Below are 72,089 nucleotides of genomic sequence, written 5' to 3' on the forward strand. Positions count from 1 at the left end.
TACTTGTTTTGGGGCGGATTAGTTGGGGTTGTTGTTGTATGTTAGAGAGATTTCTAAAGACTATAAGACAGCTTGAAATGGATTTTTGTAGAGGAAGTTATGGCGTGATGAAGTTGGTGCTTGGGCTGCACCTAGCGGGAAATGATGGGTTTTCGATAAATGAGAGCTTTTGTGGCGCATAGGTGTCGTTTTATCGAAAAATAGGCCTAGTATAGATGAGTCGTTATGCGAATATCCTTTTACTCGGCCTTTTGATATTGTTTTTTCGTTAATTGTTAGGGATTCGAATCCGTTGGTTCGAATGAGCGTCGTAGTTGATTTTTGGCTTTTCCTGTGAGTGACATTATTTCTTCTTTGTATTTTAAACTCATGCTTTGAGAAATGTGGATTATATATTCCATGAGTTGATAAAAAGCATATCTTGTTGCATAAAACATGATCGAGCTATTACTGCCATTTTTGTTTTCGAAGGGAGTTATATTCCGACTTCAATTTGAATGGTTGTTTGAAAAAGGATTTGTGAAATTCTTTGTGAAAGGATCTTGAAATGTTTTGGAGAATGTTTTGATATTTATATATCAAATTTTGAGTTTTGATATGACTTCCTTTCTAATGTTGGATTCTTTGGATATTGTGATTGGTGGTTGGTGCTCAATGTCGCTGTGTAAACCCAAAGGGGTGTGTGAGTATGCGCATACTATTCTAGGATATCCTTATGGGCCAAGTCACTGGCTAATAATAGGTGGAGACCTTGCCAATGGGGGAATCTTAGTTGTCTTGTCACAGACGTTATGCATGACCATGGTTAGACATTTGAGCATGAATTGGTCAATGGGGGTGAATCATTGACATGTGATTTGAGTTTGGTCGATGGAATGGACCATCGATGTGATTTGATGAGATTAATCAATGGAATAGACCATTGATGCATGTTTTATGAGATTGACTAATAGACTGGACCATTGGTATATTTGATATTTGAGTTATGATTATGTATTTGAGTTATGTTTTAAATGTGCATAGTGATTTCTTGATCCGCTTAGAAGAAATGTGTTACTCATCGAGCCGTGGTAGCTCACTCCTTTCTTATACTTATTTTTCAGGTTCTTCAACGAGTCGCGAGTAGGCGTGAGCGTTCGCTCGGGGAGGACTTTGTGGTGGAAACTTTTGGTATGACTTGTGCATAGTTAATAGGTTTATAAGTTAGCATTTGTCGAAGGTTTATGTTTTGATTTTTGTAGATTATAGATATACTCGATACATCGTAACCAATTGCCCATTTTTGTCAAATATATATGTGGATGTATATATGTTGATATCGGATTGAATTTTGGTTACGTTGAGACTGCATCCTTTGGTAAAAAGATGGCCGTGTCATGCCCCTTCTTTTTGTGAATCGGGGTGTGACATTTTCAACTTTGAAAAGAATAGTTGCTTGATATATGTGTCCTTCACATTGTGTCAGGTGTGATTTCTTCCGCAACAATGTTCAAGCTCCATGAGATTTGTTTCCTGCTCTGTACCTAAAATAGGATGTGTCTGAATTCAATTGCTCATAGCAAGATGAGGAAGATCTGCAGAAGATAATTGTTGATTATACTGTCAAGAACCGGTCTTACACGTCTTAGTATGCTTAAAATATTGTCATCCTCAAAACACCATGTGGATTTTTCCTAGCTTCAAGTTTGAGAAATTAGTTCATCAAATCATTGACATTACCAGTCATTCTCTCGGTTAGTCATCATCTGAACTTTTCAGTCTGACTAATTTCACACAAAGGGAAGCGGATCGGAAAATTTTAGGGACATGCCGAGGAGAAAACGAGGAGTTTTGGTAGTTGAAGTATAGAAACCCGCTTCCCTTTGTGTTAGTAAATACTAGATGAGATCAGATGCATGTGAACGCTACTTAAATCATGAGCTTTACGGGTACTACTATTTTGCAAAAAATCTCTCCTTAATTAATTTATTACTGCATACTAAACCAACTGGGAGTTCAATTAGTTGTCAAATTAACGAGTGATGATGCTCTAGCTGGATCAAGAATCAAAACTTTTTACCTATCAAAAAAGGAAGAAGAAAAGGCTGGTCGTGGGCAGAAGAAAACCATGTTTTACATTTTTTATTGTCCAAATATAATAAGACATTTAATCAAGATTGGCAGCTTTAATGTCAATATTAAATAAACTCTACAAAGCATTAGACAGAAAAAAGATATGGTTGGGTTCCTTCTAATGTCTCCGTAACTACTGTAAATTTGTTTTTTCTTCCATGTTCTTGTTACATTTCCCCCTTTTTTCTAGAGTTGTTGTATTATCTAATGTTCAATTTAATTCTTGAACTAATATGATAATATCAAATGTTGAAGAAACGTTTAATATAGATAAAATTACCATTTCAATCCTAAACCTTTACATTTTGCAAGTATGATCTTAAACCTTTGTATGAAATTTCAATAGTATCTTTCCGATCAATTGCCATTAAAAATTGCCGACATAGTAATCTCCTTAGGATGCGGTTTTCGAGTGGAGTTGGATGAGGATTGAGGATTACTAGATGCTACATAAAGCAATTCCAACTACAATTGGTGAGAAATATTATATTGGAATTTCGTGCAAAAGTTTAGGACCGACATTCGTACGATAGGTTTATAACTAATTGGATACCGGCAAATTCAACCCCGTCCAAAGTCTAACAACATCAATCAAAGGACTCTCATTAGGATCTTTAATACGAGAAAACATCATACCAATCGAAATATATAAACTAATTTTAGGGTATATTTGTTCCACAAAAACTGAATAATTTGAATTTTTTTTTCTAAAAATGGTCTTTTGTATTACTCATAAAAATGAATAAAATGATTTTTTTTTATTTCCACGAAAATGACAAAAATGTTTAGATATAAATTGTCATCAATGATGAATTTTTTTAAATTAACTAATTATTTCAAATGATATAAATGATTATTTTTTAAAAATTAATTTTTAAATTATTCATTCTTCGTCAAATAAACAGAGCGGATGATAGAACTGAGTAAAAATAAGTTTCATGATTAAACCATACCCGCAAGATTCGAACAAAAGGCAAGAGCGCGTGATGATTTGTCGTTGCGGGTCCACGTGCGAAAATATTTTATGATTAAGCCATGCCTGCAAGATTGCAACGACAAAGGCTAGAACGCGTGATGGTTTGTCGTTGCGGGTCCTCGTGTGAAAATTTTCTTTATTCTTTCGGGTGTTAGAAATAATTTAAAAAAATTAAGACGATTTCTTCTGTTGAAAATTGCCTGTATATCTTTTTTCACGATGCATATTTTGATTAATATGTGTTGCCTTAAATAATAATATAATAAAGCGAATCCATGTACTCTTTTCTAATTATATCGCAACACATACATTCTACTTTTTCTCTTTTATATTATTAATTTTAAGGTTAATATTACGAAAACCTGCAAATTGATATATTTATGTTAAATATACTCTTAATTAATTTTTTTCATCATCAAGACTCTCAAATAAGGACAAATTTATTTCGAATTAATTTTTTTACTATAAAATGCTCCAATTAAATATATTTATAATAAATTTATTTTTCGTTAAATTATGATATTATAAATCGATACAGAGGAAGGAACGAACGGCCGTTTTCTTTCTCAAACGAAGGAGAAAAGTTTTTCCCTGCAATAGATGCTCTAACAGGAGAGAGAGCGTGCAGGCTAGGAGGAGAGAGGGTATCGGCAGACTAGGAAGAGCCGTTTTCTTTCTCAAATGAAAGAGAAAAGTTTTTCCCCGCAATAAATGCTTTGACAAGAGAGAGAGCGTGCAAGCTAGGAGGAGAAAGGGTATCGGCAGACTAGGAAGAGAAGAGAGAGGGGAAGAGGGCAGAAGACACCAGGTGGGCACACCATCCACATGGCACCTCGTGAGTGGCCGGGGACCACGCTAACGTGGAGGTCCTGGACCACCCAATATTTTCTCAATATTGGGTGGGTTTTACACTGGATGTAGGTGAAGTGTAAAACCATAGAAAAATCGACACGTGGAGTCCATGTTTAAATGGGGTTAGCGATTCAAAATTTGCGTCCCCCTCCTTTGCTCTCTCTCTTGTAGACCCAGCCCACCTCTCTGCATGCTCTGCTCTCCTCTGCTCTCCTCTCCTCTGCAGATCGTCTCCCTCCTCTCTCTCTCCTTCCGTGAAGAAGCAGTCTACTTTAGTTTTAGTATTGGAAAAGTCTCAATGCATGGCCCCACGATGACATGGAATTTTGAGAGCTTGAGAGATGAATGCAGCAAGCCAATTTCAATGACCTAAAAGTCGTAATAAATACAAAGGAAGTGGTCGCACTTCTTGTAGTTGTGGATTCAGAAATATGGATTGCTTGGTTCTGATTCTGTGTCTGTACCTCCTCTGGGGCTTGTTCCAAGCTCTCTCCTTCGTCGCCAACAGGGGCCGAAGAGCTCGGCCCTCCAACCTCCCCCCTGGTCCGCGGCCTCTCCCGATCATCGGCAACCTCCTCGAGCTCGGAGATCTTCCCCACAGGTCCCTAGCCAAGCTCGCCCGCACCTACGGCCCCATCATCAAACTGGAACTTGGCTTCGTGACTACGGTGGTGGTCTCTTCGCCGATGCTCGCCAAAGAGATCCTCCAGACCCACGACGCTGTCTTCTCGAATCGCACGGTTCCCAATTCCATCACGGCCCATGACCATGACAAGCTAGGCTTGCCCTGGCTACCCGTTTCGCCTCTCTTCCGAAACCTCAGGAAAGTATACAACTTGCATATCTTCTCCAGCAAAAAACTCGATTTGAACCAACACCTTCGCAGCAAGAAAGTTCAAGAGCTGGTCGCCTTCGTGAGGAAATGCGCAGATGCTGGCAAGGTGGTGAATGTCGGTGAGGCGGCTTTCAGGACCAGCCTTAACGCGGTATCAAACACTCTTTTCTCTTTGGACATGATAGAACCTTTGAATCCAGCTGGAGAGCTGAAGGAGGTGGTGTGGCAAATTTTTTTTGAGATTGGAAAGCCTAACCTGGTAGATTACTTTCCCATGCTCAAGAAGATCGACCCGCACGGTTCGAAGCGTCACCTTGAGGCGCTTATCCAGAAGTTGTTCGACTTTTTCGATGGTGTGATCCAGAGAAGGTTGCAGCTGAGGACAGAGAAGGGTTGCGTGAGGTGTAACGATGTTTTGGATTATCTCCTTGATTTGATTGAAGATAAAAATGAGACCCTGGACATCTCCCTAGTCAAGCATCTATTTCTGGTACCATCTCCTCTATCATGCTTCCCTAATTGTGATAATTATGATCTAATTTCTTGGAAAAAAGGCTCTCTGATTTGTGACGTGGATCATGCAGGACATAATCACCGGCGGTAGCGAAACCACTTCAAGCACTCTGGAGTGGGCAATGACAGAACTACTTCGCAACCCAGAAAAGCTATCAAGAGCCCAAGCTGAGCTCCATCAAGTCATTGGCAAAGGCAAGACGATCGAAGAAGCCGATATTTCTCGCTTGCCCTATTTAGAAGCTGTCTTGAAAGAGACTTTCCGGTTGCACCCAACGGCTCCTCTCCTTCTTCCTCGAAAATCTGGGGAAGATTTTCCTATAGGCGGTTTCACCATTCCAAAGGGTGCACAGGTTTTGCTAAATGTGTTCGCGATAGGACGAGATCCGAGCATTTGGGATGATCCAGACGAGTTCGTGCCCGACAGATTTCTTGGATCTGATATTGATGTTAGGGGACGAAACTTTGAGCTGGTACCGTTTGGTGGTGGCAGGCGGATTTGTCCGGGGTTGCCATTGGCCACGAGAATGTTGCCTTTGATGCTCAGTTCGCTCATCAACATATTCAATTGGAAGCTCGAAGATGGTGTTATCCCCGAGAACATGAACATGGAAGAAAAGTTCGGATTAACCGTCCAAAAGGCTCAATCCCTAAAAGCTGTGCCCATTCCCATATGAAAGAAGAAAAAGAAATGCATGTTCGTGTTAGATTCTACATAATTATGATTGGTTGTGATGATTGCATCGTCTATTTACAGAAAAAAAGCGCTATTCAATATTTTGGTAAAAAATGCGCATTTTTTCTCGAATTTGTATCCTGGCAAAACAAAGAGATATTAGAGAGCAAAAAGAATTTCTCAGTATAGTAGATGTAGAAGAAGAGGCCATAGTTTTGGGAAATCTTACCTCTCTTTATCTGTGTAATCTTTTTTCCTTACAATCTGTATGCGGTGATAACTTTCAGTCTGAGACAGAGGTCTTCTCAAATCTTAAGAGCTTATACATAAAAGTACTGTCCGATGCTTGCGACAATTTACAACTGTCAAAGCTACCGAAGAACCTCAAGACCCTCCAGATCAAACTTTGTGATGAAATTAAAGAGCCATTTACTCGTGCCCCTGCAGAGTGTAAGTTGCAGACCTTGGATCTCATGGAATTACCAAAGCTGGAGAGAATCGGCGTTACTATGGCCTCGTCGCAAGTACTGGAAGTGAGACTGTGTCCAAATCTTACGAGTTTATAAAAAACTCTTGAAGAAGCCCAAAATTCTAGAGGTTCTCTATATTTCCGGTGCGACTAGGCTGGAGACCATTTGCGGTCAGAAAATGAGGCCTGAGAGACTCGAGAATCTGAAACAACTGAAAATCGAATACTGTCCCAAGCTTGAAAGAGCTATTTAAACCTTATGCGCCTGCAGAGTGTAAATTGCAGACCTTGGATCTTAGGGAACTACCAAAGCTGGAGAGAGAATTGGCGTTACAAAGGCCTCCTTGCAAGTACTGAAAGTGAGGCGTTGTCCAAATCTCAAAGAGTTCAGAAGGAACTCTTGGAGAAGCCGAAAATGTAGAGGTTCTTGATATTTCAGGTGCTGATATTTCTGGATGCTGTTTTGTCTGATTTTCTTTCTGTTGAGTATGCGCAATGAGGAAGATGACTTTTCGTGAGAAACTTTGTTTTTCATCTGTTTGATCTCCATTCTGTTCTCCACCATCAAACTGCACAGATGTATTCAAAGCCTCACCAGGCAATCTCGCAGCAAATTACTAAAATCAACACCGTTCCGAGTATTCGGTACATAATTGAACTGAAGATTCAAAAGAAATTTAGAGATCTAACTGGACTTTCCCTTAGGAAAACTCGCCTTCAAGCATGAAGCACAAGTCATCTCATCTTCAGTTCCATATTAGCACAAGACCGTATCTTCATGTATTAAAATCCAGGTTTTCATGAGGAAAGCAATGCAAAGTTCAAGCCTTTTCAACTTTGAAAAGGATAGTTGCTTGATATTTTCATGCTGCACATTGTGTCAGGTGAAGTTTCTTCTGCAACAATGTTCAAGCTCCATGAGATTTGTTTCCTGCCCTGTACCTAAAATAGGATGTGTCTGAAATCAATTGCTCATAGCAAGATGAGAAGATCTGCATAAGATAATCGCTGATTATACTATCAAGAACCGGTCTTACACATCTTAGTATGGTTAAAATATTGTCATCCTCAAACCACCATGTGGATTTTTCCTAACTTCAAGTTTGAGGAATTAGTTCATCAAATCTTTGACATCACCACTTATTCTCTCGGTTAGTTTTAAGGACATGCCCGAGGAAAAAACGAGGAGTTATGGTAGTTGAAGTATTAGAAACCCGCTTCCCTTTGTATTAGTAAATACTAGATGAGATCAGATGCATGTGAACGCTACTTAAATCATGAGCTTTACGGGTACTACTATTTTGAAAAAATCTCTCCTTAATTAATTTATTACTGCATACTAAACCAACTGGGAGTTCAATTAGTTGTCAAATTAACGAGTGATGCTGCTCTAGCTGTATCAAGAATCAAAAACTTTTTACCAACCAAAAAAGGAAGAAGAAAAAGGCTGGTCGTGGGCAGAAGAAAACCATGTTTTACATTTTTGATTGGCCAAATATAATAAGACATTTAATCAAGATTGGCTACTTTAATGTCAATATTAAATAAACTCTACAAAGCATTAGACAGAAAAAGTTATGGTTGGGTTCCTTCTATTGTCTCCGTAACTACTGTAAATTTGTCTTTTCTTGTACGTTCTTGATACATTTCCCCCTTTTTCTAGAGTTGTATTATCTAATATTCAATTTAATTGTTGAACTAATATGACCATATCAAATGTTGAAGAAAAGTTTAATGTAGAGAAAATTACTATTTCAATTCTAAATTTTTACATTTTGCAAGTATGATCCTAAACCTTTGTGTGAAATTCCAATAATATCTTTCCAACCAATTGTCATTAGAAATCACTAACATAGTAATCCCCTTAGGATGTGGTTTTCGAGTGAGTTGTACGAGGATTGAGGATGACTAGATGCTACGTAAAGCAATTTCCAACTGCAATTGGTGAGAAATATTATATTGGAATTTCGTCCAAAAGTTTAGGACTACATTAATAATTGGCATTCATATGATAAGTTTAGAACTAATTAGATACAAGGAAATTCAACCCAGTCCAAAGTCTAACAACATCAATCAAAGGACTCTCATTAGGATATTTAATACGAGCAAAACATCAGGCCAATCGGAATATATAAACTAACTTTAGGGTATATTTGTTCCACAAAAACTGAATGATTTGAAATTTTTTTTTCCTAAAAATGGTCTTTTGTTTTATTTATAAAAATGAATAAAATGAAAACAGTTTTATTTCCACGAAAATGACGAAAATGTTTAGACATAAATTGTCGTCAATGATGAACAAATTTTAAATTGACTAATTATTTCGAACAATATAAATAATTGTTTTTCAAAAATTATTTTTAAATTATTCATTTTTCGTCAATTAAATAGAGGGGATGATAGAAATGAGTAAAAAGAAGTTTCATGATTAAACCATGCCCGCAAGATTCGAACGACGAAGGCAAGAGCGCGAGATGATTTGTCGTTGCGAGTCCTCGTGCGAAAATAATTTATGATTAAACCATGCCTGCAAGATTCCAACGAGAAAGGCAAGAATGCGTGATGACTTGTCGTTGCGGTTCCTCGTGTGAAAATTTTCTTTATTCTTTCGGATGTTAGAAATAATTAAAAAAATTAAGATAATTTCTTCTATTGAATATTGCCCGTATATCTTTTTTACAATGCATATCTTGATTAATATATATTACCTTAAATAATAATATAATCAAGCGAATCTATGTAGTCTTTTCTAAATACATTGCAATACATGCATTTTACTTTTTCTATTTTAAGTTTGTCATGCAGCCTGGTCAAGTTGCAAATAGTAACCATAAGCTGAAGTTCAGCCGTTTCTGATGAGATTTTAGAGCGGCTAAGTTGGGATTTTTGTAGTAAATTGAAAGGGTTTTTTTATGGACTATACGCTTGCTCGAAATGGAGTTCTTTGGGCACACGAGCTGCCCATAATAGACAACAATAAGTTTTCGTTATGGGCAAACTTTTCGCTGGTACGTAGGTGTCGTTTTATCACCGAATAGGCATAGTGTAGTCGAGCCATTCATTAAAATATTATTTTACTTGGTATTTTAATACCATTTTTTAGTTAATTGTTAGGAATTCAAGTGTGTGGGCTCGAGTAACCAGCGTAGGTTGGTTTTTGGCTTTTCCAGACGAGTGATACTATTTCTTCTTTGTGTTTTTAAACTCAAATGCCCGCATTTGTTTTACCCAACAGCATACTGCATAACTTGACGAATAACTATAATATGAGTAACCAAAACTGCGTGTCAGCTAAAGAATGTATTTTACTTAAACATTATCTTGATTCTTAGGTTGGTTTCAGATTGATAATTGGGCTAGCGGTGGCGGCCATGGAGGAACTTATCCTTATAATTTAGATCTGTAAAGTGTTATAATTTCACAACATTCTAAACTATCATTTATATATATGTGCCGTCCAAAAACTTGATAATCAAACACAATAAGTCATAATTGATCTAAATCCGAATTTTAAGCTTTGATTTCGATAATTCCTTTAAATAGACGATTAGAGGCTTCGATTACTGATATTGTAAAATAGTGTCAATTTGGATTGATGAGTAATCCGGACATAAGTTCTCCCCCCACCACCCACCCAAATTTCTACTTGCAAATGAACCCCCTCTCCTTTTTTTTTGTCCGCTCAGGTGAACTATCTAGAGAAGAGAACAAGGAATCTGGGCTAAATTTGTTTATTGGGCCCGAATATTATGCAAGAGTTCAGAAGAAACTTTTGGAGAAGCCTAAAATGTAGAGGTTCTCTATCGGCGCTTGATTTTGATTTTTTGTTCTCAGGATCAATTTGAGAACATAATCGCATTTTGTAAAATTTTTGTTTCCAGAAACAAATTTGGAGTAGAATCAAGAATAAAAAAAAATGATTCTTGTTTCAGAAAAAAAGAAAAAGAAAAAAAAGAATCAAAACCAACTCATCTTCTTCTTCTTCATCGACCGCCATCTCGCGGTTGCTATTCGCCGCCGTTTGTCGCCGTCCGTCGCTAGCAACCAGTCCCTGGCAAGCTTGCCAGGCTAGAGCGAGATTCGGCGAGCTCACTGGAGGCAAGCCCGGACACCGGCGAGGCTCACCCGGCCCCGCCGATGGCCAGCAGCCTCACTCGCCCCAACGAGGCTGCTTGGCCACCCGCGAAGTTGGGCAAGCCTCACGATGTCCAACCTTGCCGGTGGCCGGGGTCTCGCCCGGCCTTGACAAGGCTCGCCCAGCCCCGCCTGTGGCTGCTGAGCCTCGCCCGCCCCGGCAAGGCCGGGCTCGGCCACCGACGAGGCTCAACCAACGAGGGTCGGCCTCGCCAAGGGCCGGTGACGCTCCGGTGAGGTTGCCGGCCCTTGTCGGCCTGGCCGCCGGTCCAATGATCGGCCACAAGAAAAAGAAGAAGAATAGGAGAAAAAGGGAAAAAAAGAAAAGAAAACAAAGTAAACAAATTATTTAAAAATTAAAAGAAATTGATTTGAAATAGAATAAATTAGCACAATACTAAATGCAATTCTATTCCACAATTAAAAATATTGGATAATTACCAAATTGTTTAAAATACTTAGAAATTATTCCCAAAAACAAAATAAAAAATAATCATTTCTAATTAGATACTGTTCTCGAAAACAGAATCGTTATCAAATGCGCCATATATTTCCGATGTTGCTAAGCTAGAGACTATTTGCAGTCAAAAAATGAAGCCTGAGAGCTTCGAGAATTCGACACAGGTTAAAATCGAATCTTGTCCCGAGCTCAAAGAAGTTTTTTCCTCGTCTAATGTACCGCCAAACCTGGAGATTCCTAAGGTAAAATCATGTGATAGCTTGGAAACTGTTAATGGAGACAGCTCTGCACAGGTTCTTCATTGTCAAAGGCTACAACCGTGCAACTTACCTGAGCTAAAAAGCACTGGGTTCGAAGTGCGACGGCGATGTCATGTCGTTAACTGCCGAAAGCTGCGTGTAGACTGATCCAGTTGAGTGAAAAGTAAGTTCATATATACATAGAAATCGATGCAAAAATGACTGATTAACACATCTAAAATGTTCTTCTCTTTGTAATTTCTCTCTCTCTTGCTCAATCTCTCTCCCGCGCCAATTTGTGTAATGGCTTTTGTGTCATACTTCCTACCTGTACTCACCATTGTCAATTTGTTGAACACTGATGCTTTTATCTTGCATTTTAAGAACTGTATACGGTTTTGCAAACGTTAGATTATAGCCAGGTCTGTTAAAAAATAGAAGCTGTATAGAGTTAGCCGGTGAGTGCTGTGGAACAAGACCACCATCTCGGCAATGCATATCGAACTTTCAAAAGAAGATGTTTTGGCATGAGAACTAGGACTACATTTGATCGTATGAAATCCATAAGATTTTAATATATTCTATTTACTATTTGATTATTATAGTAATAAAGTTTGATATATTTACATCATATTATGTACATTAATTGGTATAAACGATACATTAGTAAAAATGAACCAAAAATTTTACAAATGGAGATAGTAAAAATCTCTCGTGACACTCTTGCTTACTTTATTTGATTTGATTTTTATTTTAATTTCCTCTGTTTTATTAATTTATTTCTTTTTTATTTTCCCTCCCATCATTCTCTAATAAAATTTTATCAAATAGTAGACTGCATTGATATAACCAAAACACTAACATACCTAAATTATATATAATAGATGGATATTTATATTTATATATTGAAATTATTTTATAAAAAATAACTGAATTTTAATTTATAAAAATAAAAATAAGATTAAATTAAAATAACTAATTTTTTATTTTTTATTATTTTGAATTTCTTATATTAGAATTCAAATATTGTTTATATTGAGATATAATTCTAATTTTGTTAATTTAAAAAGTCTGTCATTCGAGAAAAATAACTTTCTTATTATAAATGCTAGAAATCATATCCACATTTATCTCACCTCTCGCATTTAATAATTTTATCCGATATATATTCCCCTTATATGATTATATCACTATTTATCTCGTCTTGAGCAGGTACTAAACACAGCACAGGATAAATTTTATCATATCCAAATTTTATCTCGACTATCAAACGCAGCCTAGGAGACTAAAGTAGGAGAGCAGGGTGTGTCAATTATATCAAAAAAACCATGCAAAATCAGTTAAAATAGTACCCGTCTTAGATGCTTCATTCCCAATAACAAATGCAAATTCGATATGCCGCTTGATGCCCAATATCAATTGATGAAATTCTAGCACAGGTGCTAATCTATTGGGTGATTTCTGTCCCCTAGAATTCACGCACCAGGCACGAATGCATCCCTCATTCCTCGATCGAGCACAACGAGTCTCTCGTGTTCTCACCCAATTAACGCCAATCACGTCAAGCCTATTTTGAGCTGGAGGACCAATTGGGACATGCTTCACGGATTCAAACCTTTTTAACTGGAAATCGCTAATATGAACACTGCTTATCCTATGGGGCACGGTCGATACCAACACTAAGTTAGACAATTTTTATAATTATTTAATTTAATTTTTTTCTTCTTTTTTTCGTGGCTAACGAGGGTCATAGTCCTCAAAATTGGCCAAGAGCATTACATTGGAAAATTGTAAAAATATTTAGGACCACATTATCAAATCAAGGGGTTTAAGACTAAATTAATAACTTTGTAATAATTTTATGACTTTTTGTGGTAATTAACCTCAAATTTTGAGAGCTGTAAGGCCATGTTTAGTAATAATTCCCGAAACAATTATTTTTTGCTTTTTTTCTTTTCGGAATGAAAAAAGAACATAAATGTGTTTGGCAAAATTTTGTTCCCAATAACAAATTTTTCTTTTTTTTTTTGTTACTAGAATAAATTTAAAACAAATTTAAAAAGTATAAGTAACTTCTTATGCCTAGGGACAATTCATAGAATTAGTTCCTTTTTTTTTTTCTCTTTTTCTCTTCCCTTTTTCCTTCTTCCTTTTGGCTGAGCGACCTCGTCGTTCACAACGTTACTCCTCTGGGCAAAATGGTCATAACACTCCGCTGGGAAGCTCTCCTCTATAGTCTATATAACACCCACCCTCCCACCCCCAATGCCCCCTCGCGTTCCCAACGCTACTCCGCTCTGAAGACCCTGTACTGAGGACATGCGAAGACATATTTATAACCCTCGACGGCCAGGCCAGCGGCTACTGGTGCCGCCGTCGCCGTACCCTTCTCGATCGCGCCGTCGCTCTCTGTCCGATCCCTCGGCCCGGCATTTCTTGAGCTCCCAATGGGGACCTGTGCTTGGTGGGGCTTTTAGATAGTTTCAGGTACCTATGATGGTAAAACACGTTCTTCAGCATTTCTGTATATGAAGATGTGGATTTAATAAGATTGTAGGCTTAAATAACGATTGAACTTTAGTCTATACATATAATTACGGTAGGTTATATCATTTGTATATATAACTGGTTAATTCGGAACCTATGTCTTCCTTTCTGTACAGACACGCAAAAATCTGAAGAAAAATGTGAAAGACTTACACTAAGAAGGCTTCTGAAGAGGTCAAGAAAGCAGAGGAGTTTAGAAGAGCAGGGGATTGGTGGGGTATGGTCACTCACCTTGACGTTTTTCTTGGATAGATACCTTTTACGCCTTTGCTTTTGTTACATTGTTTCTCGCAGTTGCTTCATTTGCTCTATACGATAATTAGGAATGGAGTTCTTGTACACGATAATTCAGTGCAAATCCACATAAACTTGTCCTTACGTTCATTACTTCCATTGTTTGTGGCAGTCGAAACACTTTAATCTGTCATTGCAGTCTGATCTGTACTTTCCTTTGTATAGTTGTGACCTTACTAGTGGATAGCAATCTTAGCTCAAGCAATTCTTTTACCATTGCATTTTGATTTTTTGTGGCTGCAACTCTATTTTCTATCATTTCACGCCTGTATTGCTTGTTTTCTTTTACCTTGTAACTCTGACTTGCAACTATGCAAGAATTTTTCTTTGTACTTTCATATGATACTTGAAGCTATTGGCATTTATCAATTATGGAAGTCAGCTAGTTGTTATCTTATTGACATAGAGTTGTGCCTTTGGGAATGCAGCTGCAAATCTATGCCTGGAGATGAAGAGGCTGTTTGATCGGCAGATTCGCCGGCTTGAATATTTCCAATTTCTGATTAGGAAACAGGTGAGCCATCAAGATTCAATGATTCAGAACTTCCTTGGTATCTGCTTCTAGGATTGGATGACTGACATGTGAATGGTCCAGATTTTAGAGTTGCAAGCAGCAAAAGCAACAGTTAAAACTGCGGTTGCTCTGGAAAATGGGAGGGCAACAGTGCAACAAGTGCAGGAGGCGACGTATGTCCTACATTTGTTTTCCTTTCTGAATTCCGGAATACTAATTTTGTTGATATTTGTTTCTTTCTATGCAATGTGGCAGCACTTTCCTGCTGCAGTTTCTTGAGCTTGAATTAGCTGGGTGCTTCATTATGGTGCTTTCTTTTGCTTACTGATGGCTATTTTTTCTCAGAAATATTGATGAAGTAACGGCAAACTTGGGACAATATCAAGATTCATCGCCAACTCCTTCTGGTGCAGCCACCGGCTCTGATGAGGTTACCATCCTCGCACTTTATATGATTTTAGTTATGCTTTTGATCACTGATTCGGTGGATCTCAAACTACCTCCCAGAAAGTCCATGCGTATCTCTAATCACTTGTAATTCCAGGATGAACCTGGGACAGAGCTCGAAGAGCGAGAAGGAGCTGACCCTGTTCCTAAGAGGACAGTCTGAGATGGCAGCACTTTGAGCAGGTCAATCTTCTCTCCTTTTTTCAAAAGCTGGTATTAAGCATTTCATTGTTGTTGGCCTATAAGTTAGGTTACTCTTAAATTGGCCAAAACTCCGTTTTTTTGCCTTGGCTGCCGATATTTTCTTTCTTTTGTATGATAAGTGGCATAGGAGAAGACGACTTTTTCTTTGGCTATTTAGTTATACTGTCATTCTGATCTGATATATCAGTTACATTCCTCAGGTGTTGCTGCTCATACTCAACTGAGGCTGTTTAAAGACCTGGCCAACCCCTTATCATGGACATTCCTGCTGCTGTGGTGCTACGTGTTTGCATCGATATTTTTCTGTGGATCCATACTGAAAAGACTCTGTATGTAAAGGTGGCTGTTTCAAAATATGTCCCCCTTTGAGACCTGTATTCTGCATTCTGGTGCTTCTAGTGTGGTCTCTGTTTTGTTTATTTCAACTTCATGTTGAACCTTACTGTTTGGAAGATATCTCCAGATATCTCAGGTCAGGTTTTTGTTTTCCCTGTGTGTCACTGTTAAAATTAATGCGGTCGAATCTCCGAGGGGGTGCCGTACTCTTCATGGGTGATATGCTTTATCATACCTCTAGTGGAAGATAAGTTGGTCGTTGAGTTACTCGCTTCTGGTGTTGGAATTGAGTAGTTATGTTGAGTCCAAAGAGGGAGGAGAATCTGATCGAGCATGTCTCTTACCATGTAGCCAATCCCTCTACAATAATCATGTGCATTTTGATACTTGTAGCGTGATCCGCGGATTGTGAGTGATTTCTCCACCAGCTTTTAGAAGTGGGGGATTCATGGAATTCAGGAGCACCATCAAGACTCCAGAGGATCCAGATAGCCCTAAATCTAAAACTACCATCAAGCATCAGACAAAACGACTAGTTTGACTCGAGAGCCACGTGCGCGATCATTCAGCGTCACCCTAAAACTCGAAACTCGAAACCCTAGCTGAAACCGCGAATGAAATGCTTGCTCCAAACGTAATCTAACCTCAGATCAGCCCCGAAAAAACACAGACGAAAGCACGATTAACATCGAGAGACTCGGAAAAAAGAGAGAGAGAGGGGTCTACCATTTTCGTTTGCGCGATCGATGAAGAGTGGCGAAAGAGAAGACAAGCTCGAGCTGCGGGGGGGTTCCGCGATTCTTCTGTCTCGTTCTTCTTTTGACGGGAGTTTGGTCGGGGTTCAAGCTCTCCGGGAGCGAGGTTTGAGTTTGAGCTCGCTTGTTCAATAAAGGTTGGTAAATTATGACGTGTTCCATAATGATTTTATTTGTAAAAATAAATTTTTATTAGAAAATAATTTTTCCGATTCTATTTTCGAGAATAATTTTTGAACAGCAGAATGCGTTTAATAACTATCTAAAATTTCTATTCTCTAAATAGAAATACGTCCGATAGAATTTTTAAATTCTTTTGTTTATTTTAATTTTTTAATATTTTTATTATATTTTTTTCTTTTTACTCTTATTCCTCGTCCCTCTTTATAGCTAGTCGCTAGCCACGACCGTGATCGACAACTAGTGGACGAGGTTCAGCCGAGTTTGCCTAGCCAAGGGGAGCCTCGGCCTTGCTAGATTTGGGTGAGACGAGGTCGAGCCTTACTAGATTTGGGCGAGCTTGACCTTGCCCACCATGGCAAGGCTCGAGGCAACAAGCCTCATTGTGGCTCGTCGTCGTCGGGGCCGAGGCGACACTCGGCGAGGTCGCTAGCCAAAAAGAAGAAGGAAAAGAGGAAGAGAAGAAGAAAAAAAGAAGAAAAGAGGAGAAAAGAGGAGAAAAGAAAAGAAAAAAAGAAACTGATTCTATGAATTGTTTTGGGAATAAGAAGCTACTTGTACTTTTTGATTATGTTCCAAATTTATTCTAGTAAAAAAAAAAGTCATAAAATTATTATAAAGTTATTAATTTAGTCTTAAATCTCTTGATTTGACAATGTGGTCCTAAATATTTTACAATTTTCCAATGTAATGCTCTCGGCCAATTTTGAGGACTATGACCCTCGTTGGCCACGGAGAAAAAAAAAGAAAAAAAGAAAAAAATTAAATTAAATAATTCTAAAAATTGTCTAACTCAGTGTTAGTATCAATCGTGCCTCATAGGATAAGTGGTGTTTATATTTAGCGATTTTCAATTAAAAGGTTTGAATCCATGAAGCATGTCCCAATTGGTCCTCCAGCTCAAAATAGGCTTGACGTGATTGGCTTTAATTGGGTGAGAAAACGAGAGATTCGTTGTGCTCGATGGAGGAATGAGGGATGCCTTCGTGCGTGGTGCGTGAATTCTAGGGGAGAGAAATCGCCCAATAGATTAGCACCCGTGCTTGAATTTCATCAATTGATATTGGGCATCAAGCGGCATATCGAATTTGCATTTGTTATTGGGAATGAAGCGTCTAAGATGGGTACGATTTTAACTGATTTTGCATGTTTTCTTCATCCAACCATCATTCGATTGATAATTTACACACCCCGCTCTCCTACTTTAGTTTCCTAGGCTGTGTTTGATCGTTGAGATAAAATTTGTATATGATAAAATTTATCATATTCTGTGTTTAGTACCTGCTCAAGACGGGATGAATTGTGATATAATCATATAAGGGGAATATACATCGGATAAAATTATCCAATGCGAGACGTGAGATAAATGTGGATATAATTTCTAGCATTTATAATAGGAAAGTTATTTTTCTCGAATGACAAGACTTTTTAAATTAACAAAATTAGAATTATATCTCAATATAAAAAATATTTGAATTCTAATATAAGAAATTCAAAATAATAAAAAATAATGATTTAGTTATTTTAATTTAATCTTATTTTATTTTTATAAATTAAAATTCAGTTTTTTTATAAAATAATTTCAATATATAAATATAAATATCCATCTATTATATATAATTTAGGTATGTTAGTGTTTTGGTTATGTTAGTGTAGTCTACTATTTAATAAAATTTTATTAGAGAATGATGGGAGGGGAAAATAAAAAGAAATAAATTAATAAAAGAGAGGAAATTAAAATAAAAAATCAAATAAAATAAAGTAAGCAAGAGTGTCGCAATAGATTTTTACCATCTCTATTTGTAAAGTTTTTAGTTCATTTTTACTAATGTATCGTTTATACTAAGTAATGTATATAATATGATGTAAATATATCTGATTTTATTAATATAATCACAAAATAGTAAATAAAATATATTAAAATCTTATGGATTTCATACGATCAAACGTAGTCTGAGTTCTCATGCTGAAACATCTTCTCTTGAAAGTTCGATATGTAATAGAGGTGAGTATGGTTCGGGTTGGGCTGGTTCACTCCCTAACCCTAGGACAAACCCACACAGTACTGGTTCTCAATTTTTGGGACCGATAACCGACTCTATTGAGCTTGGGACCGAGAACCAGACCAACCCAATGGGTTCAATCCGGTTCCAAGGTCAACCCGGGACCAACTGATAATTTTTTATTTCATTTTTTGTACTCCTTAAAAAAACAATTAAGGATCGGATTGATCCAATAGATTTGGTTCTGTTTCAAAATCAACCCAGGACTAACCAATAATTTTTATTTCATTTTTTGTATTTTTTGAAAGGGCAACCGAGAACGGTATCGACCCAATGGGTTTAATTATGAACAAGATCAGCTAAGAAAGGCAAGCGGTGATGGTCAAGTGGGGTGAACGTATAATAGAATGAGCATCGAATGTCAAGTAGGGAGCAGGAAGCCAAGTAAGCATCGAGTAGGGAGCGGCACAAGTGACCCAAAGCGAGCGAGACGAGTGTTAAGTGGCAAGCGGAGAATTTTTTTTTTTTCAATTTTTGCAAATTGAAGACTAAGAGGACAAATAAGACAAAAGAGAGCGAATACTAAAAGAGAATGCCATAAAATGCTTTTTTGGACACCATGAGCACTCCTCGCGAAAACATTTTCCTCCTTCGTAAATTATGACTATTAACGCTATAAAAGATATTAAAAACCTAAGTTATTAAAGAATAATGTAAAATTATTTGAATTCATCACTAAAGAACATTTAATATTGTTGACATAATTTATTTTAAGGTTTCATCTATATAAAAAAATCATATATATAGTTAGGGTTGGTTCGGGTTGGACCGACCCGAAACTCTTAGAATCGATAATTGACTCGCACAGTGTTGGTCTAGGAATTCTAGGACCAATGATCGACCTAGTCTTTTTGGGAATCAAACCAGGACTGGGAGAGTTAGATCGGTCCAAGATCGGTCCAAGGTTGATCCTGAACCGATGCTCACCCCTATCTATGACTATTATGGATTTATCTTTTCCTTGCAAGTCCTCGTTGCATTGCCCTTTTTTCAATTTAAACCTTAAACTTTAAAAAATCCATAGTTGATGTGGCCACATTGGACATTAAAGAAAAGTTTAGAGGACCACCCATATCATTATCTTCTCAGACAAATTGAAAGCTCAAGCACGATAGTCAGTTAAACGTGTTAAATTATGTCTCGAGTTTGGATTTAGATAACGATTTGTTAAATCAAATTTGTTAATAAAGATTTTTCAAGTAAAAGAAACTTCGTTGACACCATGAAGGATTACAAAAGAGGAAATAAAATAGAAGAAACAAAAGATGGGCACACTTTATATTTTACTTTTTATTTTTCTTTAAGAGGGATAAAATATAGGTTTCCTCTTTGGGCACATGAAAAAGAAGAAAGAAGCCCTCTTGTACGTAGAGAGAGAAGCTGGTGGGCCTAGGTCAAATTTTGACCTTTGGGCACATATAGGAGGTAGCGGCTAAAAACCTACGGAAGAAAATGAGCTGTACGTCAAGCTGAGGAGAGCTATGCGTTATATTTTGAGCTTGAACGCGCGATAATTTTATGTCATGAGTTTATATCCAAGTGAGTTATTTATTTATAAACACTTTAAATTTTGAGTTAAATCTAGATGTAGGAAACATTTGAGCGTGTGAGTAATTATAAACACTGATTTTCCGATTATAATGAATTATTTGTTGTTGGCTCTCTCCGTAGATGTAGGTATCGATATTCGGACTGAACCATGTAAATTTCTGGTGTCCTTATTATTTCTCGTTTATTTCTCTAGTGATTTCGCGTTGATGTAAATTGTAATATCGTGTTGTTTCTGCGTATTATATTCCAACAAAACGCATATGCTGCGCTCTTTTGAGCAGCACGAGCAAGGTTTGGGTTTGATGCACCGTGGGCGGATCCGACCTGGTCCGAAGTCTAACAACTTATGTAATCAAAGGAATCCCGTTAGGAGCTTTAATCTAGCCGACAGGATAATGAATGAGTAGCTAACATAACGAAAGAAATGAGTATAATGAAGCTTTGTTATTAAACCCTCGAGCGGGATTCCAACGATAAAGCCAAGAGAGCAATTGTTACACTTTGACTTTGTTCTTTTCGTGAAATAAGAAAGATGCCTAAAAAATATGCAATTGTTACACTTTGACTTTGTTCTTTTCGTGAAATAAGAAAGATCCCTAAAAAATATCACGTCATGAAAATAGTTTTCATTAGTTAATTATCTTAAGCGATAAATAAATGGAGCCTAAATTACTCTATTATTTAATGGCCTTGGATCATGTTCAAAGGCGAGATAAAACAGCATGGGTTGACATGTCAACATGGTGAGCCACTTAGGGGCGCGTCTGGTTTGTATTTGCTGTTTTTAAAAATTGTTAGAAAAAATAGAAAAAAAGTGTTTTATTCCGGAACAATTTTTGAACAAAACAACGCGTTTGGTAAACTTGTTAGGGAATAAAAATAAAGAAACATGTTTGGTAAATTTGGATAATTTTTTTATTTCTTTTATTTTTTCTATTTTTTTCTTATTTTCCTTTTTTTTTTCTTTTTTTCTTTTTCATTTTTTTTTCTTCTTTTGGCCGGTCGCCGGCCAAGGCCTTGGCCGGCGATCGGCCGGCGAGGGTCGGCCTCGCCTTGATCCGGCGAGGCCGAGCTCGCCACGGCGGGCGAGGCCGAGCTCGCCCCGGCGGGCGAGGCGCGGCCTCGCCGGCCACCGCGGGCGACGCCGACTCGCCCGGATCCGGCGAGGCCGAGGCTCACCGCCGCTTGGCGAGCTCGGCCTCGCCGGATCCGGGCGAGATCGAGCTCGCCCGGCCGGCGCGAGGTCGGCCTCGCCGGATCGGGCGAGATCGAGGTCACCCAGGCCGCGAGGTCGGCCTCGCCATGGCCGGGCGAGCTCGAGCTCGCCCAGATCCGGCGAGGCCGACCCTCGCCCAGCTACGGCGAGCCTCGGCCTCGCCGTGGCCGGGTGAGGCCGCCGCCCCTCGTCGGCCTGGTCGCCGGCCATGGCCGAGCCGCGACCGGCCAAAAGAAAAAGAACAAGAAAATAAGAGAAAAAGAAAAAAAAGTGTTTCTCAAAAGTGTTTGAAACAAGAAACACAAAATTTGTGTTTCTTGTTTTCTTTTCTTTTGTTCCGGGAACAAAAGAACAAAAAAAACAGAAACGCGTCCAAACACATTTATGTTCTTTTTTGTCAAAGGAACAAAAAAATGAAAAAGTGTTTAAAAACACAAAAAAGAAATACAAACAAACAGCCCTTACCGAGACAACACACTGTGACAATTTAGAGTCGTTAATATCTTGAAAAACCCTAAACCGGTATATATATGATAAATTTACTAAAAACTATTTTTTTAACCACCAAAAACCCCAAACTAGTATATTTGTAATAAATTTACCTTAACTAATCATAAAAAAAAAAAATCATAAATCGGTACATTTATGACAAATTTACTCCAAACTAATTTATTCGATCGCAACAAACCATAAACTAGTAAATTTATAACAAATATATATTCCGCTAAATTGGATTAATAAAAAAAAAATCACAAAAAATTATAAACTGTGGTAAACATAATATAAAATTTCAAATTTGTATACTAGTCAATTATCATGTGTTATTTTACTTAATAAGTTGATGTAAAATCTAATGAAAACTAATAGATGGTAAATTTATCACAAATGTATTAGTTTGGAGTAAATTTATCAAATGTATACTAGTTTTGGGTTTTTGGTGGTAAAAAAAATAGTTCATAGTAAATTTGTCATAGATGTATCAATTTGAAATTTTTCATGGTATTAACTATCCTGTTATTTTCTTTTTCTAATTTTCAGGAAAAAAAAACAAAAACCTATTTGATAAAAATCAGATTTGAAACAAAGATAAAAAAAAAAAAAAAAAAAAGAAATCTATAATTTTTGAATATAATTGTTCTTGGGAGGAGTGCTATTTTCAGAAAAGGACAGAGCAAGAAGACAGCTTTTGGCGTTCTCCGTACAAAAGCAAAGACGAAGAAGAAGACTTCCCGTTGACTCTGGCGCTAGAACGACAGCAGAAGCGATTCAGATGAAGGAGATGCTCGAGATCTGACCATTCAGGCCGGAGAGAGCTCGGCGGCCCGACTTGCCACTCGCCACGTCTCGCCTCATGCGGTCTCAGCGCTCCGGAAAGCTCTCAGGTTCTCGTCTCTCTTCCTGCTTTCCGCTTGCTCGCAAGGTGTGTTTGTTCATATGGCTGAATGAGCTTCCCTTTCCTTCGTTCCCGTCTTTTGGGTGTTCGGTCGTGTCGTGGGTCGAGCGTTTCTTGAGGCGTGCACGAGTGATGCATGTCGAAGTACTGCAACTCCACTGATCTGGTCGCATTGAGTGTTTGAAAATTCGCGTTCACTGGTCTGAACTGCCGCATTTTCCCCGTTCTCTATGCATCCGCTTCCGATGCGGCCGTTGTCTTCGGTATTACCCGTGATTTATACTTGTCGGTACATAGGTTCGGTTTAAGTGGTATGGAGAAAAATATAGATTCGACGTAATGGGTAAGAAACTCGAAAGGTAGAAAAGATGCTAGGCATGTTGAAGTATTCAGTTCCGACCCGATTAGACCCGATTGAAGGAAAACTGTTTCTGGATTATCTGAAAGCCTCTGAGCACATGCCGAATAGTTCCCGACTTTTGTCCAAAGGGAGTGAATTACGAGGTGATTTGAGGGCTGGGCCCGAACCGGACTCTTATACGAGAAAGCAGAATTTGACATAACCGACCCTAAAACCATGTGGATACAAAACAGACCTGGCTGCCCATTTTCAACCTGTAGTTGCAATCTCACAATCTTTCTTTCCCTATTTCTTCATGGTAAAGATGTATCCAATTGATGTATGTCGTCTATTTCGACTTGCTTGTTACAGCTTATTTTATCTACTATACCTTTGTCCAGTCATAACATGCATCAACTTCTCCCAAGTTCTTGCCCCTGGTGATTTTGTCGTCAGAATGAGTCAATCTTGAAGCGTGTGACTTGTGATAAGTGTATATCTACAATCGTTGAAATAGCTTGTTTGACACCAATTTCTGCCACTAAAAGTTGGACTTTTACCCAAAATGTCCACAGTTTTGCACTCCCACTTTCGGGATTTTATTGTTTTGTGGCAGGACTAGCACATGAATCAATCTTTTGGCAGTTGACTTAGGTTATTATGGCAATCTTTAGACATGACCTTTAATTAAAGAGGAAGTGGTTTAATAATACAAATAATACAATGGGTGCATCCTAGTCAAAGCCTAGAACGTTGATACTGGCATATGTTCAGGGCTGACAAACTTCACCTAATTTTGCAATGAACTCTTTGGAAGAATTTCTAGTCTGCTATAGGACAACCATGTAGTGCTATTCTTTTATCCTGGCAGACTGAGAAGATCTTAACAGAATGTGGAAGTTAGATTATATACGGCTGCATGTTGCTTTTCTGATGACATGGCGGAGTATGGTAATTACTTTAGTTTTCCATTGTTTATATATTGGATTTGTGAGGATGTCTGCAAGAATTTAAAAACGACATGGATAGGCTATAATCATCTTATTTCAGTTGGAAAATATCGGGCACATTGGTTATAAGTAACAGAGTCATTCTTCTTGTACCGGGGGCTCCTAAAGTTTGGAAGTAATAATGAGCAACATTTGTGTTTGACAAAACAATAAACAAGTTTTACATTGGCAAGTTTCCAGGTTGACGGAAATTCACTTGGTCATTACACACTAGAACAAAAAAGAGGAGTGTTAAGACTTTCTTTTTGTGAGTTTTTAGGGTGATTTCTCCATGAAAGATTGTGTGATAACACTGTTTGCTTTGAGTGTAATTGGGAGCTGAGAAACACTTGAGTGATCTAGCAATTTGTAAACCATACACTCTCTGAATTCATTGTGAATTTCTTGGTGGCCAGCCCTCCTTGTGGAGTAGCTACTGACATTTGAACTGAATCGCGTAAGTTGTTAATATATCTTCTTGTAAACTTTGCCACTCCTTAGAAAAAAAGGTGGACTTTACCTCTTCCTAGGTAATTGTAGTGTGCTCATACAGCAGTGAATATGTTCAGTACTAAAAGAAATTTGATAGAGATGCCAATAACATCATGCCTTATATATCATCAAGGAAGGCCACATTGACTTTTGTCAAGTCCATCCTGAGTTTTGTAAAAGTTAATCTTAATGGGCTTTGATGGATTTGCCAACCACCGGGAATAAAAACATCAATTTAAGCATATACGAGCAGTTATTCAAAGCCTTTGTCAGAGATAGTGACCTTGCCCATAATGCGTGGCATTCTTCTCTTCGGCTTCTTCAATCAAAAACCTCATGCAATAGATTCAACAGGATTATTCTTTTTGTCTCCTCCATCAACTCTACCTTATTGGCATTTTTTTTTATCACATCTAGTAATTTATCCTCGCCATCCAACACGTTTGCCAAACCTTTGTTTACAAGGCACACATCTTATTGCTTCACAACCCAAAGTGGTTCCTCCCAGTGTACTTCTCAATCTCAGCTCTTGCTCCAAATATAATTGCAAAAGAAACTTTTTCAAATAATGATCAAACAAGCAAAAGGTCCAAATCAACTCTAGAAAAGCCTAAATTTATTTATGATAACAAATGTTGTGTAATAATGTGGAAGCTAATGGATCTTGCAATTAAAGTCTAATGCATAAAAAGAAATTGCCAGAGAAACCGACGAAGAACGATAGAGACTAGAGATTTACTTGACTTGATCTAAGTGTCAGTACCTACCCCATGAAAACACCAGCCACAAAGAAATCTGCTATGAATCTGGAGAGTATAGAGTGTACAATCGCTCAAGTCTTTCCCAATCTTAGATCACACTCAAAGCAAAACTCAGAAGTGATATATCACAAATTTTCATAGACTACTTACCCAGATAACTCACAGAGAGAAAAGCTCCACTCCTATTTGCTCTAATGTGCAATAATCAAGTGAAATTCCATCTCTTATATGTATAATATTTGATCCAAAATAGGAATTAAATTTGTAAACCACTCAAATAAGGAAACCTACTCGAACTAGGAAACCAACTTGGATCTGCCTTTTTTTAAGGACTCAAACTCAAGGCATATTCGCAACAAGAGTGATTAAATTTTTCTTCCTGAAGGTCTTTTCCCCCCTTTTTGGAGCCTTTGTATTGAGATTTGACAACACATGCTTGTATTGAAGCACCATATTAAACGGTATATGTGGAACAGCTGAGTTGAATTTGTTCTCTACGATTAACTCAGAAGAATAGTTCAGCAAAAAGGAAAAAGAAAAGAAAATCATTCTTAACAATGTCCTATTTTTACAGTGGCATTTTCCAGTGATGGCAAACTCGACAGATTCTCTGGAAACTCGGAAACAAGAGGTTTTAGCTTCTTTAAGTGATGATAACGTGAAAACAGTTGTCCTTTCTGGAGAAGCTGGAGTGCTTATAACATGGATGGCAAAAGAGATAAGTGATTCTGCCAGCCTCATGGGCTCCTGCTATGGAACTATTTGGGTGGACCCAGGATATAATTTTGAAGGCAAATCTCTTGTTGAATATATTGCCATTCGGCTGTCTGCATTTCCTTCTAATGAGGTGGGGGAGGAAGATGACAATGCTGAGATGGAGCAGCAGGAGCAAGTAGTGGATGTGAAACAGGAAATAAAGAAAAGGCTTGACTTGATGAAATATGCAAAACTCGAACAAATGAAAGCTGCAAAGCCTGAAAAGAAGAAGTCTGGAAAGCCTGAATCAAAAGCAGCAGTAAAGGTTGATCGGAAAGATGCTCCTGGGGCTGGAAAAGATCCATATTTTCTTGTAGTTCTGGATATGGACGAAAAGACAATTCTTACTGCTTTAAGAGACCTCCTTCATCACCCTGAGCACCTTGTTAAGGTTTTAATCACGAGAAGTGGCAGTAATATCGGTACTGGCGACGAGGGAGATGGTGATATTATTCAGACAGATGATAGAAGATCACATGAAGTCGAATTCATGTCTTATGTTGACTCATCGAATTTACTGCAGAAGAGGGTGACGGAGGAAGTTTATAGGGCAACAGGGTTTCAAAGACTGTTTGCAGCTATTGAAAAAAGTAGCTCAGGTCATGCTAGGGTAATAAATATGATAGTAGAAGCCGTGAATCGTGTTAAGGACTCTGAATTGGACAGTGCAGTTGAAGAAGCAGCATCTATAATCGAATCTGCTGATATCCGTTCATTGTGGCAGCATGGGTATGAAATGTTGCCAAGCACCCTCAGTAAGTGCTGTTGGCACTGCAGATACTTATTTGCCCCTCATGATAGTGTCAATGCCTGTGACAAAAGCATCCACTACAATGAGCTGATAACCCACTGGTTACTGGAAGGGTATTTTGATCGCTACGATCATATTGAGATGGCCTATGAGGAAGCACATCGTACTCTGATGGAGCTCAAAGATCGTGGATTTCTAAGAGAAAATGAGAATAGTCATGTTTATATGGAAAGTGATGCTTTGAGAGTCACTGATCACCGACGTGATGGACTTAGTGGGTATGCATGTGTTGGCATGGCTAGTGTGCTGAATGACCAAACTTGGGCTGGTCTTGGGCGGGTTATACAGACCGATGGGATGGTCAAGACAAGTTGTAGGAAAAGGAGTGAGACGTCCACGCTGCTTATTGATAGTGGGAATGGTAATGAGATATCCACACTCCTTATTGATGGTGCTCGTTTTTGCAGGGGACTCCCTGAAAGATTCTTCCAACAACTTAAAGTCCTGGTCATCTTAAAACCGATGTTCAAAAAGCTACCCTCACCACTTCCAACATTGAAGGAGCTTCAAATACTTGTACTGAGGGGCTGTCATTTATTGGAGAGTGTAGATGAGATCAAGGAACTTACGAAATTACTAGTGCTTGAGATATCTGGTGCTTGTTTGGTGAAGCAAATCCATGATGATCTTTTCGAGCCCATGAAAGATCTTAGATCGCTTAACTTATCTGAAATTGGCATTAAGTGGCTTCCTACTTCTGTCTTAAATCGGAGAGAACTCCGTTGGCTCATTCTTAGAAAGTGCCCCAATTTGAAACTACTGTGTGATACTAATTTGTTGAGGAAAAAGGAAGCAGCAAAACAGGAAGTGTTTTCATTGGCAAAGCTGGAAGTGCTTGATTTCTCTGGTTCAGATTCTTTCGAAAATATCCAGGTCAGGACCCTCAATTCGCTCCAGAAACTTCAAATTCTCAATCTTTCTGAAACCAAGATTGGGCGCTTGCCCTTTTTTCACAATTTGGGAGAGCTCACTCGACTCCTCCTAAGTGACTGTTCATTTCTGGCAAGACTTCCCACCCTAAGACCTTTAACTAAACTTGAGATTGTCGTTCTTTCAAGGACAATATGTTTGAAAGAAGTGCAAGATGATTCTCAAGAAACTAAAACTAAATTTAGAGTCCTTGATCTCACGGGTAGTGCTGTGAATAAGCTACCTAGCAACATCAACAGCTTATCTCATCTTCTTTTGAGTGGTTGCATTGACCTTCGAAAATTGCCATCCACGCAGAGCCTCAAAGGCCTTAAGGAGCTGGACCTCTCTGATGCCTATATGTTGGAAGGATTTGAAGATGATTCATTTGGACATCTTATTTCCCTTCGCCGACTCATCCTCTCAAATACTAAAATAAAAGCTCTCCCATCACTTCCTGAGCATTCTGAACTTCGTTTCCTCTCGCTAAAGAATTGTAAATGTCTTACTGAGTTGCAAAGCTTGAGTAAACTTCAGAAACTGGAAGTTCTTGATCTCTCAGGATGCTCTGGGTTAGTGATAACAAGCAATGACTCCTTTCGGGGCATATCTCACCTGAAGACGATTGATCTCTCAGATACTAAAATTGAAAGCCTTCTGCCAGATTGCTTTCCTATCAGCCTTTGTGAACTGAAAATAAGAAAGTGCCCCAACTTCAAAGTCCCTTCCTTGGAATATTTGTCAAACCTAGAGGTACTCGACCTCCATGGTGCAGAATCTGTGAACAAACTTGAATTTCTTGGCCATATGAGCAAACTAAGGATTCTGGACCTTTCTGAAATAAAGTTTCAAGTATTGCCATCTCTGTCCCGCCTCACTGACCTTAGGGAACTCCATCTGAGAAATTGTTCCTGTAAAGTGTCGAAGCTGGATGACCTAAAGAAGCTCGAGCTGCTGGATCTATCTGGGACCAAAGTTGAGCCTGTGCTTTGCCTCGAGAGTTTTAGCAACCTCCAACAACTACTGCTAAAAGATTGTGCAGATTTGGAAGATTTGAAAGATTTGCAGTCTCTTACCCAGTTGGGGGTTCTAGATCTTTCAAGGACAAAACTGAAAGAATATCCTTATAAAACCTCAGATCTGACTAGTCTAAGGAAGCTCAATCTGGAGGATATGAAGCATATGAAAGAAATTGACTGGAAGCAGATAAAATATATTCCAAAGGAGTTCAACTTGGGAGGTTGTAGGTCCCTAAGTTCTGAGAACTCTGCATCTTCTGAATGGCCTTCCATATCAATGTGTGGTACCAGATTTCTCCAGTTCGTGGAGGAAAATTCTGATTTGTGGGATACATACTTCCAAAACTTCCACTTTTGTGTTTGGCTTTCCAAAAATGAAGATGGAAGGATATACGACCTTGGAGACTGGGGCCTACTGACTGATATCAAGTCTCAGGGAAGAATTCCTCATCATGAAGAGCTAGGTCGGTATCTGGAGATCCATGGATCCTATTGCAAATCCAGTCTACCTGAAAGTGTTCTTGAGCATGCCGATCACATATCGTTAATTGATGATAGCTCTTTTAGTCACTTATCTGAACTTGTTAAAGAGAATTTGAAATCAATAAAGAGCTGCTGGCTTGAAAGGTGCATAAGTATCAAGAGTATAGTTGATAGACAAGAAGATGCCAGAGCTTCAGGAAAGCTTGAGTTTCTTTATCTATGTAATCTCTCTTCCTTAAGATGCATATGTGATGATAAAGTACAGGTTGAGGTCTTTGGAGGTCTTAAGAGCTTGTATGTAGAGTGTTGCCCAATGCTCACAGACATTTTCCCATTGTCCAAGCTGCCAAAGAAGCTCGAAACCCTCCGAATCAAATTTTGTGATGAAATGAGAGAGCTATTTGACCATGGTGTGTCTGCAGAATGTAACTTGCAGACCTTGGATCTTATGGAATTACCAAAGCTTGAGAAAATTGGGGTTATGATGGTCTCTCTGCGAGTGCTGAAAGTGAGACGATGTCCAATTCTGAAGAACCTTTGCCCATTGTCCGATCTGCCAAAGAAGCTCCGAACCCTCCATATAAAATCTTGTGATGAAATGAAAGAGCTATTTAGCCCTGGCATGGCCGCAGAATGTAACTTGCAGACCTTGGATCTTATGGAATTAAATAAGCTTGAGAAAATTGGGGTTATGATGGTCTCCCTGCGAGTACTGAAAGTGGGACAGTGTCCGTATCTGGAGAATTTAGAGGAAGTGCTTGGAGAAGCTGAAAATCTGGAAACTCTCCATATTTCTCATGCTGCTAGGCTGAAGACCATATGTAATCGGGAAGTGAAGCCGACGAGCTTCAAAAAACTAAAACAGCTCAAAATAGAGTCTTGTCCCCAGCTCAAAGAAGTTTCTCCCTCATCTGAATTACCGCAAAACCTGGAGGTTCTTGAGATAGACTCTTGTGAAAGCTTGGAAACTATATTCGTAGGCAGCTCAGCAGGTTCTTCATTGTCAAGAGTACGACTGCGCTGCTTGCCTAAACTAAGCAGCAGTGGGTTCATAGTACTTCCTCGATATGATGTCAGCAGCTGCCCAAATCTGCAAATAGATCGATCTGGTTGAGTGAGAGGTAAGTTCATATATACTTAGAATTTGATGAGAAACTCACTGATCAATGCTTTAAGAATATCATTCAGTTCACACTTCCCGGTTCAGCTCACTCTCCTTCTCTCTCCACGGAATTTGGTATTGTCATCTCATCATTGTGTAACTTCGGAACTCAACCATTTTGCAGTCATTTCCCCACTCATGAATCTGTGATGATCCATTGAATGCAAGAGAAATTTCCCCCGAAATATCTGGCAGATTTTTTCCTTCCGTGATGTATAAAACGATCATGATCATTGTGAATGGAAACAGAAAACATTGGAGGCTTACTAGCTGCAATGTCCAACCACCCTTGCTCTAACTCAATGCGTATGTTTCCTTGAGGGTTGTGATGCAGCATAGAATCAGATACTGGGGATCAGGTGTGACTTAATTTTCATATAGCATAGTCTGTCAAGTCTACACTGTTCTTTGATGTTTGGTTTTAGGCTCCTCATTTTGTACGTACACTTCCATATATGTACTTACTCAAATCCTGCGTAAATCGATACCACTGCAATAGCAGTGTTGTCATACCTCTCTAACGGAACTCCCACTTTTCAATTTGTCACGTACCGAGGCTCTTATTTACATTTCTGAACTAGGTTCTAGTTCCAATTGGCAACCCTTAATCATTCATGTATACCAGGTTAGACGTTACTGTTACGAGCAGCGTAATTTGTAATTTTACAACCGAGGACGCGCATTACATCAGACTTCACGAGTTAATGTGTGATCAATAAAGTATCAATCAATAAAATCATGTACCGAAGTATTCGGAAGATGCAACAGTCTCCAATCTTTCGCTATTATGATATTATGCAGTAGCTCCCAAGTGGTAAAAAATTACGATACCGCAATTTCAAATTATACATTCATCTCGAACTATTTTTCGTCTTATAATATATATACTCCAAACTAATTTTGATCTCAGAAAAATCCGAAAACCAACGCCTCCAACTCAGATCTATCATCGGTACTGATTTAAAATTTTTCATGAAAAAGATTATTAGTTCAGAGTATACGTATCACGAAGCTATTAAGTTTAGGATTTCAACGTTATTAACCCAATAAAAACATCTTTATTCAAGCTGCGAATTTGCATAAAACTCTTCAAATTCTCAAGTACAAAAATTCAGCTGATCAGTCGTCATGTGACGCCGGGCTTCGGCATCCTTTTCGACGAACGACGGCTTCAAAGATTCGGTGGTTGGCAGGGGGAAGGAGACGAGATTGCAGTACAAGAGTCCAGTACAACAACGAAGTACAGGGACATCCCCCCCTCTTTTCCTCCCCACGCAATGACGTTCCCCGACAAGACCCGAAACCTCTGCTCCCCCCTCGTTCAGCAGATCGAGAGGGCAGTACAAGAGGAATCCGAGGTCACCGTGTACTGCACCTTCATGGTGACTACAGTATAAAAGACCGTCTCCGGATGTACGAAAGCTTCAGATCTTGATGATGATGATGCTCGAGGAGACGGGAAACTACCAAGATGCAGAAACATCATTGAGTGCAGCGTTGATGAAATCGCTCGGTTCCACGTTTCCGGGGCAGTTCTTGCTAGGGCGGAACGGGATCGGTTTCGCCGGCGCTGCACTCAATTATGTTTCTATGTTTGGGTCGGTGGTGGCGGCGGCACAGCCAGAGTTTTCGAGGTTTTGTACTACTTTGGTCGTCTGGATTTGGAAGCAGTATTGGATCTAGAGTTCCTATATTTGGGAAGCTAGATTAGAGTATGTTGATTTAGGATACAAATTTCCTTAATGATTGCATATCTACTAGGAAGTATTTGGATGTATTCATCACTACTACTCGCCTTATGTGTTTGTCTGTGGCGATAATTGTTATGCAATCGTCGATATTTTCTTGTTAGATTGTTTCAGAAAAAAGTTATCTCTAGCAAGCTCGAGTTTGTTTATAGAGAATTTTGATTCGTCGAAAAAGTAAGGAAATAGTTTTGAGCATGGAATTGCTCCCGTTATCGAGTCGGTTTTTAAACTGATTCTTCTAGGGTATTTTGTGCAAAGATACTCAGTGTTGATCAAAGGTCCAATGAGATAGCATTTTTCCTTATAGTAGACGACTTCGCAACAAAACTTTACCAAAACTTGAAGCTTGAGCCAAACATTATATTCATGTTGGCATTTTCGAAAATGTTCAAATATAAAAATTTATAACATGCGATAGTCGTTCAATGATGACTTTATGTGCATTTGATGCGTTAAATAATGATTCATACCTCAAAGTGAGTTTGCCCAGTTAAAGTAATGTAATTAATGGTATAAGTGATTTGAGATAACATACCGTGATAGTATCGGGAAGGAGTCTTCGCCCACATAAGATAAAGATGCACTTGTTCCATCATATAGTTTGGGCTCCTAAAATATGATTTCTCTAGAACTTTTGATTTGATTGTATTGAAAGATGCAACGAATTGAGATTTTCTTATCAAGCTAAGTCATTTCAAATAGAAAAAAATATTAAGTTTTGGAATTTATAAAATTAACATGTGTAGCATCTATTTCTTCCACGTCTACCAATTGATTATGCAACCAATTCTAATCATGAATTATTCAATTTGACTTTATGTGCATCTAATGCTTTAAGTAGTTGTCCATACCTAAGAGTGGCCATACCCAATTAAAATAATGTAGTTAATGTTATAAGTGATTTAAGATAATTGACCCTGATAATATAGGAGAAGGAATCCTTGGCCCCATCAAATAGAGATGCACTTGTTCTATCATATAGTTTGGGCTCTTAGAAAATGACTCTTCTAGAGCTTTCCATTTGATTGTATGGAAATGCGTAATGAAATGAAGTTTTTCTATTGGGCTTGGCCAATTGAGTTATCAATTTTAAAATTTATAAGAGTTTAATATGTGTCACATCACATCAATTTTAGAATTTATAGGAGTTTAATATGTGTCACATCACATCAATTTCTTACACGTTTCCCGACTCATTACGCAACCAATTCTAATAGTGATTCATTGAATTTGACTACAATGGTCACATCACATGTGGCATTTCGATCACGACAACTCATGATGGAGTCTTCCGAAACCAGATTTTTCATGGACTTTTTTTTATCCTTGAATGTTCCTAAGAGAGAGATCCGCTAGATATGGGAGATCACATAAGTAGCATAACACTAGTTATTGAAGAAAATATCTACTTCATGGTAATAAAATGCTTCTTATTTTACCTTAATGAATGTACACCTTTCTAGAACATCCTAGGGACATTACGTGTGAAAAGTTGAGACGATGACAGATTATGGGTACTATTATGGATACACACTCTGTTAACTTAGAACTAACAGGTCATCTATTTGCATCAAACTCTAAAAAAAAGTATTTAAGCGAGCAGGTCATATTCAAGTACTGAAAAAAAAAGTCTATCGTGTGACCTTACAAATGGGAAAATCACATCATTAGTCTTAATCCTTTACCGAACAATACAATCAAGTCCTAGACATTTCAATTGGTTCGAGTAAGTTCTCATCCTTCATCGAAAAATGCAAGTGACTCCTATATTTTTCAATTGGTTTGGCCAAGTCAATTGACTTTCTATTGAAAGACACAATTCAATCATAAAAGTGCAATTTAAGGATGCCAGATAAGTAATTTTTTTGGGTGACACGTGAGCAATTTTAGGTATTGTTAATCAAAATGACTTGATTGCCCTTTTTTAATGAGGATGTGAGCTCAATCAAACCAATTGAATGGTTTAGGATTTAATTGCATTAGGACTTCCTGTGCAATTTCCTATAACTAATCAAAATTTTTGCTTTTTAAGTCCAGCTAGTTTGGAGAGACTACCCAAGTTGTTGACTGGGTTGTGAAAGCCCAAAGCAAATGAAAGCCCTATCTAGAAATTGGGCCTCTTTTTCTCCAAAGCCTTTTGATAATTACTTTGCTCAAGATGCTTTGAACTTGAATTTTCAAACTTTATCTAGTTAATGAAACTCCAATCTTTCTAACAAAAAAAAAAAAAAAAAAAAAAAAAAAAAGAAAAGAAAAGAGGTCCAGCACTTCATAGCAGATTGTTGAGGATTCCTATCATTTGACTTGACTATGATACAGTCTTAAATACATGGGAGGTCAAAAGATTAGTGGGCACACGTGTAAGCAAAGGAGAAAATATCTTCGCTAAGTAATAATGTTCTTATTTTACCTAAATAAAAGTACACCTTTCTAGAATATCATAAGGACGTCATAAGCGGAAAGTCGAGAAGTCGTATATGGGTATCAAACTCTAAGAGAAATATTTAAATGAGCAAGTCATATTTAAGTACCTAAAACGTTCTATCATGTTATCTTATAAATTGATTTTGTAAATAAGTTTTTTTAATCTAAATCCCTAATATCTCCAGAATGTATCCTTAGTATTAACTTGTATTTTCTTAAAATGATAAGTTTTTAGGGTAGATTGACTATGATCTAAAAAATGTCAACACTGACTCTTACGCACGAGCGACAATCATACACAATTTGCTGATATATGTCACAAAATATCTACTTCAAATTGGTCATTTGTAATCTATACATCGCTTGAAATTTTATACAGTATAATACATGTGGAATTGCGGGTAACTATATTGTTCTGGATTCCTAATATTTATTCTTTGGATCATAATAAAGACAATGCGTTGGCCTCTTAGTGAGACAGATTTCCACCTTTACTTGGTAAAATCATAAGGCCAATAAATTGAATTACAGTATGAATTTTTCATCGCGCTATGATCACCTTAGGTCCACTTTTTATTATTATTATAAAGTGTAATTAAGGCTCTGTTTCTTTTCCAGAAGACGAATGACTTCAAAAACATTTTCCAAAAAATAATCACTTGTATTACCAAAAACAATTAGTTAATACAAAATGTTTTCATTATCGATGATAATTAATGTCTAAATATTTTCAAGGATGATGAAAAAAATATTTCGTTTATTTATATTTACAAGCGATATAAGACATTAATTTTAAAAAAAAAATTATTTTCTAAATTATTCATTTTTGTGAAGTCAACGCACCTTATGTATTGGAAAATTCATCTAGTGCAATTAAGTACATTTTTGGTGACTCGGTCTGTTTTGATTGATGGAAACTGCAACATGGATTTGCTCTAATATTTTTCCTCTTCTGCAATATAGTTTTGACTACAATTCGTAAATGTGGCATCAAGTAGGCTCGTACACCCAGCAAAAATAGACCTTCATCCTCCACCACCACCACCACCGTCGCCTGGCCCAAAGGATTAGACCAACCTCTTTGCACTATACTCCTCCGCCATCAAGACCTAAGACTCCTCCCCCGAACGCTGTCTCCGATGCGTCAATTTGACGAGACTACGATGATGCAAGAAAGAGGTTGTCGCGACGGCATCATGGGAGGATAGTCGCGACGGCACGACAATGGCAGCTTAAAGGAGACTGAGATGAGATTGGAACACCAGAACGGTTAATTGATTAGGTCCACATTAGATAATTCCTTCACTTAAAACAGAGAGATAATTGTCTAAAGAAACCTTTTGTATGATGTCAATTCAGTTCTAAGATTTTCAAGATATGACAATTTTGTACTAAATCTTTCAATAATTTTTCAATAATAGTCATGACAAATTCTAGCCACAAATTGTTGACGTGAATGTTCACTGTATTACATGATACGGCTGGTGTTAATGTGAGATTTTTTGTAAATCCTTTCATGTAATTTTTTTTTTTGAATTATTAATTTTTTTTTTATTGTTAAGGGCCAGTGGCCCCTACTAGATTGGGCTTGCAGCTAGCAAGGGCTTCATTAGGCCTTGCCCATTGCTAGCAACGGCTCGAAGGCTTTTGTTGAGTGGTTGGTGAAGGTTGCTGATCCTTAGCTAGTGACAGTTATAAAATAGAAACAAATAAGATAAATAATGAAAATTAATAAAAATTCAGAAAATTAAAAAATTACAACAATTATCCATATCATAACTGACAATGTCACTTAGGACAACCAAGCATCCTCTTTAGCGTTTGCCTCCCAAAATTGGTTGTTATAACTAAATTGATCAATCGTAAAAAAGATTCAAAATTAAATTGGCACAATTAAATATTTAGAATTGAATTAACCGTCGTACAATAGATTAAAGCTATATTAGACAATTTTTCATAAAACAAACGAGTAAATGGAAATAATTCACTACACTATTTTGATGAGTTTTAATGGCTGGCTGCACGATTTAAGTTTCAAAACTTGATTGTCCTTTGTATATAAATCATAGGACTTCTAATGTACACGCGTCTCTTCATTTTACCTAAAACAATAACAAATAGTCCTAAGTGGGACTGACTAAACTTTGGACTATTGGACTCTTGCCTCCCCTCATCTCCCCAAGAAATAAACAAATGTTGTTCCTTCGAGTGCAACAAAAAGCGACAAAAGGGTCATATTTCTTATTCATAAAAGAGGCACCCAGTGTCCTAAATCGAGAGATCTCGAACTCAGAAGTCAATCGGATCATTTACTCACAGCCATGTAAAAATGTCAACTAGGGATTTCAACCATGAAGTAGGGAAAGCAATAAAGGGGATCAACGAAAGCATGGAAAGAGGCACCCGACGTACCAAGTTGAGAGATCTCCATCTCAAAAGTCAATCGGATCATTTACTCAGAAACATGTGAAAATGTCAACGAGGGAAGTTCAATCATGAAGGAGGGAAAACAACAAAGGGGAACCAAGAAGACATGGAAAGGGGGAGGATAAAAAGGAGAAGTCTTCGAACGAGGACCTGAGGCCACTTGCGGGAGTTGGAAACCCTTCCGAATCGCGAAACCGAGGACGCGACGGTGGAAGGATTTTCCGAGTGCTTTTTCTTTGGGCGGTCGAGGCAGATAGCGAGAGGCTTTTAATTTTCAGATATGGTCGGTCCGTGGCCGTACCTTTTATACCTCATGTTCATCTTCGTTTTCGACACGTCGAGGGCCATAAAGTCTTCGTCTTTCTACGCCGAAATTCATCTTAGAAAGAGAGAGAGAGAGAGAGAGAGGATTGGTTTGACGTGTAAGTGATGTATGGATTACGTGCATGAAGGGATTGGCCTGTAGAATGGGTAACATGGATTGATTGCATCCCTAAAGCGAGAGAGTTTAGCAGCATCATTTTTGCCTCTTTGGGGCTATTCTTTCGTTTGACATTTGAGACAGATCTTTCCTTAAATACTCAGGATTTGTTGATCATAATAGAGAATTCACAAGAATTCTTTTTTTCTTTTCTTTCTCTTGGTCGAACGCTAGAATTCATATCGAGCACATAACACCATTGAAAAGTTACTTTTACGTGTATCGTTAATACCATGACATGCAGAGTAATTACGTTGCGATGATAATCACATGTGTACAAGTATAGCTTAATGGTACGTAGACACTGTGCAATAGTACAAATTTATGGATTCAATTTTTCAGCATGCAAATAAATTATTTTGAAGAGGTGCAATTTGGAATAAATTGGCCATAGTCAAGCATTAATCCAAATGCAAAACCCACTATGAGCAATCAGCTAGACACGTGGTAATCTGATATAAATCCAAAACTTAGTCCCTATAAACAATCAATAAGGAATTTTGTGTAAAAATAAAACACAATTTAACTTCTAGATTTATCTTTAGATTTATTTACCATATGGTTTTATACTATAACTGAAGAGTACCTTTCAAAATACCTAGTATAATTCCATAGTATCCAAAATATTATCAAATGCTAGATAAGGTGCAGATGGGCGACTAGTCAATGCTTCGTACGATATCTAAAGAGTCCTCTTATCACGGGCAATCGTTGGTAATGGAATCAAATCATCTAATCACATCAAATCATATACAAAATGATACAAAATTGTAAATAGTATGGATTGCCTTTAAAGAAGGTCGACTCGACGAATGTCGGACCAATAGAACACAAATCCTTGAGTATTAAGCGACGCGAGCCACGTTCACGAAAAAAAAAATCTCTGATATCATTATCGTTCAGTCATTCAAAGTCAATTCTTACATTTTAGTCATTAAAAAAGAGGACCCGCTCGGATTCCTGGGGGCCCCACCGCTCATAGTACTTTCAATCCCCAGTTTTCTTCTTCCGATGGCTGCAATGATTGATGAGTTTTGATCATGAACCGATCACAGCGGATCATCGCTTTCTCCTCACGGCAGCGCTCGCGAGGAACGGGAAAGGAAACGCACTACGCTACCGGGTCAACAGGTCTCCCGCCTTCGATGCCGGGCCCCCATCCGTGTGCGCAATGGAGTACACGTGTCGGCAAAGGGGATGACGTCACCCCTGCGTCTCTCTCTCTCTCTCTCTCTCTCTCTCTCTCTGTTTGTCTGGAGTTTGACTTGGGGGGGAGGGGAGCCATTAATGGCGGATCGATGAGGACGACAGGAGCTGCCGCAATAACCACGCCCGTGGATTTCAAATGAAGCTCGAGGCCTTTCCGCCCGGTGGGGCCCGCGCCCGTTCGCGGTTTCGCCGGTGCAGCGTCGACACGTAATGTGCCCGCCCGCTTTGGTCAAGACTCCATCGATACAAATCCCATGCAAAAAATAATTGCTTCCGGGTCATCTTTCTACGTGAAGTTGACAGTTCCCCCATACAGGTGGCGGGGACAGGTGTCCCCGCGCCAACTCTCCTAACCCAGCTCCGGCCGCCGTCGCCGGCGGCGGCGGCTCGAGGCTGCCGCCGGAGTCGGGGAAGTATACAGGATGAATTTTTCTCGGCTTGCTTAGCTTTTGATATTACATAAATCCTGATGTTGTATCGATGTTTCCAAGTTTTGTTTTCGCATGACGATACTCCGATAAAAAACCCACTTCCTAAATAGTAAATTATTATGGATTTGATGTTAATTAAAGTACTAAATTTATTTGAATGCTGTGCATCAATGATTCAAATGAAACTTATGTTTAATTTTCTGCTTTGCAGTCCTTTGGATTCGACTTTTATTAAATACCGTATATACCTAATCTTTAGAACGGGAAACTCGATAATATATTTCCATGCGCTGATGTTGATTTCTATACTTTGCGGGAAAGACTTGCAATCTCTGATAATTGAGTCACTTGTTTAAATCAAGGGTTGATGGTTTATCTGTCTCGGTGATAAAGCCATTTTCACGTGTTCTATCTCTTAATAGTATGCTCGGTTTATTTTAAATATGTGGGGGTGACTGATGATTGATGGATGGATTCCTTGACCAATCTTTTCTTATCTTTCGGAAGCAACGTCAGTTAACAATTGGGGGAGATTTTGTATGATGTTTGGCAAGAAATGTTTCTATAGCATGCGCAATGGAGGAGGGCTTTCAAATGTCAAGATGATAAGACAGACAAAGGAAAGAAAAAGAATAGAGGATTTGATGGCAATAATGGAAACATACCACAATAAAAAATCATAAAAGAGAAAGAAAAGAGGACATCAGGACGATCTTGCCTTCCTCATACAGTAAGCTTAAGTTATGAAAACTTGAAGGAAGAATCAGGTACATCAATGTTGAGAATGCTAAATAGAAGGGGTGAGAAAGAAGCTAGAAAGCTTCTAAACCTATCGACAACATACAAATCCAAGAACCACTGTGGCAAGCTCTTTTTTTTTTTTTTTACCATCTCGGTTCTTGACAGTACATGAATTCATTCACATCCAAAAGATCCGGCAGTTCGAATTTTAACACGTCGCTGCAGTAGCTGATTTCCCGCTCGTCCTCCGTGCTGGCAGTGATGTACGTTGAGTTCGAGTTCATCGCTGTCGGGCTGGACGATCCGAAACTTTGGTAGCTATCATGAGAATTGAAGGCGGAGTTAGTCGATGGACGGTCGATTAGTGATTGGTCTGAGCTGCAGTAGTTGTACTCGTATCTTGGGAATGGAACGTAATCTTCTTTCAAGCTTGAAGCCAAGTCGCTCATCTGAGAATTACTCGAAGAGCTGAGATCTGTGGGATTTGAAGGGAATTCATCTACCAAGTTGGGTTGACATACTTGTGGTTCATTAGGAAATTGAACGAGGGGGAGGCCATTGTAGTAAAACCGGGGAGTTCTTGAATTTGTTGGTTTATTAGCTGGCTCTCTTGGAAATTTTGAGGAGCCGGGTTCGAGTTTTGATGTTGGGACGATAGCGGAAACATTGCGAGCCTCAACTGCTCGGGATCGATCGGGGGGTCGATCCCGAGCAGTCTGGAGAGGTTCACTTGAGCCCACGAGCTGTTGTTGAAGAGACAAGGGTTCACGAAAGAAGACAAGTCGAGGAGATCGAGGCGGGGGCGTGCGTCACCGGATCGATTCCCATCCGGAGGAGCCTTTTCCTGATGTGGGTGTTCCAATAGTTCTTGATCTCGTTATCCGTTCTTCCGGGCAAACGAGCTGCTATCGCAGACCACCTAAATATCAAACCGAAGATGGATATAACTATAAGTTCTCAGATGCAAAATCATCAAACTTTCAACTCAATTCAAACTGAAGAAAGAAGAGCAGGACATACTTATTCCCCAAAATGCCATGGAGCTGAATAATGGTCTCCTCCTCTTCAAAAGAGAACCGCCCTCTCTTGATGTCCGGTCTTAGGTAGTTCGTCCACCGCAGGCGACAGCTCTTTCCACACCTTTGCAACCCTAGAAACAAGAGATCAAGAATCCCATTAGCACCACTTGCTGTAAATTCACTTCGTAACACACAAAAGAAGCCAAAGCATGGAAGGAAGATTTAAAGAGGAGATACTAGAGTGGACAGGAGTGAAGTACCTGCATTCTTGGGAAGAGTCCTCCAGTTTCCATAGCCGTGCTTGTGAATGTAGTCGACGAGCTTCTGATCTTCCTCCGGGGTCCATGGCCCTTTCTTCAACCCGCTCTTCTCGCAGCAAGGTGCTCTCCCCATCCTCTCTGCTTGTCCCCTTGCTGCGCTGCAATGTAAACTTTGCAGAACTGTGCACCTAAAAATCACTTCATGAGAGAGAGAGAGAGAGAGAGAGAGAGAGATTTGAAGATGTTGTGCGTTGCAGTAGGGTCCTTACGGGGGAAGTCAAGATATAAATAGAAGGCCTTCAGAGAGAGAGAGAGAGAGAGAGAGAGAGAGAGAGAGAGGGAGGGAGGGAGAGGGTCAAAAGCATTTGGTGCCGTCCGCTGTCGATCATAGAGGCGACGTGTAACCCTTGTTTAGGGCCAAAGTGTGAAGGGAAAAAGGTGGCTTGTGTTCTAGTCAATGAAAATCTTAACATACGATGTTCCCCATTAGTCATCATTATTCCCAACTTTTAGCGACAAAAAAATGTGGATATTGTGATCATTAGGATGTCAACACATGCAATCGACGGCGATTCATCTATCCACAATAGGATTTCTGTCGTTTGGAGACGGGCTAATTTCAAAACATCCACAACATACCATGTGGTAATCATTTTTTCATGTAATTAATTTGTCATCGGACGTACTAATGAACAAATTCCTCGTGCTGAGTATGGTTAAAAGAAAAAATTCATACCTTCCTCTCTTTCTCTCTCTTTCTCTCTCTCTCCCTATCTCTCTATCACAAGGTCTCTTGTATTCTCTATGTCAAATAAATCCATCAATTCCCGGCGGAGAGTGCCACCTTCTTCTTTTGCTTTTCTGGGATTCACATTACAATTAGCTGTCACCAACGCGAAGCCGCCACGTATCATCTTTTCATGAGACTTTCCGAAAAGGCCTCCCGAATTTATTCATTTTATTTTTTTCATTTATTGATGTGCATGGCTTCATGGCTCCCGTGCTTCACGTTATACAGCTTGAGCTAGCGAGCTGTGCCATGTCGTGCTCCAAATGCAAAGACCGTATCACCCCTCTTTCCGATGATTATTTCAACGAATTAGGGGAAGAAATCCGAGTGACTACGAGTCCACGAGGGCAAATTGACAAATCATATTATTTGCATGGGTTTCTTAATTGGTTGGTCAAATAATTTTTCTTTTTTTTTCAATTTTTTCATAGAAAAGTTGGTCAAAATTATCTTGGGAGGGAAAGTACAGGCATGCGGTAATATTGATGAGCATTTAATAGATGGTGGCAATAATGGCATGGTTGTATTTGCCGAAATATAGGAACATTTATTATGAGGATTGCGATTTTTATTTATGGAAAAGCGTAGATTTAATTTATTTTGACGTTGAATTTTTTCTTTTCTTTTTTTCTGGATATGCTCTGGTCAAGAACTTAGAATTGAATCATTTTGCTTTGTGGGCTGTTTTTTCAAAGGCATCTTTGTGGGTTCCTCCGCTTTTTGAAGAACAATTACTTTTTTTGACAATGGTGCAGTTTAGAAAGTCTAAATCATATGACTTCGCAGCGAAAGTACATAATGCTCATGATGTTTTGGTCTTTGATGGACAGTAGAAAATGTCGAAATTATGGCCGAAAGACAAAATTATTTTGACCTTCCATTTTCTTTATAAGCTTTTGATATGATGATTTCCTTTTATGTGGTATAGTATAATATTAGTCAAAGCAAAGCATCTTATAGCATTATTATAATTCTCAAAACACCAATTTTCATGATTCAACCTACCTCATAAAGTATTCTTGCTTGCCAATAAAAGAAACAAAGATGTCTTATCTCAAACTATAGAAGGTGATACATTCTTCTTTTCAAATTTTAAAAGGAAAAAAGAACATTATCAAGTCCCACGCATCACGAATAAAAAAGTTGTACCTACTTATCTAATTATTTAATCCAAATCATGAGTGAATTTTCCAAATTTTTAGATTCCAACTTTTATATGATGAGAATTGGTTAAATTTACTTTTAGGTCTTATTACAAATGATTTCACAGCACTTGCTAAAAAATTAAAATGGACGATGTTTCTTGAAGAATGAAATTCTTTCATTTAAACATTTCAACAATTATTTTAAGAGTACTCGTCAATAAAAATTTATTAAATAAGCTCAGGGACATGATACGAAAATATAAAATATCTGCATGGATGACTATTTAACATGTACGGACCGACCCTGTTTATCTGGTTTCCAGTCAATAATAATCATTAAATAAATCTATATTTGCCAAGTTTTGAGCAACTACGTGTCCGCTTGCCAGGCCCATGGTTTCCAAATCAGAGGACCACAACATAAAAGAACAAAAAATGGCCAGCAATCAGCATTATTGTCCCTATCAAAGCCTGCCACGTCCAATTCATGTGACGTTACGTATAATAAATAAAAAACTTGTGTTTCCCTAAAGAACAGGAATCGACTTTTTCCTGCCTTGTCGACGTGAAAAGTCTGCGGTTGTTGTTATCTACAATTAACAAGATTACTTGGGAGGGACTCCTGCGTTTATTCAGCCTGCATTTGTGTATCGCATGCAGATTTTTAATTTTATTGATGACGATTCGTTAAAACATATGTTGTGATAGTATCATAGTGTAATAGGTCCGAAAACATCTGGCAACTTCCATGTCCGGGACACTTGTCGATCATGTGGGCGTTTTCCATGGTAGAGCTCGCGAGGAGATAATACACTTGCCTACGTCTGAATGCTTGTCCTGAGATGGCCCAAGTTCCGTGGCTCAGGATCTACTGGACGAACTTGAATTTCCAAGACGAGGCTGTTTCTAAGAGCCATTTATGCTGAATTTCCATGATGGGTATATCTCAGAGGAGTTGTTTGTCACATGTAATTCACATTAGCAATTTAACAAGAACATTGAACGGAAATTACTAGAGTTATTTTCCTTACCAAAAAAAAATTACTAGAGTTATTTTGAGAGGGGCATATTGATTTAAGATTTTAAGTATGTTACAGGCATATTAATTTAGAATCTTTTGTGGTATTATTCTCGATCCTTTGTTACCTTTTTCCTTTCTTGGATAAGGATTTGCTGAAGCATATGTCACGATGGCATCATAGTAGTAGGCTTGAAAACATCTAGCAACTTCCATGTCCTGACACTTGTCAGTCATGTGGGCTTATCAATGTTGGTGATTTCATTAATTAAGTAGCACAAATCGAGAAGCAATTTAATTGTAAATTCATAAAATGATAGACAATGCATATATAACAGGTGTCGCACATGCAAGACACGTAAATACATTTTTTACAACAATATTTAAGTTATTCTTCCATTGTTTTTACGTAGGAGTAATCTGGGAGTGGGACGTACATTGAAAATTGCCAGGCTGTGACAACGTTGAAACCCATACATATCCAAACAAATCAGAACATACTTTGTTTCTGGCTTCGCTGTGTCAAATAATTGTTCATGTGAAACCCTAGTCATAGGATCAAACCACCAATGAAAAGTATGTATGGGGTCAAACGTTATATTATGTAATCACCAAAGATTCCTATTTGATGTACTCTTGGCTATAATGATCATACTTAGGCAACATATGTAGCATGTGATTGTCTGTCACTTTCTAGGTGTTGCGTCCAAGGTTTTGCTACAGGCAGGGTTACTTTACAAGTTTATACATGTCACTAATTTACACACTAAGTTAGTAGTCCAAACTCCAAAGTAACTATCTATCTTTCAAGACTTGGAATCCTAATCGAGCCAATAACATTTGGAACCACTTCAGAAGAAAGATTTGTAATTTCTGGATATGCATTTGAAAAATGGTGCATACTATCCAGGCGAACACATTGCGAGGGGATTGTTAAATTTCTTGTTGCTTGTGGTGAGGGCCAAGTTTTGGATTGATATCATATCACCACGTGTTTGGCTGATTGTTGGTAGTGGGTCTTGCATCAGATTGAGGTTTGGTTGCGGCCAGTTATTTTCAAATTGCACCATTTCAAAGTAGTTTGTTTGCATGTCAAATAATTGAATCTCCAGGATTTGTATTATTGTACTAGGTGTCTACATATCGTTAAGCTTGTATATATATGATTATCATTAGCAAGGTACTTACTATACATGTCGTGTGATTAAAGATGCTTATGAAGAGTAGTTTTAAAGTAATTTTTTCAACGAAGGTATGTGCTTGATATGATGTTTCTGGGGAAAACTCTATTACGATCTAAAAAAGAGACATGGCCGCAATCTTTGGCCTCTGTCTTCATGCCAGATGTCATGGGGAAGGCTCCCACGATTTTTTTATCATTAATCACTCAACCCAAGAGCCAATCATGCTCGCTAAATATGGCAAATTGCTTCTTAAATCAAGAAAGCTGCAAACGTCTAGTGCTCAGTGCCCAATGAAGCAGTTACCTGTCCAAAATCTAGGGTTTCGCTTGCGCATTGGTTTGCCCAAAAGAAGGTGCATACGTGTTAGAGTTGACCAATCGATGTGCACGCATTTGGCGATGGATTATCTTTTTATGGTTTTGTCATCTTGCGCTGCTCTCCATTGCTTCCAACCAACGTTGAAAAGCATTTCATGTGGCTGTTCTTCGATGTCTCGGTCCCATTCGCTCAGCAAATCCTACCCAATTTGGTGACTAGGGGCAAGATCTGATATGCCCAAATGGGTAAGCGTGGATGGTGATTCATGTTCGTATTATATAAAAATATCCATGCACTCATGCAAGTATTTTAAGATGTATTTATACGTATAGAAGTCTGAGTGTGCATGGAGCAAGCCCACGTATGGTGTCCGATCGTCAAAGTATAGTGCGTTCTATAATGATATTTTGCATCAGTACATAAACAAAAACCTTTGATGATGTAGAATACCCAGAAAAGAAGGGCTCTTTGGTAAGATATTTATATATAAATTAATGCAAAGGAAAGCTCTCTGGGAAGCTTCTATTCCCTTCTGAGAAATTTGTCCTTTTGTTTAGGTGGTGTAGCTTCTCAGCCACATGACGAAAGTGCATTGACTAACAGACAGAATAGACTAGTTATTTTCTTCTGCAATATCTGTCCAGAGCATTAGCAATATCTAATTCGATGAAAGCAAGACGGGTTTTGGACGATAAGCCTCGAAGCTAACCCATCCCGGTTGTCAGAAGGCCTGACTTGTTCCTTAATTTGGGTTAATCCAAATTTTCCAAACCGCTGAAAAATGTTCGACGGGAGAATTGGTTTTGACCCAGATGCAAATACGTTGATCTGCTCAACTTCAGTCGTGGGTAACGTTAAACTGATTTAGTTGCCGTTGATTGTGGGGTTTAGCAAAACAACATTATTTGAAAAAATAAATATTGTTGTTCATGGTTGGGGGAAACAGATGGCGAAAGTACAGCAAAGACAATCGCTCTTCTTACTTCAAACATTCATGTAGCCTCAAGTAGATGACTTGATGATGGTCACATTCGAGGCAAAAACCATTAGAGTTATTGTAGAATGTAGGGTGAAAATTCAAAAGGAGAATGATTATTATGCAAAAGATTTCTGGTACAACAGAGTTTTAGAACAGAGAAATTACTTCAGAGTTTCTATTGCTCTACATGATTTTCACTAAAGTACAGATAATCGATTTGTTCATGAACTCTACTTATTCTAATTTTATCTACCTTGCATGCTCAATGTGTGACCGCGACCAAAGTTTGATCAACACATTTTGCAATCAATGCATACAAGTGTGACTTCTCGAGTTATCGAACCATTAGTTCTTTGAACTTCCTTAAAAGCCTTGGTGCAATCTTTTCTGCAGACATTCTGGACAACAAAATAGATCAGTTGCCATGAGAAAGGGATGACACTGAATTTACAAGGCTGAACTCTGCAAGCAACTGACACTCACCGGAAGATTTTACCAAAGATAAGAACTTCAAAAGAGCAGTAGCTTGGAGCTTCAATACCAACTTTCAACAAGTAGCGTACGTACTACATTCAATAGAACAAATGCCTAATGGTTTTTACTTGCTTTTCTGCATAGTACGAAACAGAAGAAAATGTCACTTGATGCGAGCAATTACTACTAATTAATTCTACTCTTACTGGAGGAGATAATCACTGAACTGGAATACCGAATTGATTTAAAACACTCTTTGGCTACCATCATATGCAGGATAACCCATCACAAATTTGCAATTATGAGAGAGAGAGAGTAGACGCACCAAAATCTTTAGCATCCTATAAAATAGATGTGGAACCAGAAGAAGTCATGTCCAAAATCTTGTTGTGCAATTTTCCATTAGACACAATAACACCACTTTTAGGAAATACGATTCTCCGTTCAGTGGCATCTGCTGCCAGATCAATTTGACTTCCTTCCCAGTCAGTCACCTAATTGATGGTGGTTAGTTAGTCAGGTAAAACATAAACCTGAACTTTTAGGAATACACTAGAAAAGATGACGTTTTCAAGATACAAGCATATCCGAACTGGATTTTCTCATAAAGTTGAAAAGGTGTCATTCCTTAGTAAGGCAAGTCGATTATCAGAGCTAACATAACAGATAGCATGAGGGAAAAGCTAGCAAAATCAAAACAAAATTTGAGAGGCGGGAAGAATTTGAAAGTGCATTGTGTTCCTTGGTTTTCTACGATAGAGTTCTTTAACCAACTTCAAAATGTACAGGGAAAAAGATGCGTGGCACATTACAAACATTGCAGATCTAGAAGCTGTTCAAATCATGCAGAAGAAATTCGTAAATGAAATCCTGATTCAACCAAAAAAAAGTAGCTTCCATTGGTAGGAATATATTAGAAAGTACAACCCCCAAACTTGAACTATTAGATGAAAAAGACTACCTATAAAGCCATGGTAAACCTGGTATTCAAGTGATGTAGGACATTAGCACCCCATCTTACGAGTAAATTTGAATTAAACCATATAAAGAACACAAATCAAGCTGAAAAACATGAACAAGAATCTATCTGAGAAATGAATAATTATGTCAGGCAATGAGAAACATGACTTTCATACAATGTTATAGAATCCCGAAAACTTAAGCTGCTAGTTGGATTGGTCGAGGAAGGACCAAATGTATAAAGGCCCATTATGAAACTGATTTGGGACATGCTTTAACATCAATTGTAATAGATTCTTCGTATTATTACCCTTTGTCTATTGTGCATGCATAATTCAGATTGTTGTCATTCTTCTTCTCACATTTTTCTGGAGGTAGTAACTAGGGAAAGAGCCTAAAAACACCAGCTGATCTCATTCTAAATAGTTAAAAGCAAACCAACAAACTGCATTCAATAATGAGAGAAGTCCTGAAATATGAGAATGATGCAGAAGGAAACTCAAACTTCGCAGCTGAAGGAGAAATTCTACAGTCACGTGTATATGTACCTTTCCTCCGGCTTCATGCACGCATATCATGCCAACAGCATGGTCCCAAGCCTAATGACATTTAAATAAAAAAATTTAGGCATGTTCCCTTAATTTTTCCCCAGCCTGGATACCGAGAAATTTGAAGGAGAAACTCAGATAATACCTTGATTGAGGTTTGTGTTCTTGCTCGAAGAATGAAAACGGATGCCCGTCCTGAAGCAACCATCATATACTTGCATAAACTGTGAGAAACCAAAAAGGAAAATACTGTCAAATCTACTGCAAGGAGTCAAGGGATCATAGAATGCTGATAATGTATACTGATACACAAAGAAGAGAAAATTGTGACAAGAGAGAGAGAGAGAGAGAGAGAGAGAGAGAATGGCCTCTTTGTGCAAGGAAGTCAGTGCAAAGGCTCTTGCAGGAAAAAGCTGAATAAGTATCTCCCTTACCATGATGTGACAGTAAATGCATGAAACAAACTGGCAGAAGTGGCTTATCTCCAAATTGAAGGAATGTAGGAAACTCATTGCCTTATGAGATAATCCCCGTGAACTATCTGTATTCAATCATGTATGCAATTTTGAATGTGTTTGCTCATCAAAATGATGGATCTAATAGCCAGAGGAAACAACACAGTAAATGCGAAAAGGAATTTTCATTTAAGAACAAAAATTTGATATCTCTCAAATAAATAATGATGAAGAAGAACAAAGAGTTAATTGAGGTATACACTCTCTTGCCATGAGTTAGTTGTGATTTGCTCCTGAAGAAATGTTGCACTTTACCACCTCGCATGTAAAAATCATTGTAATTTCATATGGTCATCTGACTTATTTTTTCTTTTATTCCAAGATTAGATAATTGAAAGAAACAGAGGGCACTATTTCTTTAAACAGTATTCACATTTGACATAAGAACTTAATCACGAGATAAATGATAATTTAATCTTAGTACTGTTTTTTATTGGTTAGAAGTAAGATGTTAATCAATTTAATTCAGCTGAGAAGTACAGTAAAACACACTAAGAAAAGATTGTGATTGCAAATAATAGTGATGGGAGATATCACCACATAACGAGTCATCAGGTGACAAACGAAGTTAATAATGATGGGTTCATTTGAAAGATGTGCAGCATGCCAATTGGTAGATATGACTTGTTAAAATAAAATTTTTAATGACATTGGGTATCACATAATTTGTGAACATAATTCATGTTGCAATGGTTGCAGTATTAAGGGCCTTTGATCCTTCTATCCAAGCCAAATAAATGTTATACAGAGAAAAAATTGATTGGATAAGATTTCCATAGGATTTGCTGGGAATTGCAAGCAAAACAATTGTCGGTAGAACAGTAGATCGCTGCATTTTCAGAATTTCAGGGACGGCAAAGAACAAGATTGAAAACTTGAGGGAAGCTTTTGCACTGACCCCCAGAGGTAGATTCATAAAACAAAGTAATCCAGACAAAAAGATATTGACTAGGACAAGGTTGACTAACCTTCCACAACATGTTGGCAGTAAAACAACTTCCCCTTCTCCAGGAGTATCGGTTTCCATTGTCGCTTTGAATGAAGTAGACAGGGGAAATTTCTCCCATGTTTGACTCTCTGGAATGCAAAAACGTGCTTCATGAACTGCAGAGAACCCATCAACAAAGCACCTGGTCCAATAGGCATCCTTTGCACTTGTGTTACTGAGCAGTGGTGGTAACCTTTTGGTCCATGTTCCACAGCCAATGTGAGACACCATGATGATCCCAGGTCTCGAATTGGTTACATTGGATAGATCTTGCTGCCAATTAGGGCATCCCATTGCACCTAATATAACTTCTCCACCAACTACAAGTGCCAATCCTACCTGGAAATTTATTTGTCCATTCAGCCAAGAAAAGAACGCTAAAAACTTACCTAGAGTTTAAGAGTCATATTTCCATGTAATAATACAAGCAACAAAGCATATTCCAATAAACTGCTTCCCAATATAAAACAAATATAACCTGTGGACTAGACTGTTTTATATGGATATATAGGGGTCTATCAGCATCTACAATGTAATGTAAGGATTCTTTCACAGGAGAGGTCAAAGAAAGGAAGCCCGAGGCACCAAGTGTCTCATGTGTCATGCAGCAAGTGATATTAAGTGAGATAATAGGACTTTGGCCAGTAAAGTATCTTTCACTAAAAGAGGGTAACTAAAACTTAAATTATACATTACTGCTACCATCATCTAGAAGAGCGACCATGATCACCTGCTCATGGGCTAAGACAGGTATGTTATATGATGTTCAGGGCATGAACTGATTGGTGTAATAAGGCAATAGAGGATTAGTATCATGAACCTAAACCATGAGAGGGACACTACAAACAAAATAGTATCAGGTGTCTTTGTGGATACATCAGACATTGCAACCGACTTAAACAGAAGTTCCTCCCACATCCTTTCTCAACCAGCTCGAATTCAGACTTCATCTTTTGTATATATAGAAGCCAACTGCACTAAAAAATTTGTTATTCAACTAACCTTTCAATGCTCAACATACCAGCATACAGTTTGAAAGTAACTCAACAATTTCATTCTAAGCAGTCATCAATCTGGAGCTATTCCCCATTAAATAAAACAACCAAAACCACCAGAAAGAGTTACATACCACATACAAGGACTCACTTCCTTTGAGAAATCCTCGTGTCCCATCTATTGGATCCAGAACCTGCAGCGATCATTGTAACTTTAAGCTCTACTATGGAAGAGAATCTCACAGACCATTTTACACTACATACCCCGCTATTAAAGTCGAACAATTTTTAGTGTAATAAATGAGGATAGATATGCAACTTATCAACTTCAGAAGCAAAACCGTTTGAGAGGCATGTCTATTCTCTTTTTATTTTACCAAGCCATGGACTAGGAAGAAGGTTTTTTATGCCCTATATAATCATTTTCTAACCCTTCAGTGTGATGTTGGATTTCTACAGTTAACTGTACAATCTCAGAGGATGCACAATTTAACATCAAGTAGAAGTTCTGTTCTTCGTGGCACATATTCACGCCAAAATTTAGCTTAGACCATTTAAATTATAGCCAATTCATCTACGTACCCAATATGAGGCTGGCTGTGCTCCAATAGAGAATTCGTTCTTTCCTCCTCGGTCAATAGCCTCTAAAACAGCATCCTTTGTGAGAGGATGATCTTCAGAGCTCACTTTGTTGGTAACAGCATCCACCACATAATCCTCCAGATCAGTGGAACGTATGGAAGCAGAGTCCTCTTCTGCCACTAAAGGAATGGAAGGAAACAAGTTTCCCAGCTCTGGCGAAACATGCAAAAAATACCAAGAAGCAATATCAACTCCCAACAATAGCAGTTTACAATTAAAGGTTGATCTAACCACATTTTTCAAGTAATTGCACGCCGTGCCAGAGATGTCGAATAGAATATTTGGTTGATTTCATCTTCTCCATCGACACGCCTTAACATCCCCCCGAGCTCATTTCACACGCTGATCGAATGACCAAAATCTAATCGAAGCCTAAAATGCTCGGAAACCGTGCCTCCAATGAGCAATTACAAGCTACCAACTTCACGAATCGAGCAACAACGAAAGGAAACATGAAATTTCCATCCAATCATGAAAAGGGTTCTACCCAAACTGACAAGAGCTTGCACGCCGAAGTCCGCGACCGTGACGGGGGTCCGGTCAGTCTTCTCGAGAATCCGGCCGTCGCTCGAAAGCAAGGCTTTCTTCACCTGATGATAAACACACAACTATCAATACACAAGCAAAGAAATCTTTCCTAACAAGCATTTACCCAAGAAGAAGAAGAAGAAGAAGAAGAAGAAGAAGAAGAAGCAAGAATTCTTTTACGTCGACGCAGAGGCGGCAAGCTCGCTCCACGACGTCGACGGCGGCCTCGAGCTCCCGGTGGTACCTGGCGCCGTCGGCCGGGAAGGGGAGGCTCGAGCTGAGGCACCTGAAGGGGAGCGACCGCCGGCGGATGTGAGGAGGGGGAGCGAGGCGGGAGGTTGAACCGGGCCGCGGAGACGCGGGAGGCCGAGTGGAGGAGGACGGCCATGGCGGCGAGGGAGGGCGGCGCCGGCGGGTAGTTCAGATTCCGTCGACGGCGGAGCTCGGAGGAGCTCGGGTGGTTCGGATTCTGTCGACGGCGGCGGACGGTCCGGTTCAGGACGGCGCAAGGGTAAACTGCGGGTTGATTTATTTTATTCCTCTTTTCTTTTTTGTTTTTCACCAAGTCGGAATTGATTTTTTCGTCAAGAAAATTCGATCGTAAAGTTAAAATGAAAAAGGAGGGTGCTTTTGTTTGGGGAAAATATTTTTCGGAAATTAGTTTTTCAAAATTTCATCTATTTGGTTTGGCGAAAATGATTGGTCAACTCAAAACACTTTCTAATCAATGATGATACTCATCATGCATCTAGGTGAAAACACTCTTGGAAATTACTCATCTTGAATTTTTAATATATTAATTTTTATTTAAAAAATCTACTTTTTTAAAAAATTAATTATACTTTTCTTTTCTTTTTCCTTTCACCTCTTCCTCCTCTGTCGATTGTTGGGGCTTGGTGACTAGTCATAGATGTGGACTGACATAGGCTAGTAAAGGCTCGAGCTCAACCAAAGCTGGCATGCTCAATCTTGCCAATTCAACTCTAGCTTGGACTTGGTGACACTGCCAATGGCTATTGCCGAGGCTTGGCAAATGGTAAAAGAGGAAGAAGGAAATAGAAAGAAAATAAAAATAAAGAAAAATAAAATATATCTAAAAACTATTTATTTTACATGAAATAAAATCATGAGATTGATTTTTTTTTTTCAAATAAGATCCAAACACTTAAAAATATTTTGGTCTCATATTACTAAACAAAGGATGATTAACATTTTTCCTGAAAAATGATTTTCTAGAAAGTATTTTCCTTTTCTATGAATTTTTTCCCCAATAAACGCATTGTTTTAGTGACTGTATTTTTAGAAATTAGTTTTTGTACTTTCATTCTTTTGGTTTGCCGAAAACACTTTTTGGTCCAAAAAAAAATCATGGTAAAGTGAATTCCTAAATGTAAACATGTGTAATTAAAAAAAAAAAATGTAAACATGTGAAAACACTTTCTAGAATTGCTCATCTCAAATTTTCTAATATTTATTTTATTATTTTTCTTTTTTACTTTTCCATTTTCTTTCTTCCTTCGCCGGTTGTTGGTCCTTTGCGACAGCCAGTAACCAACCATAGGCGTGAGTGGAGCAATCTCGGCGGATTGAGCTTTGCCCGAGGCCCGAGTTCGAGCTTACTAAATTTTGGCGAGGCTCTCACTCGTTGTTTGTCATGGCTGTCGTTAAGGTTCGACGATTGTTAGCGGCGAAAGAAAAAGAATAAAAGAATAACAAATTATTGAAAACTTTAGTTTTCTTTTTTCGTTGAGATAAAGTCATGAAATTGAAATCATTTTTCAAGTGTGATCCGGATACTTGAAAAAATTTTCAATTATATATTACTAAACAAAGGAAAACTATTCATTTTCTTGAAAAATATTTTTCTTTATTATGAAATTTTTCCCTAGATAAACACATCCTAAAAATTAAGAGATTTGGAGATTGTTCTCTCGTGACATTCTTTAGTATGCCTTTACTATTGTGACAGAGACTTGAGATTTATTGACTATCCAATGAAATCTGAGAAAATAAATCAAATTTCCAATAAAGATTAAAATAATGATTTTCACTTTAAAAATTAGAAAATCATATTTTGGAATTTAATCAAACTCAATCAAGCCGATGATCATCCTCTTAATCGAAATAGGGGTGATTGGTTCCAAAGTTGGATCGGGAACCATTTACTAACAATTGGTTTCGAAAAATTAGAATTGGGAATCACTAGTTAATTTCATGAATCCACCGCAAATTAGGTTCCCGAGTGGGTTCACAGAATTGGTCAAATGTCCCCAATAAATTCATACAATTCATTTGTCCGAAACTGACCAATTCACCTTCCTTTGTCGTGATTTGTTCCACTGCCATACTTGAACCACTTAGACCATCAAAGACGAGGATTGATTCGGGAGAGACATCTGGATTACGGGAATGTGGGTGGTCAGAAAGGCTAGTGCTCTTGTTAATAACTGCGAGAAAGTAAAAATTAGATAGCGAGACGGTCCCCTCAGGATGCTTTAATGACGAGCTATGGGGAACATGAGAGGAGAAAAATAGGAGAAGCCAACAAAGGGAAAGTGCCATGGACTGTAGGCAGAAAACATAGTGAAGGAAAATCTCTTTTTAGAAACCCCAAACCTTCATACAAAGGAGTCTTGGGAGTTTAGCAAAGCGAATTAAGTAGAGCACATTACATGATATATGCAAAGAACAAACGTAACTAAGGAGATCAAACATACGGCTCGGCCCCTAAAGTTGGAAATTCATTATCTACTTTGGAAGAGCCATGAAACTTGAGAGCAATCAATAAGGTTGGAAGCCGAAGGCGACCAAGAGCAAGAGTGACAGAGGGAGTGATGAGACGGAGGCAATTGATAGTGAGAGTGAGAGAGGGATCAGCGAGGTTGAAAGCCATCGAGAGCGAGAGACGGAGGCAAGGCCGCAATATGAATGAGGCAAAAGACGAAGAGAAAACCGGGGTTTCATATGAAAGTTATAATATAAAAATTCGAAAATGTGTGTGTACCAGTCTGCTCTGGGTGATCAATTCTATACTTAGAATTAGAAACTAGACCAATATTCATTGGTTCTAGTAAATTAGAACTGGCAACTAGACTATTCTCAATGGGAAATGTCGGTCTTGGATAAATCTAATTTTATTTCAAATTGTTCCTAATTGTTTTGCAAACCCCTAATTCGGACTTGCATATCAAGAGGGTAGATTCGCGTCTAATCCTTGAAGGTCAGACTTGAGTCTTTGGTGGTTCAACGAAGACAAAACCAATCAAGTCTGGATTTTAATAATCGAGGGCTTGTTTGTTAAAAATTTTTTATGTTTCCGGAATAAAAATTTATATTCTTTTGTTCCAAGGAACGAAAAAGAATATAAACTTGTTTGGTAAAAATTTTGTTTCCTAAAACAAAAAATCTATTTTTTTTTTTTTTGTTTCCAGGAATAGATTTGGAACAACAAAAACAAGTAAAAAAAAGTAGCTTCTTGTTTCCGAGAACAATTTCTAAAATCAATTTTTATTTCTTTTATTTTTTCTTCTCTTTCTTTTCTTCTTCTTCTTCTCCTTCCTTTTGGTCGAGTTGCCGGCCTTGGCCATGGCCGGTGACCTTGTTGGACGTCACTAGCCCCTAGAGACGCCAAGCCACGGCGAGGCTCGACCTCGCCCGATCCATGTGAGGCTAAGCTCGCCTAGCCATTGGCAAGGCTCGACCTAGGTGGGCCACCTCTAGGTCGGCGTCGCCTAGCGGTGGCCCGGCTAGGCCGAGCCTCACGTGGCCACGGCGAGGCTCGGCCTCCCCAGGGGATGCAAGGTTGGGCCTTGTTAGTTGGCCGGCGACCGGCCAAAGAGAAAAATAAAAAGGAAAAATAAGAAAAATAATAAAAGAATTAAAAAATTAAAAGAAGTAAAAAAAAATCTAAGAATCTTATGTTTCTATCCTAGGAATAGAAATTTTGGGGAAATTACCAAACGCGTTTTCGCTTCGAAATTGTTCTCGAGAACATAAACAAAAATAATCATTTCTCATCAAAAATTGTGTTCTGGAATAGAATTGTTACCAAACGCGTCATATGAGTAACCAAGATGTTGTTCAAATTTAAGATTTCAATCACTTATCCTCGATGACTAGATCATTGTTCTCATCAACTCGCCTTGGACTTCGACAATCATGCCGAGTGTCCTATACAATCAAAACTGAGATGCCAAGGTAGTAATCAACTAGATGCAAGGTTCCCATAGAATAAACTCAACAGTTCGCCAACTAGATTCTAAACCCAATGGCCTAACTCTGGCGATGCAAGAAGAGGATTGCTGACAACAGATTTTTGTCCAAATGCATTGCATTTCACAGTTAATAGCATTAGTCATAGTCATTACGCATTTAGGTCATATCTTATACATAAAGCTAGGTTTTGGTGGGCATCATCTGTCATTGTCAGTTTCAATGTCGTTTCGTCTTCGAGAAAATTGCCGGCCTTCGTCTTCCTCCTATCCCTTTATACGGATATTATTTCTACATTTGCATAAATTCGCTCTCGGGAAGAGTGCAGATACACTAGCTTTACTCTTCAAGAATTGTGTATGGCCGCATGAGCAGTAACTGAGGACTGCGAAACTCTCTTGAAGCACATTGAAGCACATGCCTAGTGTCAAATTAGCCCACAAGCCCAGAGAAGCCAATAAAGCAGCGGATTAGGTTGCAAAAGCTCATAAAATAGGAGAACTTCCCCTTAACTGGATAAACTATCCCCCCTTCTCTTTCGTTAATTTTATACTTAGATGTCGAAATTTTGTGATATTATGATGGTGATTAAGTAATGAAAGTTATCTTTTTCAGACAAAAAAAAAAAAAACGTGAAATTCGACGTATCTTAACCTAATTCTCCCGTTTGAAGAATTAACATGACCTTCTGCGTCTAATTGATGCTTTTAACCGGCCTAGAATAGTTTAGTGGCGGTTGTAATTTAATAATTAACTAAAATTGGAGAAACCAAGTTACAATGAATAGAGCTTATGAGAGTTTGTACAAAGCATGAGCGCCATCCTTATCCGCACCTTCCTAGCAATCTATACGCTCCCTCGGGATCTGCCTTGAGAGGGTCACGACAAGGGCCAGTTAGAGAACCAAATTGTACTATAATGCTAATTAGATAATCAAATTTGGAATTGCACCTCTAGCAATATTAGATAGGAAAAAAATTGTCAATGGATCCGTGTGGTTTGTATTAATATGTTGTCATAGAAAGATAAGTATCAATGCCTACGCTTACGTGTGCATGATTGTGAATGAAATATGTACGAAGAGAGAGATAACATTTTTTTCTTGAAAATAATTGAGTTTATTTGAGGGAGTAGTCATATTGGGTAGCCTTTAAACTTAAATGACGAGAGAGTATTAGGTAGTCACGATCTTTTTTTATAATTTGATATAAGAGCATTAGTAAAAACGAAAAAAAAAAGATTAAAAAAATAAAATAGCAAATGTATGACCATGGCTTCTGATAAATTTAGATAATCTCTTCTCTCTTAAACTCTTGTGTAACTTTAATAAATAACTCTAATTATATTATAATCAGCACCCATCCCCATGACATGATACCCAATCCTTTCCTCCAATTAAAAAAGGACAAATGATGTGTTATCCTTTCCTCGACACGTGACAATGCTTATCCCGTAAGACACCGAAAAACCTCCTTGGCAACGTGGGGTCACCCGGCCTGTCCTTTCCTGAAAGTAGCTATCATCAGCCAATTGTTTCCCCCTCTCGATCCACCGTTTTGCAGCAAAACCTGGGGTGTCGCCGCTCTATATAAACGAGCTCGCGCAATTCACAGCTTCAACGTTGAATTCAACTGGCTCTGGAGTGGCGTTTGGCTCTGCATATACAGGATGAAAGACCGAGGATCGAAGTCGTGCGATTCTGCGATCAAGGGCGCCGGAGATTACTCTCCGTCTTCGGGTTCGGAGCGATCGAGGAGGCTGTTATCGGGCGGATCCGGTGACGGCTCGATGGCTCTGAAAGATGGCATTGGTAAGGGCAACGAGAGACGATGGGGCAGGCAAGCCGAGGAGTCGTTCAGGACCGTCATGTACTTGAGCTGCTGGGGTCCTAATTGATAGCCAGGCGTTCGTGCGTCTTCGTGCCGAGCTGAGATCGAGCTGGACCGCCCCAAGGCCCCTCGGTTACGACTGTCGAGCGCGGCGGCGAGCTGTTTTGGTGAGCTTGAATCGATGTTGCCCCGAAAGGTGTCAGCTGTCGGATCGTGTCGAGGAGATCGGACCTCGGCGATTCGCCGGGAGAACAGCGTTAAGTGTGGGATCATCATCGACAGGTTTTGCCGTTATGGAATTATTGTCAGGATTCATGGTGAATCTTTGTGAACGGATCATGTACAAATGTGTATATCCCATCAAGTGTTGTGTTGAAATAAAGCTCAAATTGTTTTGTTTTATATTATATGATGAAATCTAGGACGAAATGTTCAAGTCTGGCCAGTCGCTACATCTATCAAAAAGGGAAAAATAACAGTATCATTTTTGTTCTATATTATATGATGAAATCTAGGACAAATGAGAATTGGTAACTTAATCTAAAAAAAATTGGTAGGTCATTCGGCAAAGGTTAGTAATTTTATATGATGGTTGCTAAATTAAGACATTGGTTGGAAAGGTAACTGAAAATTCGATGAGATAAGTTTTTTATTCGTCACAGATAAGAGATGCTGTTAGTTAAAGTTTATAGGCCGATAACTACATCAAATGAGAGTTAGTATTGCAAAATTAGCTAGTAACTAAATCAAAGAAATGTTAGTAACCACTTTAATTAAGGTTGGTGGATTCTTAAAAGTAATCGGTAAATTTAACAGTTTGCTAAGTAAGGATCTAAAGGCCGATAATTTGAATAAAATGGTTGGTGAATAAAAAATAATAAAGAGAAACATTGATAAACAACTTAAATAAGAGTTGGAGCCTATTTGATAACTATTATATTCAAGCTTGTCACATATGACACATCTCATCTCCCAGATGTCTGTCATACACATCGAGAGCAATGTATAACCACAATATTTATGTTAATTTAGTAATCTTTCCCATTTTTATTAAATTATGTCTCAAAATCGAGTCTGTACATGACACATGACTCGATGAAATCCGTTTGTTATACCGAATCTGTCCCAAAGAAAAAAGAAATCCTAATGCATCACTTCCCCGTTTTGGATTAGAGTTCTTGACTTGAAGGACACAAATTCACTTGAAGAGGAAGCCTTCAAGTTGGACCGGATATGGATGGATTCTTCACAATGCGTACAGTGGACGGCTTCTTATAAATGCACATCGAGGCTGCATAATGGCTTCTTTTTTTAGGGCCCCACAAGAAAGGAAAGCTATCTAGAGAAAGCCAAAAAAAGGACGAAAAAGTGGGCACGCGTTCAGAGAGTTTGGATTTTTCATCTTTTTCAGCCGAACAGCGAGTACTTGATGTTAGGGCCACGATTTGTGCATTGAGCTTTAGATCTAATTGAGTTATATGTAACTCCGGTTCTTCGATTATTAATGAATTATTTATAGCTGGCTTTCTCCTTAGAGTAAATACTGATATTTGAATTGAATCATGTAAATCTCTCGTATCATTTATTGTCGTTTATATATTTCTTTGGTTCTTTCAAATTGATTTAATTGCAAATCCTATCAATTTTTGCATTAATGTTACGACGGTATCTAAGATCACATTATTTATAGTGTCCTAAACTTATATATTTCAATTAGGGTTTACACAATGAACAACCCCAAACTCGTATACTTATACTAAATTTATTCCAAATTAAAATTTTAAATGTGACAAATTTATCCTTCATTAGTTTCTATAAAATTGAATTAATACTATGGAAAATCATAAATTTGTACACCCATAACAAACGGTGGGCCTATCAACTGTAATATGTCATCAAACTTAATAAGTTGATTATAATTTTTTTTAAACTAATAGAAAGTAAATTTGTCACAAATGTATCGGCTTTGGGCTTTTGAGGTATTAAGGGTGCGTTTAATTTAACATTCCTAAAGGACTTTAAGCCTCCAAAGCCCCATGGGGAAATGTTAAACTATTTGGTAACCATTTTGATTAAGTTTTTAGCCAAATGCCGATCTTGGAAAAGTTAAAAATCCAATGCTAGTTGGGCTTTTAGCATTTGACCAAATCTGAAACTAATTTTTCTTCCAAAACTATCCTCACAAATTCTTCAAATTTTGTCCTTGGTTATTTATTTATTTTTTTACTATTTATTTATATAAAGGGGACAACCCTTCATCGGACTAGCGAAGGTTTATAGTTGCTAGCAAGCCAAATCTGGTGCTAGCAGTCATCAGTTAATGTTGTTTGACCTTGGGCCCCGTCGGCAAGGGTTGCACGACCCAACCGAGGGCTGCTGGAGGTTGCACGACCTCAAGCGACCCTCAACGAGACCCACTCGACCTAGGCGGCGGCGAGGCCACATGATCGATGGCCATTGTCGTGTAGCCCTCGTGAGACCCAAGTGAGGGCTTGCTTGAGGCCGCAAGACTTAGGCGGCGGTTGCCTGGGTCATGCATTGCTTAGCAGTCGAACCCAAGGCCGTGAGACCTCTAGTGATCCTTAGCTAGGTTGCGTGACCCTTGCTAGAGGTCACCAACCTCGGGCGACCTCAATTGACGGTTGCCGGGCGCCAAATCGAATCGTCGGCATTTGTAACCCTTCACCGATCGCACGAAGCAGTTTGGTACATTTTCAAAATAAAATAAAATAAAATAATATATATATAACCCAAAGCCCATTGTAAAAGTTTTTTTGACTAAGCACATATTCAAATTAAAGTTCATTTGCAAAGAGATTTTACTGAATTCAATTTGTATTTTCTCAAATAGTTTTGACTTTTAGTATTTATATTACATCCGAAGCTCATTTGTAAAGCTGAACCAAAGCATCCCCAAGACATGATATCTAATCCTATCCTAGACAAGTTGCAAAGCTTATCCCGAAAGACCTGGAAACATTTTTGCCAACGTGGGAAACCCAACTTGTTCTTATCCCGTGGAAGCATTTTGCCAACGTGGGAAACCCAATTTGTTCTTATCCCGAGGTAGCCATCACAGCCAATTGTTTCCACCTTCCTCGTCCCACCATTCGATCCACTGTTTTGCACAACACCTGGGGTGTCTCCTGCCTATATAAACAAGCTCTCGCAATTCACAACTTCTATGCGAAGTCAACTGGTTCTGGAGTGCAGTTTTACTCACGTGTACATAGCAAGAGGGGTCGGAGACGCGATGAAAGACCGAAGATCCGAGTCGTGTGATTCTACGATCAAGTGTGCGGGAGATAACTCCTCTTCTTCTGGTTCAGACAGATGGAATAGGACTTTCTCAGGGGGAGCTGGGGAAGATTCTACGGCTCTCAAAGATGGCATTGGCAAGGGCAATGAGAGATGGCTCAGGCAAGCGGAGGAGTCGCTCAGGATCGTCATGTACTTGAGCTGCTGGGGTCCTCTCGGTTAGATTGAACCGCCTTGGGCCTCTCAGTTACGACCAAAGAGTGCAGCGAGCTGATTGGCGAGGAATTGAGTCGATGGTGCCCTGAAAGATGTCGGCTTTTTGATTATGTCGAGATTGAACCTCCGCGTAGAGGTTGCTAGATTCACCACGAGATTAGCAAATGAGTGGGATCATCTGACAGGTTTTTGCCATTTTAGGTGAATCTTTGAGAACGGAACATGTATTGATGTGTATATATCCCATGAAGTGTTTATGTTGAAATAAAGTTCAAAATATTTATGTCCTGTACTATTGCCGACGAAGCCATATTCACCTGTGCAAAAGGGACAAATAACAAAATGAATTTCCAGTTAAGTCTATCTGCAGAATCCTATTTTTTGTATAAAAATACATATTTTTTTCGGTATTGGTAAATTTGAATAAGTGTTTAAATGTCAAAAAAGGTGTTGGTGAAGAAAAGACCCTTTTTTTTTTTCAAAGTAAGTGACAAACACTCTATTACCAACATTTTTATGATCTTACCAACCTTTTTTTTTTTTTACAGTTTGCAAATTTCCTATTTTTGCAAAAACTTACCGATTTTTATTTGCATAAACTACTTATGTTCATATGAAATTGTCAACCTACGTGACTTATCAGTCTTTATCAAATTAAATTATTAACTAATTTTGGGCTACCAACTCTTATTTAATACTTACCTACTTTTAAGTTACTGTCTTTTTATTTATTTGCCAACTTTTGTTTATTTTGGTTGGTTCATCATTCAATAAAGGTTGGTAATTTCATATAATAGTTAATAAATGTAAGTTATTGATTGGAAAGGTAAATAAAAGTTCGTAAATTATAAGATAAGGTTTTTATCTGTCAGAGATAAGAGAAGCTAGTATTTTTTAATCAAATAAATATCGGCAACCAACTTAAATAATAGTTGGCGAAGCAAAACTAGCAGGTAGTTTAATTGAAGCAAAATTGGTAATTACTTTAATTAAATTTGGCAATTTTTAATTAAAGTTGGTAATTTCTAAAAGAAGTTGGTAAATTTGACAGTTTGGTAGGTTAAAAAAATAAAAGTTGATCCCTCGAATTAAAAGTTGGGGAATTAAAAGGAACATAAAAGAATGACGATCAACAACTCAAACGAGAGTTGGTAAACCTAACTTGCTGACTCGATGGGAGAAAAGTCCGCAACAGATAAACATGACCTCCATTGCAACCGTTACATGTAAGATAGTGAGTTTATAATTCTATTTTTTTCATCGTGAGTTGAACTTGTTAGGTGCATATCCGATTCATCGTGAGTTGAACTTGTTAGGTGCATATCCGAACAAGGGACTCGATGCTACAACCCAATTGAAGATTTCGCCAGAATCTACACTAGGGCATTGCGTCTTTGCTTTCGAATCTATTTTTGTTGCTTTTGTGTAACACATGTCAAATGAAATCATCGAAACTCTTTATCTCCAAAAGTCCATACCTACTTACAATTTTGTCCGAACGTATTTTCTGCCGGAATGAAGATTCCTATTGCTTTGCCCTTTGCACAATCCGTCATATGCCCTACACAAACATTGTCTCTCTCTCTCTCTCCCTATGTCGCATGTTCGTCTGTATAGAAGAGCCGGCCTAGTTTGGTGTTTTCCATGATGTCCTGAGCCAATCATTCGGCCACACGAAGCTAGTGCGCTTTACGTTTTTCCCTCTATATATATAGGACATGTATCAAATCAGCATAGGGCAAGCTCCCAAGTGAGATTGTATACTTCTTTGCAAAATCGTAGAAGAACAATAAGTAGCTCATCTATGGCCAAGTCCAGCAGCAACAATGCAGTCATCTTCTTACTATCGATCGTGGTGATCTCCCTTCTCCTAACAGTTGCTATGGCCAAAAGAGATGGAAGTGGGCTTAGTTCTCGTAAGTCTTGTTCTGCAACTAAATAGGAAAAGAATATTATTGAATGGACTCGTTCTATTTTCATGTTATTTAACGTGGATTCAACTATTGTGAAAGAAATTTTGCTATCACTTGTTCTAAATTTTGTTAGTGACTATTGCAGGCAGAAGAACACCACAAGTGCCATAACTTGGCACGCCGGGACACTTAAGTGCCATAACTTCCAAACGGTACACTTAAGTGCCACTTTTTTTTTCAAGTGGGACACTTAAGTGCCACCTCCGGCGACCCTTGCCGGAAATCATACGTGGCACTATTTTATTACTATTTTTGCCAACGTGGCTCGCCGGAGAGCTGAGTCGGCGCTCAGTCACCAGAAACGACGTCGTCTCCATAATAAAAGCCCCAAATCTTCCAAAAACGACGTCGTCTCCCCAAATGCCCCAAATCTAAAACCCTAAATCGGCCAAAATCCCTATTGAAGTGCTCGAATTGAAGTCTCGAACCCTAATTTTCATTTGCCCAAAATTCCTTCGTCGAATCTTGGAAATGGGAGCGGGACTCGCGGCGGCGCCTCAATTTCCTCTCATCGAAGCGAAGGAGAAGGCCAACGTTTCTGTTTTTGTGGGTTACCGAGTCCAAGAAGAACATCGTGGACTCAAATCAATCTGGGAGAAGATTTTATGGATGCGCCCGATATAAAAAGCGTCGAAGTGCAAATACTTCAAATGGATTGATGAGAAGTTCTCGGCCGAGCCACGGAGGTGATATTGGATCTACTTCATAAAAGACAGCAATCTTCATCTGTGTTCGTGGACGACTTGGACGATGTTGACTCAATGCAAGCTCAAGTGTCTTCGGTGAAACTTTCGAAAAATGAAGTGTCAATGCACGCTCAAGCATCTTCAACTAAACCTTTCAAGAATGAAGTCCCAATGATGAAGATTGAGCAGAAAGTGTTACCAAGCGTGTATTATGGTGTTGTTTTGTTGTCTATTGTACTTTATGATGAAATGTAAAGTACTTGAGAATGAGAAAAAGTTTCTGCGACTGCCATAGTTAAAAATGGTGTTGTTCTGGATTAAACGTTGGGTTTTTTTTTTTGAAAGATGCGAAGAAGTTTGTGTTGTGGAACAAGATCATTGTTGCTTTGTTGTCGTTTGTGCTGTGGTATGGACTTGCCATAAGTTTACCATCATCTTCTCTGTTTTGATGCAGAATCATCTTCTCTGTTTTGCAATGCAGAATCATGTTTCTGTTTTGATGCAGACCGACATATACACAAGACAAACATGAGTCATTACCCGAGTGCCATAAGTTGTATTCGGTAATCACGTAAGTGCTAGTCGCGATGAAAAAGGATCACTTTAGTGTCAAGTTATTGTTAAAGTGATCGGTTAAGTGTCACTTGTAGTTAAAAGTGAACAGTTAAGTGCCAAGTTTTTTAGAATAGGATCGGTTAAGTGCCAATTTTTTTGTCGGTTTTTTAAAAATTGCGCCGACCACCAGCACCGGCGACACCACCAACCATCACCACTATCCACACTACACACTAGGCGCTCCAGCCACCACCATCTTTGGTGGTGTTGCTGCCAAGATACTAGTGCAAGGCTCGGCTTGCACTAGTTTGCACCAGTACACATGGTGTAAGATGTGCAAACCGCACACTTGTACAGTGTAGGTGCTGCTAACTTAAGCCTATAACCCCCACCACAAACCAATAATCACCAGGCATCACCATCGGCCACACACGGCACCCAGCCACGACATTAGCACCCCACCAACAAGCGACTACCACCTACCACCAAACATCACCATCCACCATCACTAGATACACCCCGGCCTCCGGCTATCACCCATGAGAACACCAACGACGGTAGCAACAAGTAAAAACGAATCCATGATAAACAACAACATAAATTGACAAGCGGCGCAAGATCATTTCATTGATATTAATATCATCAAGTCGAGTCGACAACATTCATTTCATTGATATTTCATCAAGTGTGAGTACGAGTCGACAACATCAATGAATGACAAACTAAAGAAAAAAAAAACAAAAGATAACCATCGATGCATAGACTTTCTATATGCACGACAACATCATCGTTTACATAGCTGTTTTTACTCCTAAGCTCCACAAATCCTATCACATCTCATCTCATCAATCAATATGCACGACACCCCTGTTCGTCCTCCTTTCGATGGGCCTTTCACTTGATTCATAATTCTGGCACTCTTTCTAGCTGGACGTGCAACTTCTTCTTCAACCTTCTCGGTATCCTTGGCTCGGATGGAGCTGCAAATGTCATAGGCCGAATTGAATCAAAAGCTGGAGCTGGAGCTGGAGATGGAGATGGAGCTGGAGCTCGAGCTCGAGTGGGTTCTTTCTCTTATTTTTTTGGCACAGTTGATGTTGATGTTTTCTTCTTTTTGTTGGTGCAGCCGTCGATTCTTGAGTTGGGCTGAGATAAGAACTTCTACGAACTTCTCCCGGGCTACAAAAAAACAATAAATTGTTAGCAAAAATCTACAGCATAAATTAAATTAAATGCAGCCAATAAAACTTACATTGAGAATATTTGTTCCAAAGTAGGCTCATCTCGTATACGAGGCCATAGCCATATTGTCCGAACCTCTTCCCAAGTGCCCCTCTTGTTTGAATAGGGCGTCACTTTCAGGAACTTGTGATTTGTTGCCCCTTTGTCCTGCTTTCTTGGGCCCTTTAACTACAGTAGAGGCTTGTTCGACCCATTGTGTTGGGCGTCTTCTAGATGGCCTTTGTGTACCGCCCCTTCACCTGGCCTTGTTCTAGTTGTCCTTACGTGTAGCCCTTCAACTTCGGTGACACCTCCTTCGTTTGGCCTTACGGTGGTACTTGGTGGTGGTACTTGTGGTGCCCCTTGGTGATTCTTGGTGGCTCTGTGATGATCCTTGAGGTGGCTCTGTGATGATCCTTGAGGTGGCTCTGTGATGGCCCTTCGGTTGGCGGTTGAGTTCGAACTTGCTTTCTTCGAACCGAGAAAGAGGCGAAAAAGATACCATAAATATAATATCGAGACATATAATAATAAAAACTGAATACAAATTGATTGAATTTAGCTTTGGGTATTTCTTTATTTCTGAAGAACGATCAGCTTTGACCGGGGCCGTGATCTTTGCTGGGTCAATCCTTGGTGGCCGTGATCTTTGCTTAGGTCAATCCTTGGTGGCCGTGATGCTTGCCACTTGGGCCAATCCTTTACTGGCTGTGTTCTACCTTGCCTTCTTGAGCAGCTGTTCGGTTTCATGACTTGCGAGGTTCTTCTTGTGACCTAACAAACACATTACATACAAGGCCAAATAGGATATCATTATGTACATTTTTATGATAAACGACAAGAAAGCAACATAAACATAAAATAAATTTCATGACTTACCGGGGTTCTACTTGTTGGTGAAGAACAGTCGACTCACTTGGCCCGCTTGTGTGCATTTCTCCAAGCTGTCTCTTCACTAGGCCCTTCACCTTGCCTCAACCGTTGTTGCTTCCTCAATTGACAACCTTTAATATTGTGGCCTGTTAGGCGACAATAAGAGCACGTGATCTTTGCACCCTCCCTGCTCATTCTTTGCGACCCGAGACCTCTCCCTCCGCCATTCTTCGTCTTCGTTTTGTCCTTCCAATTGTCTTCTTCGGTGGCAAAGGTAGAGGTGCTTCACGATCCGTGGGCTCCCAAAACTTGCTACTTCTAATTGGCTGCATCATGGTGATAGGAAGCAAGATACTTTGATTTATGGTACCAATCATCGATGTAATCATCTATATTGTCGCCCTTCAACTGGATGGCACATATGGCATGTGCACATGGAATTCCACTTACTTGCCATGATCTACATGAACACTTCCTACTTCCTAGATTGACAACATACTTATACGCACCCTTCATTATCTCATATCCGTCATCTCCATTCCAAATGGGATGACAATGCGTACTGCAGCCAAGTTGTCATCCAATTTCTTCACAATCCTAGGACCATATTGTCTTGTCCACTTTGCAGCCTCATCTCTTTGTTTTAACGCAGCCGAGTCATAACCGCAACTCGTATATCTTCAAGCATTGAGATGACTGGTTTTGCATCGGCATCTATTATCTTCGAATTAAATACTTCACAAATGTTGTTGTCGACGTTATCGCACTTGAACTCCTCTTTGAAGAATGCCCTGCACCAATGCTTCGGTTCTAGTTGAAATAGGGTAGCACAACCTTCCTTTGTCAAGCTGAACGAGTCCTTCTTTGGCTATTCTAAAGTCAGCCATGTTTGCACTCTTTGCTAATTGCCAAAATTGCAATTGCAGCTTATCCCCTTTATAGTTCTTTGCCCAATTTCCGTATATGTGCCGCGCACACATTCGATGTTCAGCATGGGGCAACAACTCGCTCTTTGCCGGAACCAATCCCTGCAATAATTCAAAGTAAGAAATATTATAGCAAATTACATGTTCATATTACAAAGCAAAGCAAAGCAAACTATTGACTAAACTTTTCAAAAAGCAAGCATTACCTTCTGTTGGTCACTCGTGAATGCCCACCCTTCCCCGTTTGTTATCTCCAAGTCAGCCATCAGATTTTCAAGAACCAAGACCAATTGTCCTTGTTCTCAATCTTTACAATAGCCCAAGCTAGTGGGAACATTTGGTTATTCGCATCTCTTCCAATCGCGCCAACAATTCTCCCTTGCACAAGCCCTTCAAGAAAGCAGTACCGTCCAATCCTATAATCCGTCTACAACCAGCTAAAAACCTCGTCGCATGCATCAAAGCACACATAGAACTTATCGAACTTGGTCCCATGATCGGGAAGTGGTCTCTCAATCACCTCTACATACACTCTACTTGTAGGGTTTTGCAGCCTACACTCCCAAGCATACTCCCACACCTGCCCATATTCCTTAGCATACTTGACCAATAAGTACCTTTATCACCTTTTGCTTTGCTCTTTTGCACTGATTCCTAGATACATTGATACCTACACGCTCCTTCACCAGCATCCTAAAGTTAGCAAGTTTCAAGTTGGGCATCACCTTGATCAGATCGAAGAAGTGCTTCGACAACCATGAACTTGTTACCCTTTTGTTTTGAAAATTAATGGAACAAGTGTGTTCCTCTTGGTAGGCTCTAATCTGAAAAGACCCACTCTTCTTAACAAACGCACCGTAAATCTTCCATGGACAGTTTTGCTGCGAACACCTAGCTCTTACAAATTTCTTGGTATTTCTAATGAAATCAATATTTCTTTGTGCAGCAATGGAAGAACTCAAGTATAGCTTCCTAAATTGTATCGCATCATGGAATTTCATACCCTTGACAAAGTAGGAGATGCAACAGATGGATCATAGGAAGGAAACTTACTTTTCCTTCTACGCACAGCTCGTTGATCTTCTTCAACTTCGTCCGGGAAGTTGCGGTGTCGATGCTTTCTTCATAATCTGTCTCCGAGGACTGGCCAAGCCCAACACCAACATCTGCGGGGCCTTCGTCTCTGTTTGGATGAACAGCTACATGCAAAGTTGCAAATCTATCGACAAAAAGTCCCTTTGTTTTTTCCTTGGTGTGTAAGCTCCTCATCGTCGGCGTCACTTAAGATTAACAAATTTTCAGCTTGAGCCAACCCTTCATCGTCATCGTCACCCTCCTTTGGATTCAGCTACTTCCCAATCTAATTCGGTGATGGTGACATCACCATGTCACAATCGCTGGTGAACAGCATCTCGCCCCTCTCCTCCCCATCCTGTCCATCATGACCTACTTCATCTCCTCCTTCTCCTACTTCGGTGGTATCGTGTCATCATGTTCGTCCTCACTATTGTTTTCAACAAACACTTTCGCCTCTTCGCCATGAAGATAATGATATAAGACATCCCTAAAACCATTATCATCTTCCAAAACTCTCAAACCATCTCTCAAGCCTTTCCCAGGAACACAGTACAGTAACTTTTGTACTCTACAAGGCAAAAATGTCACTATATCCCTAACAAATCCAATATAAGATGCCTTCTTTATATCTACAAAGATAGTACCCTCATTCCCCCCTCATACTCCCACTCATCCTCCCCAATCACAAAATCTCCACCGTAGTAAACGATGACAGCAACATAGTCTTTATGCGCCATTTCGCAACAAAAGAGGACAAATATACAATTAACTATTTTGGGACCACATTCACAAAAGAATAGACAATTGCAAGTGGAGGTCCCCACACTCTTTATTAAAGAAAAGAAAAGAAAAGAAGAAGAGAGAGGGAAGATGCGATGTCGACACAGTATGACTTGAAAACAACGAGGCCTCGGGACAAGGACAAATAAAAATTAAGATGGGACCGACAACTGCTTTGATTATGCCGTCGCATTTCTTTAAAATATGGAGAGATTCCTCAGCATGGGTCCTCAACAATGCAATTTATTAAACAAATATCCAGAAGTCCCCATCCCCACAACCTTCGATTCTCACATGTGCAAAGTCCAATACTCGAACCCTAACAATCACCAATCATCGCACATTTCACATCCGACCACTACAAATTACTTTCGCACATCACAATTCAACACCTGAATGAATCACACATCACGAGTGGATGAGGCGACGTCGAGCCCTACACCGAGCCCTAATTTCCCCCCTCGAGCCCTACACCGAGCCTATATTTCAATGCCGCTCCTAAACTGTCAATTTGAACCCCCAATAGGATTGTAGCACTACATCTCAGCCATTAAATCTCACATCAAGCCTGACCTTTCCCAGCCGACCCCCAAATTTGAAGTCCGAGCCCTAATAAACGAGTCGGAGCCCTAATTTCACCACAGGGGAGAGGAAGAAGAGAAAAAACCTGAGCAAATCGACGGCGCGATGACGGCGCTCGACGCGGCGACCGACGACGCCGACCGACGACGGCGACGGCCGACAAAGCGGCGGCGACGGCGAGCGATCACTGCGAACGGCGAGCTGTGAACGGCGATGGGTGGATGGAGAGGACGTCAGACCTACTGTGAACCGACAAAATGTTAAATTCCAAATAAACGAACGACGTCGTTTTGTTTGGCCAAGTGCACAGTGGATGGGGCGACGTCGTTTTCCTCCTCCACGTCTGCTTTTTTTTTAAAAAAAAATTGCCACATCAGTTAAGCTTGTCGCCGGAAAATGCCACGTCTGCATTTTGGCCGGTTTTTCGCCGGATTGGCACTTAAGTGTCCCATTTTACTCCGATGATGGCACTTAAGTGTACCATTTTAAAGTTATGGCACTTAAGTGTCCCGCGTGCCAAGTTATGGCACTCCAGGTGTCCCGACCTCGACTATTGCATGTTGCGCTGTCTATGCAATTTCAAATAAGATATGCTCTTATCTTTTCCCTTATGAATTTCAAGGATTAGTGCCGGTCAAAAAGGCAATAGAGGCGGGCCCACAATGCGATACGGTGCACGGGGTGGAGAGTGGGGACACTTGCTTTGATGTGGCAAAGGCTTCTAACTTGACTCTAGCGTCCTTCGATGCGCTCAACCCGAATGTCAATTGCACCGCGCTCTTCATCGGTCAATGGCTTTGTATCGAGGGAACTCCCTAGAGTTACCTTGAAGGGCGATCAAGTTACATTCCAAATAATAAGCACCAAGTACTATGGTGACTAAATAAAAGTTACATGTATTGAGTCTAAAATCTAAGATCGATTGTTAGCGCGCTGAGTTTCACATATTGCGGATTTTCATGTGATTATCAAGTATCACGGTTTGCAGGGTTTCCGTTTGTGTAAGTTTTTTTTTTTTTTTTTCCCTTTGGTCGGATCAGTTTGTGTAAGCTAAAGCTTACTTAAAAATCATGTATTGTCTCTGACAAGTAGCCACTTTTCTTTGACTTGGAATAAAATCTTCTGGTCCGTCTTTCTGTTCATTTTCCCCATGTTCTCTTTATTTAAATTGTATGTACATATCTCACTCCTCAAAAAAATTTGATGTACATATAGAGCAATGTCATGCTAACAAGAATTAACTAGTGCCATTCACTCTGAGGTAAAGCCCTTAATATGGAACCAACCGATTAGATTAATCAACATAGAGCAAGTTCACACGGGAGATTTATAGAGTTCTTTGCTAAGACATAGAAGTAAAATAATTAACTCATCTATGGCTAAGACCAGTAGCAACTTTTCAATTCAATTATAAATTTTTCAATTTTATCAATTTAATACTAAACTTTTGCACGAAATTCCAATATAGTCATTTTGATCAATCTTTGATGGAAATCACTAATGTGTCAATCTAATTGTTGCTGACCATCCTATATGATACATTGCCACGTTAACGATTTCCAGCAAAAATTGGCTATAAGGACTAAATA

The 72,089-nt window shown here is 38.9% G+C and overlaps 4 protein-coding genes across 4 annotated transcripts; 2 read left to right on the forward strand and 2 right to left on the reverse strand.

The window, feature by feature from the left end:
* The first annotated feature begins 4,205 nt into the window (after positions 1-4,205).
* LOC104445512 (geraniol 8-hydroxylase) lies at positions 4,206-6,096 on the forward strand. Its single transcript, XM_010059415.3, has 2 exons — positions 4,206-5,265; positions 5,360-6,096. Exons 1-2 carry the CDS (start codon positions 4,372-4,374, stop codon positions 5,963-5,965), a joined length of 1,500 nt encoding a protein of 499 aa, XP_010057717.3. The 5' UTR covers positions 4,206-4,371; the 3' UTR covers positions 5,966-6,096.
* Positions 6,097-25,937: 19,841 nt separating this feature from the next.
* Positions 25,938-30,998, forward strand: LOC104445518 (putative disease resistance protein At4g19050). Its single transcript, XM_039317859.1, has 2 exons — positions 25,938-30,447; positions 30,613-30,998. Exon 1 carries the CDS (start codon positions 25,938-25,940, stop codon positions 30,438-30,440), a length of 4,503 nt encoding a protein of 1,500 aa, XP_039173793.1. The 3' UTR covers positions 30,441-30,447; positions 30,613-30,998.
* An 8,890-nt stretch (positions 30,999-39,888) lies between these two features.
* Positions 39,889-41,494, reverse strand: LOC104445519 (transcription factor MYB74). The gene is given in 4 exon segments (XM_010059421.3): positions 39,889-40,753; positions 40,756-40,868; positions 40,970-41,099; positions 41,229-41,494. Coding segments are annotated over 4 exon segments (681 nt in total). The 5' UTR covers positions 41,362-41,494; the 3' UTR covers positions 39,889-40,448.
* Positions 41,495-46,774: 5,280 nt separating this feature from the next.
* LOC120295442 (putative PAP-specific phosphatase, mitochondrial) lies at positions 46,775-52,839 on the reverse strand. Its single transcript, XM_039316611.1, is given in 11 exon segments — positions 46,775-47,060; positions 47,146-47,272; positions 47,462-47,630; positions 48,645-48,695; positions 48,790-48,868; positions 50,128-50,486; positions 51,277-51,336; positions 51,725-51,936; positions 52,272-52,374; positions 52,493-52,624; positions 52,626-52,839. Coding segments are annotated over 9 exon segments (1,224 nt in total). The 5' UTR covers positions 52,701-52,839; the 3' UTR covers positions 46,775-47,060; positions 47,146-47,272; positions 47,462-47,477.
* Between the last annotated feature and the right edge of the window lie 19,250 nt (positions 52,840-72,089).

Source organism: Eucalyptus grandis, chromosome 7 (assembly GCF_016545825.1).
Source record: "Eucalyptus grandis isolate ANBG69807.140 chromosome 7, ASM1654582v1, whole genome shotgun sequence".
In the NCBI taxonomy this organism is placed as follows: domain Eukaryota; kingdom Viridiplantae; phylum Streptophyta; class Magnoliopsida; order Myrtales; family Myrtaceae; genus Eucalyptus; species Eucalyptus grandis.

Bases quoted from the DNA above. Each gene is read 5' to 3' on its own strand.
- LOC104445512 (XM_010059415.3), top strand. From the start codon at position 4,372: ATGGATTGCTTGGTTCTGATTCTGTGTCTGTACCTCCTCTGGGGCTTG. The intron at 5,266-5,359 runs GTACCATCTCCT...TGGATCATGCAG, and splicing joins TAGTCAAGCATCTATTTCTG to GACATAATCACCGGCGGTAG.
- LOC104445518 (XM_039317859.1), top strand. From the start codon at position 25,938: ATGGCAAACTCGACAGATTCTCTGGAAACTCGGAAACAAGAGGTTTTA.